General features: G+C 37.2%; 3 protein-coding genes and 1 long non-coding RNA gene across 11 annotated transcripts in view; 3 read left to right on the top strand and 1 right to left on the bottom strand.

Annotated features, from left to right (window-relative positions):
• Positions 1-29,392: 29,392 nt before the first annotated feature.
• Positions 29,393-39,408, top strand: LOC107827829 (exosome complex component RRP41-like). Of its 2 annotated transcripts, XM_075249277.1 has the most exons (8): positions 29,393-29,654; positions 30,796-30,874; positions 33,469-33,571; positions 33,678-33,798; positions 34,405-34,493; positions 37,969-38,118; positions 38,367-38,462; positions 38,841-39,408. In XM_075249277.1, exons 1-7 carry the CDS (start codon positions 29,519-29,521, stop codon positions 38,454-38,456), a joined length of 768 nt encoding a protein of 255 aa, XP_075105378.1. In that variant the 5' UTR covers positions 29,393-29,518; the 3' UTR covers positions 38,457-38,462; positions 38,841-39,408. The 2 variants fall into 2 exon arrangements, with proteins under 2 accessions (XP_075105378.1, XP_075105377.1); XM_075249276.1 differs by lacking the exon at positions 38,841-39,408 and having other exon boundaries at positions 38,367-38,695.
• On the bottom strand, positions 38,745-40,595 carry LOC107827830 (uncharacterized). The gene is made up of 4 exons (XR_001657625.2): positions 40,395-40,595; positions 39,890-39,950; positions 39,483-39,658; positions 38,745-38,976 (listed from the first exon to the last, which is right to left on the bottom strand). It is a non-coding gene; the product is annotated as an uncharacterized LOC107827830 (long non-coding RNA).
• Positions 40,596-46,900: 6,305 nt separating this feature from the next.
• Positions 46,901-59,905, top strand: LOC107827828 (uncharacterized). Of its 6 annotated transcripts, XM_075249272.1 has the most exons (18): positions 46,901-46,993; positions 48,078-48,216; positions 48,335-48,446; positions 48,532-48,639; positions 51,555-51,659; positions 52,169-52,252; positions 52,359-52,474; positions 52,728-52,829; positions 52,945-53,058; positions 53,190-53,246; positions 53,483-53,549; positions 53,703-53,756; positions 53,934-54,008; positions 55,841-55,876; positions 56,026-56,118; positions 56,302-56,456; positions 58,567-58,637; positions 59,629-59,811. In XM_075249272.1, the coding sequence occupies exons 2-18, from the start codon at positions 48,197-48,199 to the stop codon at positions 59,694-59,696; spliced, it is 1,437 nt and encodes a 478-aa protein (XP_075105373.1). In that variant the 5' UTR covers positions 46,901-46,993; positions 48,078-48,196; the 3' UTR covers positions 59,697-59,811. The 6 variants fall into 6 exon arrangements, with proteins under 6 accessions (XP_075105373.1, XP_075105371.1, XP_016510521.2 ...); XM_075249270.1 differs by lacking the exon at positions 58,567-58,637 and having other exon boundaries at positions 59,629-59,904; XM_016655035.2 differs by lacking the exon at positions 58,567-58,637 and having other exon boundaries at positions 56,373-56,456; positions 59,629-59,765.
• An 11,212-nt stretch (positions 59,906-71,117) lies between these two features.
• Positions 71,118-72,089, top strand: part of LOC107827826 (UDP-xylose transporter 1-like) — a 4,860-nt gene continuing 3,888 nt past the window's right edge. Inside the window, exons 1-2 of one of the 2 annotated variants that reach the window (XM_075249269.1) lie at positions 71,118-71,280; positions 72,006-72,089. The exon at positions 72,006-72,089 is cut by the window's right edge and continues 37 nt beyond it. In XM_075249269.1, coding sequence (XP_075105370.1) covers positions 72,006-72,089 — 84 coding nt within the window. In that variant the 5' untranslated portion in view covers positions 71,118-71,280. The remainder of the gene's footprint in view (positions 71,281-72,005) is intronic. The other variant, XM_016655033.2, reaches the window with a different exon arrangement.

Here is a 72,089-nt window from a genome sequence, read left to right as displayed (position 1 = left end):
TTGCCCATCTGGCCCGCGTTCTCGCTATGCAAGCTTCAGATCTCTGCAAGTCCTCTCGGCTTTTGCTGACCTGACTCCTCAGCCCTGTTATCAACCTCTCGTTGGACCGATTTTTCTGTTGGTTGTCATCCTCTTTTCTTATTTGTCGGATTCGGGCCTTCAGCATCCTATTTTCTTGGGCCAACTTGTTCTTTTCCCCTTTGTCGGCAGCAACTTGCACATTGTTTTCAAATTCCAGATCCTTTATCTGTTGTTTCAGCTTGCCTATTTCTGCCCTGTAGTTTTCTTCTTTTGCAAGCCAGCCCCATTGTTCTTGCGATGACTCAACAAAATCTTGGAGGTGAGGTCTTTTGGTTGGCCGTTCTGGTTCGTCTCTCGCAGTGCTCTTCTTTCTATGCCAAGCGAGATAAGCAGGTGAGACTTCACCTCTGGATAGGTCACACACTCGAGTATTTGCCGGCAAATACTGGCATTTGCTCCATCATGAAATTGGTCATCGTTGCTAACCTCGACTGCATAAATACTGAGATCTTCGTCTGGGTATACCACCTGACATCTTCCCAATTGTCTCATCACCCGGTAAGGTACATAAGGCTGAATACCTCTGAGTCCCATTAAGAGGAAGTAAGGACCAGTGGCGGGCATATAAACAATTTCTTCAACAGGAAGCCAACCCAATGTCCAATCTATTTGTACTGCAGTGATGGCACGGAGATAGGATACCCAGTCTTCAAACCCTTCCGGTAATCTGAGCCCTGAAACCCTCAGGTTATATCCTTCGATGCAGCCTTCGTTCGTAGATATATAGCGCATACACTGAGGATGATGACATAAGTGCTCGATCATCCACATCTGCAATAGCAAATTGCATCCTTCGAAGAAATCTGCCCCGGCTTTACAGGCTGTGAGAGCTCGGTATATCTCGGACACTATCATAGGAGCAAGCATGCTTTTGTTGTTGGTAATCAGGACCTTGACGATTCCATCCACCTTTAAATCAATATTTCTATCTTTCCTAGGAAACACGACAATGCCCAAGAATGCTACCATGAAGGCGAACCGCCTATGTTCATCCCACTTTGTCCGATTCCCTCTGCTGCAAACACCGTTTTTCGGATCATCGAACCCTCCTATATGCCCGTACCTCTGGTATGTGAATTGCATAGTAGAAAAACCCCTATCCAACTCAGAGTACGGGACTCCCTTGCTTATCTTCAGTAGATCTATGAATTTGTACGAATTTACGGCTCTCGGAGCGATCAGATATTTGTGCCTTAACCCCTCAGTAACGTCCATGTAGCCTGCTACCTCTTCTAAGGTTGGGGTGAGTTCAAAATCCGAGAAGTGGAATACATTGTGGGCCGGGTCCCAAAATGTAACCAAAGCCTTTATGATGTCGCATCTGGGTCTGACATTCAACAAACTAGTCAGACCTCCCAGATGCAGTTTGATCTTGTCCTGCTCTGACTTTTCCAAATCCTCCCACCACAAGCGCAACTCCAAAGGGATCTTGCTCCTAACTGTTATCGGCAAACTTGGACCTGTGCTCATTCTGCATGTTGGTTTGGGGTGATTAGGACTTGTGGGACTCAAAGAAAGAATAAACCAAAATTGATGCACATTTAAATAAAACTCCGGTCTTGTCAATACGACCTTTCAGCATTTCGAAGCAGATTTAAAAGTTGTGTTTTACCAACCGGACGAAACCCTTGAGAAAAATGAGCAAGAGCGGCGTTCTTGCAAAAACAACCTTCCGGCGTCTTTTTAGGGACATTCGGCCATTTTTCAAGAATGGAGTCGCCTGACTTCTTTATGACGAAAAATTGAGGTTTTGATATTTTTTGACTATTTTTGCAAAAGGGAAAGTTGGACCCGATGGGGGTTGCCTACGTATCTCACACCCTGCGAGAATCATACTGGCATATTTCGGGCAGAGAACATAAACCAAATTTTGGAAACAATACTTTTTTTTTCATTTTCCATGACACGACAAACTATTTTCCTCTTCTATTTTGAAAATAAGACAAAACAAAGACTCTTTTTTCGTAACAAACACTGACCAACCTGTTTTCCAAACCAAAAATAAGAGACTCTTTTTCTATTTTTCTTTTGCTTTTTTGAGTGAAACAAACTATTAAAAAAACATTTTTCTTTTTTTCATTTTCCCAAAATTTCGACAATATTTGGGCATTGATTTTTCTAAAATAGGCAATTAACTCTCTACACTGTCACTTCACTCTTTTTTTTTCCACAATTTTCCAATATTCCAGATTTTTCGAAGCCGGTCAGCATGCAAGTCTGAAGCAAATAAATGCATAAAGCAAACAGGATGCAGCAGGATGGTCTTTTCATTTCAGGTTGATACTCCTAGACGGACTCAACCCCTGTGTTGAGTCCCCTAAGTTAAATGCACATGACGCAAATAAGCGTTCCAACTAGGGATCCGGTATGAGCCTTTGTTATACTAAGTTTTAAAACCTAGGTGTTTGTTCTAGACCTGGCTTACCCGAGCGGACAACTCGAGCCGAGGATGGGAGCTGTACCGGTAACCAAAGGGCCATCCGATTTTGCAACTCCTCCGAATCCTCGTTCTATTTTGGGATATGACACTAACAGAAAGAAGTCACGACCAGCGTGCTCTACTCAAGAGAGAGAAGAGAAGGTTTCGGCACAGTTTATATATACAATTCAAATAATATCAAAGCGGTAAAAAGCATCGTTTTGCACATTTAAGCCCAATCATATAATAAAAATCATATAATAAATAAAGCCAAATACAACAATTATTCTAAGCTCGAATTCTTGAACCCTGAACCAGAGATTCTGGGTTTCTTAATCCCCAGCAGAGTCGCCAGAGCTGTCACACCTCCTTTTTCCGCCCCCGCGAGGGGTGAAGGAGTTTTTTTCAATTAAAGGACAATCGAAACGGGATTTGTTTATTTATTTCAGAGTCGCCACTTGGGAGATTTAGGGTGTCCCAAGTCACCAATTTAATCCCGAATCGAGGAAAAGAATGACTCTGTATTGCAGCCCGCGAACCAGAAATCTGGATAAGGAATTCTGTTAACCCGGGAGAAGGTGTTAGGCATTCCCGAGTTCCATGGTTCTATCACGGTCGCTCAACTGTCATATTCGGCTTGTTTATCTGATTTTATACGATTATGAGCTCATGTGCAAGTTTTAACTTTTAACCGCTTTTGTCATCATTATTATAAATTTTTTTTATCAAGAATTGCAACATCATGGAAACACATCTCCAACCACGTCACATCAATGCACCCGTGGTTGTTGGCACATTTCAATTCTGTTGAGATTTGGATTTGGGTCACATAAATATGCACCCAAATTTTAAGAAAATTAAATTATTAAAGGCGCGCCTAAAGCGACTAGCGTAATTTTTACTTTGGGTAGGGCCGTGAAATTTTGCTAAACGGTCCCTTCGAAGTCTAAGCAATTTTAAAGGAAATATTTACTGAGGGCCCCGCGATTTTGCATTTTTATTCGGCGAGGCTCATCTTATTCTTGTTTTTTAAAGGAATTTGCAACGTCATGGACATGCATCTCGGACCACGTCACAATCAATGTACCCGTAATTAGAGACACATTTCGACTCCGTTGAGATTTGGATTTGGGTCACATAAATGTGCACCCGAGTTTAAGAAGGTAAGATTTATTAAAATGCGCGCCTAAATCGATTAGCGTATTATTATTTTGGGTAAAGCCGTGGAGTTTGCTAAACAGCCTATCCCGAGTTCTAAGTAATCAACCCATACATTTTTGTGAGGGCCCCGCAATATATGCATTTTATTTGGCGAGGCTCGTCTCCTTTTTATTTAAAAGGTCATCCTATAGTGGCTATGTTTTCTATTGAGTTTGTCTCTAATAATGAAAGAAGAAGAACTGTCCAACTTTATTTACATGCTTACAAGTTAGTTATAGTCGGGTTCCGAATATGATTTGCAAAATCCGAAACATGAACGTGTGTCTGGGAAGTCGTTTAGATATTATGGGCCCAGGCCCAACGCACACTGTATGGACTGGACCTGGGCCATTCCTTTTCCTATAAGGGCTTGTTAGTCCATTCGACTCAGGCCCAACATTTATAAGGCTGAAATGGAAACTGGTGTTATTTTATTCTAATGGTATTGTTGCAAGTTATAGCGAGGCAGCCCGCTAAATGGAGTGAGATTAACTAGCAATGGACAGTTTAATACTTAACATGCGTTAGAAGATATGCTAATCACAAACACAACTAAAATTCCTGATATTGTTTACTACATTCTCACTTCTTTTCTATCTACCAACATACATACATCATGTGATACTAAGTAGCCATACGTGATGTCTAATTATACATGATGACTACCTTCATTATCCTAATAGAAGATATGAACTATTATATATACAACTTTAATGTTCAATATACAGACTGAAACAGATTCGAAAAAAAACAACTTCAGCTCTTCATTTCTGTATTCATGTTTCAACTTTCAGCTTACATTGACAGTGTATCAGTGGTGTACCTGGTATTTGGGAAAGCAAAAGAAGAAGAGGAATGATCAGTGGAAGCAGTAGCATACACAGCAACAGTAGCAACAAGAAAACAGTACTCAGCAGCAACAACCTATTGACAGATTTTTTAACACCAAGACAAAGAACCCAGTTTGCAGCCCAGCAGCACCCCAAAACAAATACAGGCAAAGCAGAGAAGGAAACAGATGCAGAAAAGCAGTAGCCTCTGATTGTTATGTTCAAAATCTAGCACACTCTTAACTCTATATCACTCTGAAACAGATTGTCCTCTAAAGGTTGAAAGACCAACCTTGTGTTTGCTTTTCTTTTCTCTCTTAAAACTGTCCAGCCCCTTTCTTAGCCAAAAATAGCTCTATTTATAACCTGAAAGAGACCCCTAAGGTCTGCCTAGAACTTCACAGCCTCTAGGTCTACCCATACCCTTCAATTCCCATGCCTAAGTGCCTTTTCTTGATGTAAGCTATTCTGTTCCCCATGCTTGTCCTATTGCTCTAATCAAGAGTTATGGGTTTATTATAATATTCACTTAATTCTCATGCTTGTTGTTTTGTTCCCCATTGTCATTAAAATAAGTTTAACAAATGACCCCTAGGCAGACCCCAACTTTACAGCCTGTTAACATGCTACTAAACTCCCAAAATTACCCCTTAACTCTTGCATATTACTGTATTATCCTAACTCTTAACAGTCAGTATATAAACCCCTCTGAATTTAGCTAATCACTGAACTGACTGTATCAACTTAAGTCTAACACTGATTTCAGGTTGGTCTGTAAGATTTCTACAGTTATCCCAATTCCTAGCCTAAGTTAAACTCAAAATTAGATCACAAAGGGGTGTCAATCAAACCAAATGAGTTGGTCATATTGGGAGCCAATCCTGACCAACTCAGAACCAGAATGCAAACAAGCAACAGCCAACAGGCTAAGATCAAAGCAGTGATGAATAGGCTTCCATAGCAGACTATGAAGATCATGAGGTCACTGAACAAATGAGTAGTCTAGTTCAAAGATAAGACTGATCATATTCAACAGGTTCATTATAAGTTAGCATACAAATGTGGTGCTGGCAAACATACATGGAGGGTATTAATGAGCTACTGTCTTGTTTCCTCTAATTTTCAAAAACAAATTAATTGACGACACTTATTTAAACGACTATACAAGCTATAATCGACAACAAACAATCAATAAAACACACAAAACAAACTAAACATTACCTCAGGATTCACAGACTTGACAGAAAAATCAAAACAAACTAAACTAAACATGAAAACAGATAGAAGTCATATGAGAACAAAAGAAAAGGGAAAAATTACCTCAGGGTTTTGAAATCAAAACTGACCCAAGCTCGAACTCGGACACGACCATTTTTGGGGTCGAATGGACTTTAATCGAAGTGTTCTCAACTGAGAATACCTCGGTTACAGTCTATTAGACCCCAATCCTTTTGTTGATTTGGACAGACCCCCACAGATCTGAGTTCTAGGGTTCTTGGGGCTTGAATTAGGGGTTCGAGCCTTTCTGGTTAGATTCTAACGGAACCAAGGTCATTCAGGGGGTGAGGAAGGTCAGGAAGATGAACGATGTGAATTTGGGTTTGGTTGGGGTGAGTTAGTTTTTTTGCTCGAACCTTCGATCGAAGATTCGAGAAGTTGTAGGGTGATTCGAGGCAAATGGTTAACGGATTCGTGTTCAGGGTGGTTGGGTGCATCAGGGGTGTTATTTTGGTAGTCATCGGAGTCGTGGTTGCCGGGTTTACGGTGGGGGAATCCTAAGGTGGCTAGGGTTTGAGGGGGGTTTCTGGGACGAAGATGAATAGTAGGCGAGGGGGTTTGGTTTGGGGCGTGGGGTGATGGATTGGGTCTTATATACGGGGTGGGTGGTTTAATCCTGGCCGCTGGATCAATCAAGATCGATGGCCAGGATTAGGGGAGTTAACCAACACGGCGTCGTTTGGTTAAGTAGGGGGTCAGTTCGAACCAGAAAACGGGTCGGGTTCAGGTAACGGGTAAGGGAGATGAAATCCTGGCCGTTGGATTGATTTAATCCAACGGCTGATTAAAAGGCACCAATACGACGCCGTTTGAGGCGTCTCGAAGCTTGACCAAATTGGACCGGGTATGGGGTTGTTTTGGGCCTGGATTTGGGTCCACCTAGGGTGGCCCAATCTCGATTTCCTTTATTTTCACCCATTTTTCTTCTTTCTTTAATTATCAAAATTAAACAAAAGTCCTAAATAAATTATAAAATCAAAATAAAATTACACACATATTATTTAACACCTATAATAATTAACGCACGAATTAAAACATTTAATAAAATTACCATGACAACAAATAGAATAAAATACATATTTTTGTGATTTTCGCTTTTAAAACCAAATTATGGTTAATTAATTCCTAAATGTACCATTTATTCCTAAATGCATGCAACATGTATTTTTGTATTTTTAACTATAGCAAGGCGAGCATTTACGGACAGAACAACTATCAAAATGTCACGCAAATTCTCAAAATTGTACCCGAAGGTAACTTGTTTTATTTCTTTTTCGATTTCTTTTGGAGTAGTTTCCGTGAAGCAAAAATCACGTGCTCACAACGTGCATTTGACTTAGGGGACTCAACACAGGGGTTGGGTCCGTCTAGGACAGGTGTACCCAAAATAAAAGATCATCTTGATGCATCCTATGAGCTACATGTTGCAATCTTCAAGAGTAAAAAGGTCATTTGGCGGAACAATGATAGTTGAGGGCAAATGAAAAAAAGAAAAAAAGGGTGAAGTGTGAAAATGAGGCAAGTAGGGCCCAGTTATAATTTTCTTTGACACTTTTTCAAGAAAAAACCAAAAAAAATGAAAATGAAAAAATCCAAAAAGATTCTGCACTTTCCCCATCATTTTTTCAAAAATCAATCAATCAATCAAAAAAAAAGAAAAAGAAAATCCAAAAAGATTTTACATGTGTCATCATTATTCAAAAAAAGACAAAAAATATATTTTTTCTAAATTAGTTATTTTTTTAATTCTTGCCCGTATCCAATCTGCCTGAACTAAACATACCTGATTCTCGTCTTTCGGGGCGTGATATGTAGGGAACCTACATAGGGTCCGATCTTCCTAGTGAGTCTTAGGTTCTTGGCTTCGCGGGGTCTTAGTCAAATCTTGCATTTTTATCCACTTTTAGCCACATAGATTAATTTTAGAAAAATAGTCACAATCATGTCTTGCATGTGTCCGACAGGAAGGGTTATTGTCTCACATAGCGTTTTAGGTCTTTAACTTTATTTGGTCTTAATTTTCTCATACAGGCGTGGGTCCACTTATCGGAGTTTGAGCATGTCAGACACTCCAGGACCATTCAGTAAGGATCGCTCATTTAGGAGTCGCTTAAGGAGATTCTATTTATTTATTTATTTATTTTATGTTTTGAGTCTGTTTTTCTTTTTATGTCGCCTTTCACCTTCTAATTTTGTACAGTAATTAGAGTCTTTCATAGTCTAGTTAAGTTTTTGAGTTTTTGTTATTGTGTTTCCTATTTTGTATTTTAAAAAGAAGTGTTATAAGTAAAAAAAAAGATTTTACATTTTTATATTTCCGTTAGATGTTTTCTTTAGAATACTAATTCTAGAAATTAAAAGAAAAAAAAAATTCTTTTGAGTTGGTTTTCCTTTAGGACATTAATATTTAGAACTCAAAATAAAAATTGCTTTTATAATTCCTTTAGTATATTGAGACTAAAAATTTTAAAAAAAGGTGTTTACTTTTAATACCTCTTTAGAAGTTTTCTTTAAGATATCAATTCCAAAAAACAAAAAAAAAATTCTTTTGAGGTCCTTCTTTGGGAAATTTAATAAAATACAAAAAAAAGTATTCTTTTTATTTTCACTAGAACTTTAGAACATTATACATAAAAAAACATAATTTATCTTTTGTTTGTCTTCAGAGTTTCTCCCTTAGATAATCAAAACTGAAATCCAAAAATATTTTTTTATCTTGTTCATTTCTCATTTCGAAATCTTTCTTCAGGGATATCAAATGAAAATTCAAAATATTTTTCTTCATTTTATTCTTTAGATTTCCTTCCTAAAAAAAAGAAACAAAAAATATTTTTCTCTTCTAGGTTTTTTCCGTAATAATTTATCATAGAGTATCTGTTTCAAAAAAAAAAGGAAAAAATATATGCTCGTTAAGCTTGAGTTTAGAATAGGTTATAGAACATTAAGTCTAGAAAATTCAAAAGAAGGGATTTGCTTCTTTTATTTCTCTTTTCTCATCAGAGTAGTCATTAAAAAAAGAGAACGTTAGTTTAATTAGTCTATTCTTGATTTTTCCGAACTACGCAAAGATCTGATTCATGCGGCATCATAATACGTAGACAACCTACATAGGGTTCAATCGAATCATTTTTTTATTTAAAAGGAAAAAATATCTGAAAAAATATCGGAAAAAAAAAGAAAAATAAAATTAAAAAAAGTGAAAAGGAAAAAAAAGATGAAATTATGAGATGTGAGAAATGAGAGGAAAGAAAAGAGTGATAATTAGAAGGAAAAAAAGGAAGAAAAATGAGCAAGCAAGTGCTAGAAAAGAAACGAAAAGAGGAGATTGAAGGGAACAAAATTGGGATGATGCCAAGTGACCTAGTGACCCTCGAAGTCATTCTAGAACCGTTAATTGTTGCTAGGTGCATTGCACGTAATGTAATATTTTTAGCTGTTAAATGCTCTAACCCTAACATGATGACTTCATTTTGTTCCTCTTTGTTATCCTCATTATAGCATAAGGGTGGTTGGTTTGTGGTTTTTAAACTGGTAACTCTTCCATACAACACAAGGTCAAAGAGCAAGGTAGTCATGGCTAGCAAAGACTTGGACACAAGAGTTGTTGACCCATCGAGGGAGTTTGTGGAGTCGGAGTCTGAATTGAAAGTGGAGGTCCAAATGTTGAAACAGCAAATGGTAGAAATGTATCAGTCTTGGATCAGGGGGTATCCTCCACCTTCATTCCTTGCTAACTACACTGAAAACCCTGCAACTTCCCACCACTATCACAAATCCAGATTCTCACTGCTACTGATATCACCCCACAACCTTTTCACACTCTACCAACCAAAATCACCTCATATCCCGCTCCTTTGGCCACTCATGCTCTTGTAGCTCCTCCTCCAGCTACTTTTCCTCGATCCTCTAACGAGATTGTGTTCAAAGTCCCCGATGCCCAACATTATGCTCCAGAACCAACTTTCAAAGTCTCGGATCCATTCTCTCACACTCCTCATTTTGAGCCTCCCGGTGAAACTGAAAAGCATGCTAAGACAGTAGAGCAAGATGAGATATCCAGGAAGGTGAAAATCTTAGAGCAGTCTTTAAGAAACATACAAGGGATAGGGAGCCATATGAGCGTGTCTTACAAAGACTTGTGTTTGTTTCATGACGTCCAATTGCCTGCTAGGTTTAAGATGCCAAAGGTTGATTTGTATGACAGGCACAGAGATCCTGTGGCCCATTTGAGAGGTTACTGCAGTAAGATGAGAGGCGCCGGTGGGAAAGACAAACTATTGATGGCATATTTCAGTCAGAGTTTGAGTAGGGCATCTCTGGAATGGTACACCCGCCAAGACGTTAGCAAGTGGTACATATGGGACGATATGGCTCAGGCCTTTTCCCGGCACTTTCAGTACAATATAGAAATTGTCTCGGATCGTATGTCCCTCACCAAGATGGAAAAGAAGCCTAGTGAAAGCTTTAAGGAATACGGGCTCAGATGGAGAGAGAAAGCTGCCATAGTCAATCCCCCAATGGAAGAAAAAGAGATGGTCGAGTACTTTCTTCAAGCTCAAGAGCCAACTTACTTTGGGCATTTGATCTCAGTTGTGGGTAAGCCTTTTAATGATGTGGTAAAAATAGGAGAAATGGTAGAAGATGGGCTGAAGTCTAGCAAGATCATGAGTTATTCTGCTTTAAAAGCCACAACACAAGCAATTCAAAACAACACAAGAAGCTTGCTGGGTCAGAAGGAACATGATGATGTTGCCATGGTTCTCTCAGGATCAGGACATGGTTCAACGGGTCCACCTCACCAATATACTCAGCCTCAACCCCAACCCCAAACCTATCCCCAAGCTCCACATAATCCACCTCAGTATTATCCTCCGAACAATGTCCGGTCATTTGTCCAACCATTGGGTTACTCCATATGGCGAGCGCCAGCACTGCATAATGCACTCTTGCCTTCACAACATTTCGAGCACCTAACAACCCTAGAAAATAGGGGCAATGAGGGGAATAAAGGAAAAAGAAATAGTTTCACGCCAATCGGGGAGTCCTACACAAGCTTGTTTGAAAAGCTAAAGCATTCTGGCCTGATTGAGCCGCTCCTCAGCTATACTCTAGACTCATATGCAAAAGGTTTTGATCCTACTGTACGATGCATGTACCACTCTAACGTCTAAGTGCATAGCATTGAAGATTGTCGTGCTTTGAAAAGGAAAATAGAAAGAATGATTCAAAAAGGGGTAATTGTGATCAAGGACAGTGACAGGGAGCATGCAAATCCTCTTGGGAACTTGCTGACTGAAGTTAATGATATTGAAGTTGTTAATGGTATTGGCAATATTGATGTGGAACCCAGTGACTAAGATGTCGTGTTTGGTAATTGGAAAGACGCTCCATCTCTTGGCAAGCCGGGGAGGAGCCTTGGTGGTTTATTTTATTGTATTTTGTTGTCCGGGTTATTTTCAAGGTTGTAATCCGGATATTGTCTTGTGACTCAAACCCTTCTATCCTTTTATTTTGCCTAGTTTGTTTAGTCGTAGTAGCTCGTTTAGTGTTGTCTGGTTTTGTTCCAGGGTTGTAACCCCAACTTATTTTACTTGTTTTGTTATTCAAACCCTTTCACCATCTTTCTAATGCAATTTCCTGTTTTCTGTTATTTCTAGTCAGTGTTTGTTTAGTTCTCTTTCCCTTTTATAGTTCTTTTCATGCTGACTCTAGTGACATGAAATGCACGCGTAATTCTCAGCCTGGTCTTAAAAGTTAGTTTAGTCATGAAGCAATGAAATAAATTTGAAGATGATAGAGACATTTGAGGGAAATAAGTAAAGGCATTTTAAGATCACTTAAAGCCCGAATTGTGTGAAACTGGGGCATATAATTTGGGAAGTTAATAGGATGACAAGAATTTGTTATAAGAGAGTGTGTCCCAACAATTTGAAGTGAGCAGTTTTTAGTTCGAGTACACCTCAATTTACAAGATAAAGTCAAGGGAGTTTGCTCCAAACAGACTGAGGGTATCCATCGTGAAGAAGAAATCACCCAATGAGAGTTATGTACTTGACAAGGCACTAAAAAAGGTGAAAAGCATATTAGTGATATCAATGCCAAAGCTGAAAAAGAAATATTGTGCATGATCTTCTTTTTCATTTTTAAGTTACATGTGTTGTACTTGGCATTTTCAGGGGTTGGGAGGCCATCTTTCAGCTATCCAAATACTTTATACCATTTGGTACCCCTTTTGAGCCTGTACTGATTTCTTTGACCTCCCTTTTTTGGAATCAAGTTAAAGTCATACGAAACAAAAAAAGAGTTCATGTCCCCATAGGTTTATCTTAGAAAGTTCATTCCAAAAGAAAAATTCAAAAAAAAGAGAAAAAATAGAGATAAAGAAAAAACAAAAGGAAAAAAAAGAGAAAAAGAAAAAAAAGGAAGGAAAAAAAAGAAAAAGAAAAAGAAAAATAGTAACAACAAAAAGTATCTTTGTGAACTACGTTTGACCTGATTCTTATCAATACAAGATACGTAGGCAGCCTTACGGTTCGTTCATACCAAATAAAATATTTCATAATCCCACGAAATTGAGAGTAGGACAGTCTTTCTTATACATTCCATCTCAAAAAAAAGATTCAAATTCCCTTGTTTTAGAAATTGGGGCAAAGTTTTTAGAATGGATTCCAAAAGTTGTAAATAAATTAACCCCGTTGTCTTAATTATTTTGAGCCTTTATGATATCCTTTCTTTTTAACCCTGTCCAAAAGCCACATTACAGTCCAAAAAGACCTCCCAGATAATCTTTTAGAGTGCCGAGCTAGACATACCAGGAGCATATGATGTTGTTACTATGGTCAGTGCTTTGTCATCTGCAGAATCAGAGGAAGTAAGAAGAAGGAAAGAAAAAATGAGAGAGTCTTATTGGTGAAAACCTTTACAAGCACCATGAGGCGACGGCAAGTTGAGAGAAAGAACGAAATGAGAGAGGCTTGATGGTGAAAACCCTTCGGACACTACAAGTCGAATAAGGATCGTGAATCAAATAGGATAATCGGAGCATTGAAGCCTAGTTTCATGGCGAAGAGGTACAACAAGAGTTGAACATTAGACTTGTTTAACAGATTAGGCCACTTAATCAAAAGGTGCATGTCATGGTCATTAGAGTTGGTGTCTACATCTGATAAGTTTCTACTTTGTAATTTTCTTGTTAGATATCTCTTTCTATTGTCCCTTACTTTGTTCCTTTTGTCTTGTTTACTTCCTCTTCTTGAGTCTGTTTGGTCAAAACAAGTGAGAAATAACTTCAAAATTTGCTACCAGTTTTTCAATTGCGCAAAACGGAATCTGTCTTGCACATGAAAGTGGCATAAGTCAGGAAAGAACAGTAGGTGCACTGAGTCGGCAACAATCAATGTGTTTTCGGATTCATGTAAAATACAAAGGTTCGGTATAGGTCAATTCATGAGCAATGCAACAGATAAAGGATATTGGATTTGAACAGATCAGAGGTATTTTCTGTGATAAGGGTGACAGAGAAAGTGGTTAGTCGAATACAGGCAAGGTCTGTCAAGTTCGAAATCAAAGTTATCATCATGGCAAGTAAAGGAGTAATCGCCCTCAAAGTCAAGGCCACAAATCAACCACCATGTTTAAACTCACAAGTTTTCTTTGTCTGAAACAGGAACGAAAGCTATGTTCATATCAAAGCTCGGAAGCTTGAATTTTTCAGGTGTAATGCCGCAATTCTGCCTACGCAAAGGCTATTGAGAAGATCACACATCACCACTAGGAGAAGAACTTCCTACTCTGGGTTTTCAAGTTATATTTTATTATAGGAGACGCATTTCCTTCATTGAGATTTTACCCATATGAGACGCACTTCCTAGTCTGGGCCTTTAAAGTTATACTTTTGTTTTAGGAGACGCACTTCCTAAATTGAGATTGCACCCCTAGGAGACGCACTTTCTAGTTTTAGGCATTTAAATTCATCCCTAGGAGACGCACGTCCTAGTTGGAGTCATTGAAGTTTTACCCATTAGGAGACGCACTTCCTAATATGGGTCTTTCATATTATACTTGTTAGAAGATGCACTTCCTAGCTTTGTTCATTTAAATTCATTCCTAGGAGATGTACTTCCTAGTTTGAGTCATTGCATTTTCACCCCTAGGAGACGCACTTCCTAGTCTGGGTCTTTCAGGATACACTTTCAGGAGACGCACTTCCTAAATTGAGTTTCACCCCTAGGAGACGCACTTCCTAGTCTGGGTCTTTCAGGATACACTTTTAGAAGATGCACTTCCTAAATTGAGAGTTCATTCCTAGGAGACGCACTTCCTAGTTGGAGTCATTTAAGTTTTACCCGTTAGGAGACGCACTTCCTAGTCAGGGTCTTTCAAGTTATAGTTTGTTTTAGGAGACGCACTTCCTAAATTGAGATTTTACCACTAGGAGATGCACTTCTTATTTGGTTCATTTAAGTTCATTCCTATGAGACGCACTTCCTAGTTTGAGTCATTGATGTTTCACCCCTAGGAGACGCACTTCCTAGTCTGGGTCTTTCAAGTTATATTTTGTTTTAGGAGACGCACTTCCAAAATTGGTATTTCACCCCTAGGAGACGCACTTCCTAGTTTGAGTCATTTAAGTTCGGCCCTAGGAGACGTATTTCCTAGTCTGGTTCATTGAAGTTTTACCTGTAGGAGACGCACTTCCCAGTCTGGGTCTTTCAAGTTATATGAGACGCACTTCCTAAATTGAGAGTTCATTCATAGGAGATGCACTTCCTAGTTTGGTTCATTCAAGTTTCACCCCTAGGAGATGCACTTCCTAGTTTGGTTCATTCAGGTTTTATTTTTAGCAGATGCATTTGCTAGTCAAAGTTTTTTATTTTACTCATAGGAGATGCACATCCTAGTCTAGTCTTTAGTTTACTCTTATCATTGCATAAATAGTATAAGTGGTTTACAATATTGCTAAAAACTAACAAATCTTCCTAGTGCAAACTGGGGCAGAAAATTTCGTTTGTTTTGTTTGTTTTGATTGCAGGCACCCACATGGAAAACAAGGGAACACAGAAAGTTTCAGCAATCAGGCGCCCACCTGGAGAACAAGGGAAGACAATTCAAGTTTTAAGGGAAGACAATTCAAGTTTCAAGGGAAAGCAGTTCTGATGGAACACAGAAAGTTTCAGCAATCAGGCGCCCACCTGGAGAACAAGGGAAGACAGTTCAAGTTTCAAGGGAAGACAGTTCAAGTTTCAAGGGAAAGCAGTTCTGAAGGAAGACAATTCAAGTTCAGCAATTAGGCGCCCACCTGGAGAACAATGGAAGACAATTCAAGTTTGAAGGAAAAGCAGTTTCGAAGGAAGACAATGCAAGTTCAGCAATCAGGCACCCACCTGGAGAACAAGGGAAGACAATTCAAGTTTCAAGGGAAAGCAGTTTCAAAGGAGGACAGTTCAAGTTCAGCAATTAGGTGCCCACCTGGAGAATAAGGGAAAATGGTTCAAGTTTAGAAGGAAGACAGTTCAAGTTTTGGCAATCAGGCACCCACCTGGAAAATAAGGGAATTCACTTCAGAATACAATTCAAGTCAGCAACAAAAGAAGCTCGCGGCAAGATTGCGAGTCAACAGTCCGAGATGATCAACGAAAGTTAGTCACAATCCAGAATATAAAAAAAAGACAAGAAGTGAATCCAAATGCAGAAGTTGATGAAAGATGTGAGCTGCTCAAGACATGACTGAAGTCACAAGCATGGTATGTCCGGTTTTGATCCGAAAAGCTGAAGAAGAATGAACAAGCACCTGCAACTAGCAAGCGTCAAGGTTCAAATCCAAAGTCTGCATAAAGAACCATTCAAGACTCAAAATCAAGCTTCAGAAGACTTATAGATAGGAATCTTGTAACTCATAGTTGACAGGCTTAGTTAGTCTTTTTTATTTTTTTATTTTTGATGTAATAACAGGACAGCGGACCGGAACCTCGACGGAATGGCACCTTCATCGGCTCTCCACCTCGGTATACTCCATCATCTCACTCACTTCTAAACTACATGTGGCCTGATTCTTTTATAGCAAAGGATATGTAGGCAGCTTAGATACCAGGGCTCGGTTACATTCTCCTTTCTTTTAGCTTTTGGTCTCTTTAAATAAAGGTCGGGTCAAAAAACCTGTCTAGTCATTCTTTGTTTGAAAATACTTCGTATTTCAAGCCAAAGAGGGGAAATTGTAGACATGTGATTTTTGACCCTCCCCAAGATTTTTCATATTTTAGCATGTAAATGTTTAGTTTAGGCCTAATATTGCTATTTCAATTAGTTTTGACTCTTTTACTTTATTTTATCAAAAAAATGAAAATTACAAAAATATTTCTTCTTTTTAGTTGCTTTTAGTTTATTACTTTTCGTAAAACTAAAAATACAAAAAAATAGTACCTTATTTTTATTTTAATATGATATCTGAAAATACCAAAAAATAGGTTTGTTTTAACGATTAGTCTTATCTTAATAGTTATTTTACTTAAGTAGGATTAATTGGTAAATGATGTCGTATTTTTAGTCTTGTTCATGGAGAAAGAATAAAATTTGGGCTCAAACAATCCATTTTTAAGCCTAATTTTCGGACTTAGCCCATGACAACCCTAACCCAATACCTCTAAAACTCTAGGAAGACACTTAAAAGGGACCTTAGGCCTAAAGAAGGGATTAGCCATTTTTGACATAATAAAAACAAAGCCTAGACATCTACACTAAATAAGAGGACCCATTTTTTGGGATTTTTGAGAGGACATCGGCCGCAGAACACACGACCGATCCCCTATCGATCTCCAAGACCACTCCAGGCCAGTAGCGATTTTACGTTCCAGCCTCACCATCCACAGAATCCAGCATCTCGAGTTGTTTTCAGGCCATCTAGACACTTCGAAATCAACACCTCCATTAGAACGATGTCCCCAAACCATTGCCTTCTTCTTCTTCTTCCCCAAGCCACCATAACCTCCATTAGAACCACCTCTTTCACATCCAAAACCAACACCAAAACGCAGCCACAACAGTACCCAAGAACAACCAAGAACGCTCAGTCCACACCCTCTAAATAGGTGCAAACCAGTTAGAAATTCCAGCCCTAAACAAGCAACAAAACAACAGCTCAACCACATCCAATTTCAGCTAAAAATAGTCCGAAAATGGACATCAAAACCCAGCTATAAAACTCATTTCAAAACACCTAAAACCAGTCACAAAAAATAGACACTATCAAGGTCGTTTGTGGTGATATTTTGTTCCGATCGAGTCGAGTTCGCCGCCGTCGTTTGAGCTCTGGTCTTGGTTCGAGATTTCCATACATTTAGCTCAAGTTTTTTGGCCAGTTGTTTTGGTCATTGATTCAAAGATCTGGCCTTCAATGGAGTTTTTCATGTTTAAATAAAGAAGTTGCAATTAAAAGGTCATGCTCTAACTTTACCTATCTTTCTAATTTCCAGATCTTGTGTCATGGTTTTCGAATTGTTTTGTTTGAATTCATTTGTTTCCGTTTGACTGCTTGCTTACGAGACTAGTGGAGGCTTTCTATTTAGTTAATTGTAGATAAGTACCTATTATGTTTTCTATTTTCTCTTGGAATTAAAGGGATATGAATATTATTTCATTAGATTACGTAAAATATTAGAGCCACATAAAGAGGAGTATCTTCTAGCAATATATAGATTTTATAACTAACTAAAAGCTTCCAATTAAAAGATAATTTGGTTAAATCCCTCATTGTATATTTGCAATTCTCACATTTCAATCACTTAAGACAATTGGGCTTCATATGATGTGTTTCATTCTTGCTTTGTTCTTGTTAATTTCATTATCGCTAGTAGCATGCTAGGCCGTCAACACCAGGGTAGGCAAACCTTTAGGCGTGTTTTGAATTTATTATCGTGATTATGTACACGTTAGTGTGACATGATTACGGTTTCTAAAATGAATGTTGATAGCTTGTTTTAGGCGCGATTTAATCTATAACCGTGATTGTGTACACGTTCGCGTGACATAATTATGATTTTGAAAACAAAATCGGAGTATGCGTTCGCGCAACTTTAGCTAAAACTTTCTTAATAATAAAGCGTTATTAATTGTGGACACGTTCGCGTGACATGCTTTTTTATACGCCGAACAAATGGGTACACGTGCGCATGACCTGTTTAAAGATATTTTCTTAATTAAAAAGGGTAAATGCACATAGGTTCTAAAATATGTAGTTAAACAATTTAATAAGCCAAGTATGATCAAAGCGATTATGCTAAAACCACGGAATCCGGGAATGCCTAACACCTTCTCTCGGGTTAACAGAATTCCTTACTCGGATTTCTGTGTTCGCATACAGTAAATAGAGTCAACTTCTTCGATTTGGGATCTTAAACCGGTGACTTGGGACACCATAAATTATCCCAAGTGGCGACTCTGATCTTAAATAATAATCATGTTTCGATTGTCACTTAAATTGGAAAAAACTCTCTTATATCCCTTTCGGGGTAGAAAAAGGAGGTGTGACATATATGTGTCTACACCGGTGTCACACCTCCTTTTTCCCGAGGGAGGAAAAAAAGGAGTTTTTCCAATTTAAATGACATTATTTGAAAAGGGATTAATTCATTTGTATTTAAGAGTCGCCACTTGGAATAAATATTTACGGTGTCCCAAGTCACCATTTTAAAATCTCAATTCAAGGAAATTGACTCTGATTAAGTCTGCGAAACACTGAAGACCGGGTAAGGAGTTCTGTTAACCCGGAAGAAGGTGTGAGGCACTCCCGAATTCCGTGGCTCTAGCACGGTCGCTTTAATAATTATACATGGCTTAACTAATTCTGGATATTTTATGTTCTAGAGAAATTTATGCACTTTTGCCTCAAATCATTTTTAATTGCTTGATTATTTGTAATTATAGAATTATCTTGAAACAAATCACGCGTACGTGTATTCGTTTTGCTTAGTGTGTCAAGAATCATGTCATGCATACGTGTACACAATTAATAACACTTCATTATTTTTAAGAATGTTTCGTCCAAAGTTGCGCGGATGCATACCTTGGTTTTAATTTTTGAAATCTTAATTATGTCACGTGAACGTATACATATTCACGATAATTTATTAAAGCATGCCTAAAGCCTTCTACGAATTGAGAATTATTTCTCCAAAAAAAAAAAAAAAGGTTTTGATATTATTGTGAAGCTAGAGTTATGGATATAGGGATGTTGGAAGTCAAAAATATTTTAGCTATTTGGAGTATTAACAAGCCATTCAAATTTGGAGATGTTTACAATTTACTATTCATATTATTAAAATTAACTAGTACACCAATCTAAATGTTTTATCAAGTATTCTACTTTATCTAAATCTCAAAGATTAACACAAAACTATCGTAACTTAAGGGAAATTGTCTTTCATTTTGGAAAGGAAAAAATTTCCATATGACTCAACTATTCATGTCATTAAATAATCACAAAGAATCCAACAAAGTAAAATATTTCTCTCTTATTATTCTTTCCTCTTCTATCAATTACACAACCTTAAATTTTAATTTAAGAATACTTCAAACTCTCAAACGTTGAGCTATACTCTAACTTATAATAGCCATAAAATCATCTGCTAAGCAGATCCTCTACTAACCATATTTAAATTCACAACTTATACAAATAAAGGCATCAAATTTTTTTTTAAAAAAAAATGGATAAGGTAAAGATAGTATGGAAAAATTCAGGGATTATTCATATAATTTAAAATATAGGATGAATTTGGACATAATAATACCTAACTCAAATGAGCAAAAACTCAAACACCTTGTAGGCAGCATGGACTTAAATTAAGTTACTCTACAATACATGGCCTAAATAAAGCTAAGTTGAACAGTAGAACATACAATTAAGAAGGAATAGACAAAAAGAACAATATTATTGAAAACATAAATGGACCTTTATATTATAAAATCTGATGCCAACCTTTTTGAACTCCAAGAGTAGTGGAAAATTTCAAACAAAGCTTCGAACAGAGACCGCGAACCTTCGCCGACGAGTTTCGAACGGAACCAACAAACTCGACCAAGACAAAACAAATCCACGCACAATACTGCTTGTGTTGAAGATGAAGAAAGAGAAGCAGACCAGATTTTTTTTTAATCCTCCCCTGTGTTGTGAAGCCTCTTCATTATATATAGAGATGTATAATGCCATGTGTGTATGTCTTGTGTAAGATCGTGTGTATATGTGTAAGGTCGTGTGTGTGTGTATGATCGTGAGAAATGGGGGAGTGGGGAATTAGGGAAATGAGAGATTGGGGATCATGGGATGATGGAAATATTCTTTCTTTTTTTTTAGATAAAATTTGCTACAAAACTTTGGAAAAGTTACGGGTGTTTCAAAGTTTAATTGTTAGGTTTTTTTCTTTTAGAAGTAAAATTTAATAAAAAAACTAGGACAAAAATATTAATTAACTAACTCTAGGTTTACAAATATATATAAATATTTACATATAATTTAATGACACTAAAAAAAATACCATAGCTTATTCAAATTCTAATTAAAAGAAATCATATATATATTTTGTAAATTTTTATTTTCTCTTTACAAATGGAAATAAAATAATATATATTATACCAAAAGATAATATTTACACTAAAATAAAATAGAATTTGGGTGTGATAAAAAATTAGGTGTTCACAACCGGTGGGTGATTCTATTGTGGTAGATCCAGTCCATCGTTCGTGTATAGTTGTGATTGGGGATCTTGATACTCGTGTAGATTTGTTACTTCTGGACATGGTTGATTTTGATGTCATATTGGAGATGGACTGGTTATCGCCTTACCATGCTATCTTGGACTGTCATGCCAAGACTATGACCTTAGCCTTGCCGGGTTTACCTCGTTTAGAGTGGAGAGGGACTCCTGGTCATTCTACCCGTAGTGTTATCTCATATATGAAGGCTCGGCGTATGGTCGAGAAGGGGTGTTTGGCTTATTTGGCATATGTTCGTGATTCTAGTGCCGAGGTTCTTTCTATTGATTATGTGTCTGTTGTTCGTGAGTTTCCTGAGGTATTTCCTTTAGACCTACCGGGTATGCCACCCGACAGGGATATTGACTTCTGCATTGATTTGGCTCCGGGCACTCAGCCCATTTCTATTCCGCCGTATCATATGGCCCCGCCTGAGTTGAAAGAGTTGAATGAGAAGCTGCAAGACTTGCTTGAAAAAGGTTTTATTAGACCTAGTGTTTCGTCTTGGGGTGCGCCGGTGTTATTTGTTAAGAAGAAGTACGGATCGATGAGAATGTATATAGATTACCGGCAGTTGAACAAGGTTACGATAAAGAATAAGTATCCATTGTCGATTATTGATGATTTGTTTGATCAGTTTCAGGGTGCCAAGGTATTTTCGAAGATTGACTTGAGATCTAGCTACCATCAGTTGAGGATTAGGGCATCCGATGTCCCTAAGACAGCTTTTCGCACTCGGTACATGCATTATGAGTTCTTGGTGATGTCATTCGGGTTGACAAATGCCCCAGTAGCTTTTATGGATTTGATGAACCGAGTGTTCAGGCCCTACTTGGATTCGTTCGTGATAGTCTTCATTGATGATATTTTGATCTATTCCCACAGCCGGGAGGAGCACGAGCAGCATCTTAGAGGGGTTCTTCAGACTTTGAAGGCCAGTCAGTTGTATGCCAAGTTTTCGAAGTGCGAGTTCTGGTTGATTCAGTTGCATTCCTGGGTCATGTTGTATCAGTAGAGGGTATTCAGGTTGATCCGAAGAAGATAGAGGCAGTCAAGAACTAGCTTAGACCCGCATCAGCTACAAAGATCCGGAGTTTCTTGGGTTTGGCAGGCTACTATCGTCGGTTTGTGGAGGGGTTTTCGTCTATTGCAGCCCCGATGACCAGGTTGACCTAGAAGGGTGCCTAGTTCAGGTGGTTGGACGAGTGTGAGGTGAGCTTTTAGAAGCTCAAGACAGCTTTGACTACGGCACCAGTGTTGGTTTTGCCCACAGGTTCAGGGTCATATACAGTTTATTGTGATGCATCACGTATTGGACTTGGTGCGGTGTTGATGTAGGATGGCAAGGTCATTGCCTATGCTTCGCGGCAGTTGAAGATTCATAAGAAGAACTATCCGATTCATGATTTGGAGTTAGCATCCATTCTGCACGCGTTGAAGATTTGGAGGCATTATTTGTGTGGTGTGGCATGTGAGGTGTTCACGGATCACAAGAGTCTGCAATACTTGTTCAAGCAGAAAGAGGCTAAATTTGAGGCAGAGAAGGTGGTTGGAGCTGTTGAAAGACTATGATATCACCATCTTATGTCATCCGGGAAAAGCCAATGTAGTGGCCGATGTTTTGAGTAGGAAGTCAGCTAGTATGGGCAGTTTTGCTTATATTCCGGTCGGTGAGAGACTGCTTGCTTTGGATGTTCAGGCTTTGGCCAATCAGTTCGTGAGGTTGGATGTTTCTGAGCCCAGCCGTGTGTTAGCTTGCACAGTCGCTCATTCTTTTTTATTGGAGCGTATTCGAGATCGGCAGTATAATGATCCTCATTTGTGTGTCCTTAGAGACACGGTGCAACACGGAGATACCAAGCAGGTTACTTTAGGAGATGATGGAGTTTTGAGATTGCAGGGTCGAGTTTGTGTGCCTAATGTGGATGGACTCTGAGACTTGATTTTAGAGGAGGCCCATAGTTCCCGGTACTTTATTCATCCAGGCGCCGCTAAGAGGTAACAGGATTTGCGGCAGCATTATTGGTGGCGGAGAATGAAGAAGGACATTGTTGCATATGTGGCTTGGTGTTTGAACTGTCAGCAAGTTAAGTACGAGCATCAGAGGCCCGGTGGTTTGTTCCAGAAAATTGAGATTCCTGAGTGGAAGTGGGAGAGTATCACTATGGAGTTCGTGTTTGGACTCCCATGGACTCAGAGGAAGTTCGATGCAGTGTGGGTTATTGTTGATAGGCTGACCAAGTCAACATATTTCATTCCTGTGGCAGTCTCCTATTCTTCCGAGAGGTTAGCTAAGATCTATATCCGGGAAATTATTCGTCTTCATGATGTGCATGTGTCTATCATTTCGGATCAAGGTAAGCAGTTTACCTCACATTTCTGGAGAACAGTTCAGCGAGAGTTGGGCACACGGGTTGGGTTGAGTACAACGTTTCATCCTCAAACGGATGGGAAGTCCGAGCGGACCATTCAGATTTTGGAGGATATGCTCCGAGCTTGTTTCATTGACTTTGAAGGCTCGTGGGATCAGATTTTGCCTTTAGCAGAGTTTGCCTACAACAACAGCTACCAGTCAAGTATCCAGATGGCTCCTTATGAGGCTTTATATGGTAGACGGTGTTGGTCGCCGGTTGGATGGTTCGAGCCGGGAGAGGCTCGGTTGTTGGGTACGGATCTAGTACAGGATGCCTTGGACAAGGTCAGGATCATTCAGGATAGGCTTCGTATAGCTTAGTCCAGGCAAAAAAGTTATGCCGACCATATGGTTCGTGATTTGGCCTTCATGGTTGGTGAGCGGGTATTGCTTCGGGTATCGCCTATAAAGGGCGTGATGAGATTTGGGAAGAAGGGCAAGCTTAGCCCTAGGTTCATTGGCCCGTTTAAAATTCTTGATAGAGTGGAAGATGTGGGTTACAAACTAGCATTGCCGCCGAGCTTATCAGCCGTGCATCCAGTGTTTTATGTGTCCATGCTTCGGAAGTATCACATCGATACATCCCACGTGTTAGATTTCAGCACTGTCCAGTTGGACAAGGACTTGTCCTATGAGGAGGAGCCGGTAGCTATTCTAGACCTTCAGGTTCGTTAGTTGAGATCGGAGAGTTTTCCTTCTGTTCGTATTCAGTGGAGAGGTCAGCCTACTGAGGCATTGATCTGGGAGTCCGAGTTCGATATGTGGAGTCGTTATCCCTACCGTTTCCCCGACTCAAGTACCTCTTTCTTATGTCCGTTCGAGGATGAACGGTTGTTTTAGAGGTGGAGAATGTGATGACCCAAAAGGTAATCACTTGTTTTAGAAATAAATTCTGTATTCCGAGGTTTTTAAAACCTCTTTCAGTATTACCTCGATTTGCGTGCACAGTACGGGCGCATAGTTGGAAAGCCATTATGTGAAAATCTATGGAAAATGATGAATTTTGCCTTTAAAATAAATTTAAGTTGACTTCGGTCAATATTTTGGGTAAACGGACTCGGACTCGTGATTTGACGGTCTCGGAGGTCCGTAGGAAAATATGGTACTTGGGCGTATATCTGGAATCGAATTCCGAGGTCCCAAGCCCGAGAAATGAATTTTTAAAGAAAATTATTTTTTGGAATATTTATGAGTTTTTGGAAATGAAATGTGTTTAAAATTTGATGGTATCGGGTCTGTATTCTGGTTTTGGAACCTGGTACAAGTCTTATATGTGGTTTATGTGGAGTCTATGAAATTTGGTAAGAAACGGACTTGAAATGATATGAATTGGACCGTATTTGAGAAAATTGGAAAAATTTGATGTTCTAAAGTGATTTCATGATTTTGATGCTAAATTCATAGTTGTTGATGTCATTTTGGTGATTTGAATGCACGATCAAGTCCGTATGATGTTTTTAGATTGGTGTGCATATTTGGTTTGGAGTCCCGAGGGCTCGGGTGAGTTTCGGATAGGCGTCAGAGTGTTTTTGGACTTAGAAATCTGGTATTTCTGCTGTTGTTGGTGTCTGAGTTTTTACTCTATGCGAACACGTGGTAACCCAGGTGAACGCACAACACACATTGGGAGGGGGGCAGGTTTGCACTATGCGATTGCATAGAACCAGGTGCGAACGCAGAGCCTTAGGAGTTCACTCTACGCGAACGCACCCGGGCTATTGCGAACGCATAGAATAGGAGATGGGTCGGGGGCTGGGTAGTTTTAACTCTATGCGAACGCATCCCTTGTGATGCGAACGCGAAGGGCAGGGGAGGGGAAACCTATGCGATCGCATAGGCTTTGTCGCGATCGCATAACCTATTTTTGCCCAGTCATTTAAAACAGTAACAAAAACGGAAATAACCCATTTTCTCACATCTCCTTCCCCAAAATCAGAACCTAGGTAATTTTTGAAGTGTAAAATCAACACCAAATCATAGGTATGTGTTCCTCAATCCATCTCCTTTCATTAGATTTCTAGGCCTAAATCATGTTCTTAAGGGTAGAAAATTAGGGATTTGGGTAGAGTTAAGGCTTTTTGAATAATTAGAATTTAGACCTTGTTTTGGGGTCGGATTTCGAAACTAAATACATATTCGGGCTCGTGGGTGAATGGGTGATCGAGTTTTGGTCCGAACCTTGTATTTTGACCAAGCGGGCCCGGAGTCAATTTTTGACTTTTTGGGAAAAAATGATAGAAAACCTATAATTAAGCTTTGGGTATGAGTTCTTTAGCATTTATTGATGTTGTTAAATCAATTTGGACTAGATACGAGTTATTTAGAGGCGAATTCTAAAGAAAAAGCGGTGTTTGAGGCTTGAGTTGGCCGGGGAAGTTCGAGGTAAGTGTTTGGTCTAACATTAGTTTGAAGAATTAGGAGTTGTGTCCTATTTGCTATGTGTTATTTGTTGAGTACGGCGTATAGGCATGGTGACAACTATCTGTACGTTGGTGTCAAGCATGCCCGTGAGTCTTAATTGAAATCGTTGTGTTCTTAATAATTACTACGAATGCCTGTTGTGTGGCTATAAAAACTTCTTAATAAGGGTAAATGGGTAAAATGGAAGGGTTTAAATGTGAATTATTTCCAAATTTAGAAATGTGTCATTTATTTTGGAACATACTAAAAAGGAAAGCATATCACTTAATATGAAACGGGGGAGTACTACGAATGCCTAATTTGTTGAATCACTGTATTGGGCAAGGATTATGATTATTTCCGTGGAAATTTGCTTATGGTTGAGTACTGGTGCTAGTTGAGATTTCTTTTGTGAAGTTAAATGTTAGAACAAGTTTGGTTATAGTTAATTCCCTCGCCATGACGTATTTACTTATTCTGTCGATTTTTCTTGTCGGGATAGTGTTGTTTCCTTATTGTTCTCTTGCCGGGACTCCTTTTATTATTGGTGTTGAATTGTATATTTGGATCGGGTTGCATGTCGTAAAAATATTATATTTGGATCGGGTTGCATGCCGTAACAACATTATAATTGGATCGGGTTGCACGCCGCAACAATGATAATGATATGAATTGGGTTACACGTCGCAACAGTATTTTTATGATTTGGATCGGGTTGCGCGCCTCAACAATAAATGATAAAAGTGGTTATTGATTGGTTACAGTTTTCTTATTCTTTCTGCCGCAAATTCTAGATTGTTCCTTATGCTTTTTCTTCTGAGTTACTGTTGGTAAATGATATCCCCCGCAGCATGCCCCCTCCCATCCTTAATTGTATATTTATGTTTTATTTTCCGTTATATATGATATAACTACACAGGTTTATTTGGTAGTCTGGTCCTAACCTCGTTACTACTTTGCTGGGGTTAGGTTAGGCACTTACCAGCGCATGGGGTCGATTGTGCTGATACTACACTATGTACTGTGTGCAGATTCTGGAGCAGCAGCATTCAGACCTTATCTTGGGTGGCTGCCTTCAGTCCAGTTGGAGATTCCGAGGTAGTCCGCAGGCCCTGACGTCTCCCTCTATCCCTTCATCTTGTTTCATATACTTATTTCGGAAATAGTGTATTAGCTATTTTTCAGACCTTGTTTGTAGTAATTCTAGACTGTTTGTGAAGCTGACACTAGTTCTGGGTAGATTTTGCTTAAGATGTTGTATTGAATATTATTCAAATGTTTTATCGTTTCTCCCGCTTGTTTAAATTCCACTATTTATAAGTCGTTGTTTCATAATTGTTAAAGGATTAAAATGGAAAAAGAAGTAATTTGCATAAACGGTTGGCTTGCCTAGCTTTCATTAGTAGGTGTCATCACGACTCCCGAGGGTGGAAAATCCGGGTCGTGACACATATAGATCTCTCCATTCATATATTCAGGTACCTGAATCTCTACGGAGATTTTATGAAGTGTTATGTCATGTGATCTTCTAGATCACTTGCCTCTTTTATTATGATCATTTTTATCATTTGCTCATCTTCTTTATCAAGAAGTTTATTTTAAATTGATTTGTCTATATGCTTTAAGTGTACCATAGAATTTGTCCTTCTAGGACTTAATAAGAACATTTGCAATGAGAATATAGTTACTTTCTTTGGGTCAGCAAATGCGTCTGGCATGCTTTGCAATATATTGCAAATGAATGCTCTTTTTATGAACTTCAAGTTTATATTATCGTATTCGAGGATCTAAATATACAAATGATAATTCATTCCACGTAACTCTTTCCCAACTGTTTATCTTGTCTCCCCCTCATGTTAGAAAAACTAATTTTCTTCCTCAACTTTGAGAACTCATCTTTGTGCGTTATGGTGTTAATCAAAATATACACCACACATCAATAATAATAAGATGGAACTATTTGGTTCCTGACCCTGAACCACTTGTGAGGGGAGAATATAATATACTTCCGTATATAACCTATATCAAACTGATATAGATAACTTTGTTCTCTTAAGCAATAATTTAACTATTAAGTGGAGGCACTCAATAAATTATTTTGCTAAAACAATTGTGATGTAAACCAACTTATCAAGATGAACTATCTTGAATAGAAAATCAGAAAATTATGCTCTAAATTAAATTCTTGAGCAAGTTACCTCGCAAACATCAGGTTGTGGGTTAATAATAATCGCACATGTAACCATCTCATAGATGCATCTTATGTGGTATATATGGAAGGTGAATGGGCTCATATTCACCTTTGATATTTTTAGTATACATGGGGTTCAATCCCAATTTTAGTTGGACATTAATCAATGAGAACAAGCAATGTAAGAGAATTCGTAAAGAACTTTCTAGTTCTTTAATATTTACCCATGTAAATTCTCTATTATTTTTGCACATTATACTTAGATTAACATGGCTAAATCAATTATGCCAACTGAATAAATTATCAATATTGATAAACTTCAGATTTAGACCATGACATGTGCAATTATCAATAAACTCCAAGTTTATTATGATATGGGTTTTTATATCAATAAACATCCACTTTATTGTGGTATTCTTTTATTTGTGTAGTACAAACTGGAGAATATAACGGGTAACTTTTCACATACATATTACCCCGCTATAAGTTGTAGTAATAGAAGATATTAAATCTTTGCTTTATGTATAGTCTCAATATAACCAACCACTTTCGCGAATTTTAGAAACTAACTAAGTTTCTTTGAGACTTACTACAACACAATACCTTATTGGTAATCAATTGTGTTTCTCCAAAATAGTATAATTGGCTCTTGTAGAGTTCTCAGTTAATTTTGTACTACCACATATTCATCAACATCCATACGGTAAATATCTCTTTTAAAGAGAAAGTTATATCATTATGGTTATGGTCAAAATTATATGCAAGATATGTTTCTTGCGTTAATGTTATTCTTTAATAATCACATTACCAAAATATTTTGGTGTGCAACAGGTACGTGACCAATGACCATTCATGCCATAATAATGACATTATTTTCTTATATTATCTCAAATCTCCTTCTAGAGGTGAGTGTGGTATATTCACTACCACTAGCACACATATTCTTTCAAGAATGAATATGTATTCATAAATAAGATGTTGTCACATTTACATCATGAATGGGTCATAATCATCTATATGTGCTTTATAAAATTTCATGTCAAATCAATGACAAATATTACTTTCATAAAGTGAAGGACTATTTTGAGAATCCGTATTATTCTCATTATTACAATGATGACGATTATAATTTCGTCTATTGCTACGTCCACATCCATTGATACCTTTAAGATAATAATTTTGTCTTCTTTAAGACTTATCACATATTGCTATCACATTCTCTTAAGGGAATGCGAATGAAGCAAATTCAATGGGACGCATTTTCGCTTCTTGTGCTCACGATCATACATGACTTTGATCATGGCTAGACATAGAAATTTTACCACTTCGAGTGGTTATAATTTTTTGCTAACTCCATTAGAGTTATAATCAAAATTTATTTTCTTTTCTTGTATTTAAAATCAAATTATAGAATTTCAAGAATTTAAAAGAGAAAAATAAAGTAAAATACTTACCTTAAGTCCAAAATTTAATCACGAAAAAAGTTCATGGAACAATTGACAATCGTTATGCTCAATCCCAAAGCTTTTATTCAATTGGTTAGAGTCTCGTACTGATAACATGTTATAAAATAATAAATCATATTGCTCAATCCCAAAGCTTCTACTCAATTGGTTAGAGTTTCGTGCTGATAACGTGTTATAAAACAATAAAACAAGAAGAAGAGTATTGTAGAGAAAAGTAGGGAGAGATAAATTCTTATTGATTTTTGGAATTATTTACAATAAAATAGGATCTCTCTGTTTGTAGGAAAAAAATGACTTAGCCAGCAACTAAAATTCATGTGTCTAAACCATAAATAAAATTCTATTTATACGATGAAATTTGTATTTTAACTTCTTTTGTTCGTTTGTATAGTTAAAACCCTAAAACTCATTCTTTTCTCTCAACGAATTGAAACCCACTCCAGCCGTTAATCCTTTTCACATACGCGGGGGAAAAAAAACAAAGCATTTCAGAAGCTGATGGCCGGAAAAACAGGGTCTACGCCGGCGACATATTCGCCGTCTCCGGCGACGCGGAAGAAGAAGAGAACTCCCATTGGTGATGCTGATTGGGTTCGCCCCGATAATCGTAGCTTCTACCAGTGCCGTCCTGCTTGTACTCCTCTTTCTCTCTCTCTCTTTCACACACATGCACTCTTATCTCTGTGATTTTTTTTTCGCTGGTATCCTTTTCTGGATGATCTGTTAGTGGGATGTTAAATGAGTTTAAGTTTTAGAGGAAATATCTGATGACGAAATATGCACTTTCTATGTGTAACATGTATTTTCTACATTATGAATTATATTTCATAGAGCATTCAAGGGTGTGGACTAGTGGTCAATAGAGTGGGAGGAGAACCATGACTCAAGTTCAAACCCCTCTCGATGCCAAAAAAAGCACCGGGTGATTTCTTTCTCATCTGCCTACGGCTTGGTGTGTAGAGTTGCTCGGTACCTGTGATGTTGGGTGGTAGCAGATACCCGGTGGAATAGTCGAGATACATTTTAGATGGCCTGGACACCACCGTCAAAAAGAAAATACTCCATGGTTATAGGGAGAGCTTTGCTGGTTTTTTTGGGGGGGTTTGTTGTGGGGTGGGGTGGGTGGGGTGGGTGGGGTGGGGGGGGGGGGGTAATTGGGCAGATGTGTAGGTGTAAAATCATAGGAAGAGGAGTGATGAGTAAGGCTGTCCATACCAGTCTAAGTGCATTGGTGCTAATTCTGGTATTTTGACACGATCACAATCTTCTGCTCTATTTTAAGTTATTGCTTGCATTTTGTCCATTTGTGTTTGGGCTGGATTACACACATCTCAGCTAGTTCACTCCATAGTCTGTCCAGCCTACAAACATAGGTTTCCAATGTAATCCAGCCCATCAAGCTTCGAGCAGACGGGCTCAACCAAGTGTTATCAAACTTGTGATCTCTTGGTTGTTACTCCTCCTACGAGCTATCCACTTTCGACACATTTTCTTGTATTATATGTTCTTGTTAGTTTTTTTGCATGAAATGCTGTGATGAACACTTCGTTAGTTGGCATTTTGAAAAGGTGTTATGTATTAATGCTTTCAATGCTCTCTGAGCTAACTCTCTTGTTTTGCACTGCCTGCCATTTCTATGGACTCTAAGTTCTTTCTCATATCCATTTTCATTTGCATATTCCATCCTATTTCTACTCCTTTTCCTGAGTTTTTGTATCACGACATGATCGATTTTTAGGCCACTCATTAGATGCAATTTTGATCTAACTTTGCAGATCTGAGGACTGGTGCTGTGAGTACAGCTGCAGGATCAGCATATGCAGAGTTTGGAAACACCAAGGTCATCGTATCTGTGTGAGTGTGTGATCTATCTACAGTGTTTTTTTTAAAACTTGAGAGCAGGTGAAAGAATCAATCTCTGGTGGAAATTCTGCAGGAGATGTGCTTTTTATTGTTTTCCTCACTTTTGTAGCAAATACCTTTATTCTGTCCCTAGTTGGGTAGAACAACTTAAGGGAAAATGAGAAAAGATGAAACATTCTATCTTCTCTCTTACCAGTGAAGGGCCAACAAAGACTTGGTATAGAAGCACAATTTGGAGAAATTGTAATTTTGTATTATCCTTTTTCCCTCTTTATTTGCTTCCCGCCTATTATTTCGTAGCACCTAATTTCGTTACTGCCTCCAACCTTCCACTTTCTCTTCATTGTTTGTCACCTTTTTCCCTTTATTTCTCATCCCCTTTTCTGTTCAAAGTTTTCATTGCTTTGTAGATATATATATATATATATATATATATATATATATATATCAGATTGTGCGTGCAGTACATGTGGTGTATTTTCGGATCTGTTTTGCATTTTCTAAATAAAGTTCCACCGTGCATTGATCAGCAAATTGACCTCTAGACTGGTTTTCAAGGTGTGAATGCTAGATCATGTATATCGCACCAAAAAGCCAAGAACCAAAGACATTTAGATTTTAGCATCTGTATGGAAAAACTTTCCCTTCAAAACACCTGGAGTTTCTTTCAGCCCACAAAACCCAACAGATACGACTTGGGACAGTAATCCACAGACTTCATGCTGATTTTGTGATGCCACAACTATCCCAAACAGTCAACAGGTCTTTCACAGTGAAAGGCGTGTCAAAAAACAAGTTGAAATTTTTTAAAAACAAATTCTATAATTGCCTTGCACTGTACAGTGTAAAAAGAGATAACTGCTGAACTCTTCCTCCTTGTTGCACAAGTAGCATCTACTGCAAATGTTCATTCCCCTTCTTTGTTAATTGCCTTAAGTCAAACAAGCATCATGAGCTAGCAGCCACATAAAGCGGACTACCTTTTGAGGAATTTTAGTTTTCCATAACATCTTCCAAGGCCAATTAAGAGTACTATCCAGCCCCTTGTTTAAGTCACTGTAGTAAGCCTACTGAAAAAACACTATTTTGTTGCCTCAACCAGATTAGTTGGTCAGGTTCATCTAAGTCATCTTGTCCAGATCTTGTAGCAAGACAGCCAATCTTGGAACTTCCCAAGCAAGGCAGTCTTCTTAAGTTAACACGTCAGTTGTTTCAATTCCAACATTGGGATACAAGGTATTCTATATTAGTGGAAAAACTGTAAAGATCATTATATGCCGATCTAAGTGGAGTATGGCCAATACCTCTGTCCTGTCAGAATCTTGTCCTATCATCTACACTTTAATTCTCATTTTAGTTTCAAGCAAAGCCTGCAAAGGCCATAAGCTGAAACTGTGCTGCCAAAGGCCCAAGCCATGTGCAGGAGTTGTCCTGGATTGTAAAATGACTATCTATTGTAGAACTGTTGGCCATAATTTTCCTGGATTATAGAACTACTATCTATTGTAGAACTGTCCGCCATAAATGATAAAACTACTAAACCACTGACAGTGTTAGTATTTATGAGGTGTAGGAATGTATGAATGCCAATGATGAGGGTAGCTTCAACTAAATAGAAGTTGAGAAAACAAATACTTGCATATAAAACTACAATAAAATATGCATATTTATGGTTGTTATCAGATAGACATACAAATACAACTGAAGACACTCTATCACATGTCTTATCTTGGTTTTACGAGCCATATGCACATGACCAACCAAGTTTTCTTCTATCCTTTGATAGAATATTCATATAACGTCTTTAAATCCTTTTGAGGAAATTTGAATTGTTACCATTCAGAGAGATGTATAACATACATGAGTTGGATAATGTAGAGTGGTGGATCTAACAACAAATTGCTTGAACTAGCCTTTGGAGGAACTAAGGATGACGATCTTTGGCAGCTTGATACAAAAGTTTGAGAGAAGATTGAAGGGATGGAAAGAGCTACATCTTTCAGGAGAGAATTACTGTGATATAATCAACAATGTCAACCATTCCTATTCTTTTGCTGTCCACATTCCCTATCCCCACTTAAATTAGCAAAAAGAAAGTTGTTCATTGGTCGGCAGTGAAACTCAAATATAAGACCTTTATCTGCTCTATTACCTTGTTGGATTGTGTATATCACCTCATTTACAAGTTAAACTGTTAAAAATGGGGATTCAATTTTTATTTTGCGTCATAAGTTAAAGTCCCGGCATGTATAGATGGTTAGATTTCTGGCTGGCTGATGCACACTTGTATTTGTAAGAATAAAACTGCTGATTTATCCCCCAAAAAATAAAATTTCCTGCTTTTTGTGTATGTAAAAAGTCAGCGGAAGCAAACAGTGTAGACTTTTATCTTCCAGTATGGAGGGAGAGAAAAAGAACTAAACATAAATGTGAGAGTTTGCTGTCAACATTAATCAACAATTTGCTGTTAATGTTGTCCTATTGTATGGCAATTCATCCAGGAAGGGTGTTATTTGCATTGCTGTATATGTTTTACCAATTTTGTTAGGTGGAAAATGTCTAACCATCTAATTGTCTTCTTTTAGGTTTGGGCCAAGGGAAAGTAAGAAGGCAATGATGTATAGTGATACAGGACGCTTAAATTGTAACATTAGTTACACAACTTTTGCCACCCCTGATCATGGACAGGTATATCAAGGATGGAACAGAGTTCCCCTTTTATCATTCCATCTCCTTGTCATTGATGCTCTGTGATTAACTTCCATGTCTCTAACTGAAGTTTCACTTATGTTAGGGATCAGACAACAAGGAGCTTTCCTCAATGCTACATAAAGCTTTAGAGGGTGCTATAATTCTGGAATCCTTCCCAAAGACTACTGTGGATGTTTTTGCTTTGGTATTGGAATCTGGTGGAAGTAAGTTTTGAATCCTAGCTTTATCTTTACATTTGTGGTTTATTCGCAATCCTCTATAGTACAGGTATTGACTTGAAACTGGGAGAAGATTATTCTTGGATATCTCAAGAAATGAAAAAAAGGACCTTGTATGATAAAAGATTAGAGGAAGGAGCACGGAAAATTGTTAACTCTGTTTTTGTCATGCATCAAAGAAGTACTTGTAGGGTTGCAAAGGGGTATAACTTCTATCCTAATCAACTAGTTTGTTTCAGAATCAGTACTTCTTTCTTACTGAAGAATGGGTACCTTTTTCAGGATTAGTACCTTTTCTTAGGCCAAGAGGTTAGAGCAAGATCCTGAATTTTACCGGTCTTATGATATGTGTCAATATTTAGGGTAGATAAAAGAATTAAGTTAGTTGGATTAGATTGTTATCTCAGTTTGCTATACTGTATATTTTGCCTTCTGGTAAGTATACTTGTATTTGGCTTCCAATTTTGTGCATTTTCCATAAATAGGCTATTGGTATTAGATTGGGGTTGTGAGATTACTTCTGAGTACTGATGACTTTTGAACTAACTCAATAAATGCTTTGCCATTACAAACTCTTTGTTTTGCTTGCAGGTGATCTCCCTGTGGTCATATCATGTGCTAGTCTAGCTTTAGCAGATGCGGGAATTTTGCTGCATGACTTGGTTGCCTCAGTTTCTGTGGTATGCATCAGACTATTGCTCGTTAATTCTTTATTATCTGAGTTTACTTAGGAGGAATAGAAGCCCAGACGGTTGCTGTTGTTTTCATTTAATTGCAGTAGAAACTCCACTTCTGATATGATAAAAAAATACATTTCCTCGCCTTAAGCTACAAGCTCATCCTTACTTGGTATGCTCCCAAAAAGATTTTGATATCCTTTGAAATATGTATTTGTGCAGCCTTAGGAAACTTGTTGTTGAGGAATAGTTGAAAGTGTAAAAGTTTTGGTGTATGCCATATCGTGTCTAGTGTTCGCTATATTCCAAATTGAATGGTAGGTTTCTTTTGGCGCCATTCCTAATTCATGTCCAACATTTTTTTTTTTTGAGGAAGGTAACATTGTATTATATATCAGCTCAAAGACTGTTAGGGTAGCCATATTTTTACAGAATCCAAAAATGCAAAAGTATGTTCATCATCTTACACGTAGGGGTGTTTATGGATCGGTTTGGTTCAGTTTTAACCAAAACCAAGGTCAAACCAATCATATCCATTTGGTTGGTTCAGTTTTTGCTATTTCGTTTTTTTTCTCCAGTTTTTGTCATATAAAATATAAACTCAATCTCTCTTTGCTATAGAATTCTGACAAGTCAATTATGTTTAGTAAGAATTGAACAAATTTATAAACATATGATCTATTAAAACATCTTCATTGGAGAAACGTTTTCGTATCACATCATAGTTATTTTTTTAATCTAACAATTGTCTTTTATTTATATATTCTTAAGAGCTTAAAATTTTAATAATTAAACTCAAAGATCAGTATGAACCCTAAATAATGATATGCTCTCATTTAATTTTAAAAATTACAATAAAACACTATCTCAAAATCGAGAAAGACATAAGAGTTTAATAGATCTTGACTAGTGAATATTGAAAAATAAAGAGATTGAAGCATTTCAACCCACTTGATAAAAGAAGGATCATACACATTGGAATCAAGCATTATTTAAAGTAAATAAAATTGCTGCTCTATAATAGTTCTATTAACTGGGCGAGATAGCTTAGCGGTGAAGGGTGTACAGAATGTCTCATTGAACTAGAGTTCGAGTCTTGCTGCATGCGTTTTTGCCTTCCTTGAGCCGAGAGTCTTTGGAAGCATCTTCTCTACCCCCACAAGAGTAGGGGTAAGGTCTGCGTATACACTACCCTCCCCATACCCCACTATGTAGGATTGCATTGGGTATGTTGGTGTTTGTAGTTGTTGATCTCATGAGTAGATCACAAATATTTCTTAAAGAAAACCCTATATAAAGTTCTTATAATATATATGAAATAGATATATTTATACGTCGGTTTGGTTTTGGTTTTCCTTGCTCAATAACGAACCAAACGAAACCAATTATGTTCGGTTTTTTAATCGATTTGGTTTTTTTCCATTTGATTCGGTTTGGCCAAGCCAATTATCATTCCAAAAAGACACTCTTCTGCCGTTGCCAATGTTGAATCCAATTTTTGTAACAAAACTGGGCCACTGTGATCTGACAGTTCTCCAAGTGCTTACCCCATAAGAAGATTTCACTGTACTACACCAGTGACCCTCTTGACCATATTTGTTATTGATTACTTGGCTCCATAAAGCTTATTCTTCAACATTGTATCTCCATAACCATTTCATTAATAGACTCTTATTATGTATCCTTGTGTTCCTGATGTCAAGACCTCCTTCTTGTCCAATTCCTAATGGAATACTTTATCCCCTAATTTGTAAGTCAAATTTTTAATGGGTCGTACTTCACAGTTCCCAGTATCTGTATAAAAAAGATCTATCAACGTACATTTGGGGCTCACTCGTCTTAAGATAGTCATGTTAGTAAAATATTTAAAGGCGGTGTTTTTCTTCTAAGAATTCAGTAAGGTTGAGCTATGCCTTTCAATTTGAAGAGGGGGGGGGGGGGGTTACGCAGCGACTACCATCTTCTGGGGAAGTGAAGAAAGTGTACGAACCCTGTAACATTCAGTCTGTATTTAGCAATTGATCTCTTGCTTTGAATCCATTATATTTTTAAATCGTTTTTTAACCGGGGGGGGGGGGGAGAGGAGGAGGAGGTGGTAGAGGGGTAAGAAAACACTGGTTATGATTATGTATGCTGTGTGGACTGTGGTTATTCCTTATGAACAACACGACAATAGGAGTAGAAAATTACGCGAGTATAATTCTCCACCTGAAGTATTGATGAATGTTGCCGAGATTATACAAAATTTCTCACATCTGGTTTTTTCATGGTAAAGCCTGGATTTGATAACTCTTTCTGATGTGTTTGCTTTTAACTGGACCTGAGCATATAGAGGAGATTGGCAGTGCATTCAAAGAAAGCATGAGAAATAATCAGTTACCTGCCCAATTACTCTGTTTTGAGCTCTTCTGGTCCTGGAACCTTCTACTGATATGGTGACAGGTTGAGGCTGATGACTAGTGTTGTGCTTCCATAACACCTTCATCAGTTGAAATTGAGCATGTAGTTGTGTTATAAGCTCAGCATATGCATTTTTCATCTGTCCAAGTGTGTTTTCACTCAAATGTAATCCATTGCAGTTAGGGGTGGTAAACCGAATTGCCAGGAGAGCATGATCCAAACACACTTGTTTTTGAATCGATTCCTGCTTTTTTTAGTAGTTAGTTGAATGGAGTAAATGCGCACTAAAACAATGTCTAGGCAACTGCCACACTATGGCGATTGAAGAACTTCAGTTATATAATCATCTTTGGGCTGACAGCTCAAAAATGCATCCTCTGAAGTGTCTGCAAAATTTCATTATCTATACAAGAGTTTCCTATTTTAAAGTGTGAAGAGAATGAATGAGATGGAAGAACTTGTGAGTCAAGATTTGGATAAAGATGAACACGGCTTTTTAAAGTAGTGTAGTACCAGCAACTGGGAGAGTGAATGCACCTTCTAAGAAATGCCGTAGCAGTTGCACTTCCAGAATATGAGTCAACTTAGATCCAGCTGTTAGCTTTTCCTGTATCCCATTGGAAATGCACTCTTAACTCCTGTCTTTGCCTTGTGACCATAAGTCGGCAATAATGGCAATGATTTCATGTTGTTCTTAGTCGAAGTTTACCTATAAGTATAAGTAAGTATATTTGTATAGGAATTTGGTAATAAGTGTTTGTCAGCTAATCATCATCGAGACTAGAAGAAACATTGTTATCGGCAGGTCAAGCTAGTTTTAAAGTACTTGAAGAATTGGTTATTGAAGCCTGAATTAGACTCGGTTATGGTTCACTAATGGAATGAAGGTTTAGAAGCCTTTATGGATGTGTACTCTTAAGGCATAATATCATGCCATCTTTATTACAAATAGCATGGCAACTTTCAAATGATGGGACATGTAATCATATGATACCATAGGCTTTTCCAGATTCTCAAATATTCAGGGTCTCCACTGAATTTTCAGACATCTAATTCACTTCTTTTTCTGGTATTCTAGTCTTGTCTTGGAAAGAACCTCGTCATTGATCCCATTTCTGAGGAAGAAAGCTACCAAGATGGAAGCTTAATGATTACTTGTATGCCTTCACGTAATGAGGTCACTCAACTGTCTATAACTGGAGAATGGTCAACACCAAAGACTAATGAGGTATGCTATTTGCTGGGCAGTTTCATCTAGATTACTAAATTACGTCCTGCTTCATCTCTCGTTTTGTTTAATATTTTCATATACAGACCAGAGATTGCACTTCACATTTGTCTCTTAGCTATCTGTTCTCCTTCTTAACTGTAAATTTCCCAGCGAGCTACTTAAATTATTTTCAAAAGGTTCACCGATATGATCCTGACACATTTTTGGAGCTAGGCATGACTATTATTTTGATCTTTTAAATGCAGGCAATGGAGCTATGCCTTGGTGCTTGTTCCAAACTGTGTGAGGTTATGCGATCATGTTTGAAAGATGCTGTTACTGATTCAAAAGAATAGACCATGGTACGTGTGTAGGTCAAAATTACAGAATTAGATATTAGTTTGCTCCTACCAGGCCGGTAAATTTGCAATTCCAGATTAAAGTTTTCCACACTGCCTGATTTTTCCCTGTGAAATTTGTCAATCAAAGGTTTTGGTTTGCTAATTAGGTTCTCGGTTAGAATGCTTGATGATAATGAAGCATTTTTAGATATATTGGCACGAATATTAAAATGAAGCATTTGTTTAAATATTCAGTCAAGGTCTAGTATAGCAGTAGAAATACTTGTTGAAAAACAAAGCAGATGCCACACTAACTGCCACAGTATCGCCATAAATACCAAACGGATGGTTATTGTTGTTACAGTCACATTGCCTTGTAATATTGATGGAATTGAACAGGCATTTCTTTGTGGATCCTTTACTCTCTGGCGGTCAAAATATCCATAATCACAGACGGCTTCTCAAGACTGCACACATATCTCCAGCACGCTTCTTGCCTCTCAATTGATAGAAGATACCAGCAAGCTCCCAGTACCTTCATTTGCGAAAAGCAAAATGGCTGCTTATATGTTTAATTTTTTTATGGAGGGAGGATTTCAGTTTCATAAACAAACCAATTTTCATAAGACATGAATGATTGTGACGCCTATGATGCGAGGACAGCTGGTGAGGGCGGATTAAGGTGAATGACTGGTAGACTTATAGGCTGGGAAGTTTTTGAAAATGGGGTTGTTTATAATACCATAGGCAAATCCCATGTTGGAAAGGGAAGAGAAAGTGAAATGCTATATAAGACAAAGCACAATTTCACATGGTGTGCATGCTTTCGGCTTGATGTGGCATAGCCAAAAATTTGTGAGGTTTGTTGGCCAAAACAGACATTATGTACCATGGTCTTGGACTGTGAGGAAGATAAATATCATTTGTGTACTGCAATAGCGAAATGAACTTCATATGTACTAGAAAATATCTAGTGCAGTACAGCATTATTTTAGCATGAGATGAATCATCTACCGAACAGAAAGCTCTGAATTCACTTACATGGCTTGCTAACATGTAGAGCATCAGGTTGTAAGCAGCTCCAGCCCATGCTTTTCTGTCACAACACCATTTGATGATTTGGGATGACAATGGAAATATGAGATAAAGTCTAGGGAGGTAGTAAAAAATGACACTGAATCGTCCCTTCAATTAGGGATAACAGCCCGAATTAATGCCTGGAAACGTGACAAAGCAATAGATTACTTTCAAACAAGTTCGATTTCATTCTACTAAGGGTAATAGCAAGTACACATGTTTCTAGTGATATCAATCAAGGAACCGTTTCTCAAGTATCTTAGTGCTACCTTTGAAGCATCTATAACAAGCTGTCCTCTCCCAAATACTCGAGAAGATTGAGCAACATAAGCAGTTCTAAATTGAAAAAAAATCTGAATCATGTACTTCACCTTAATCACATTATCTCCATTAGTTGTTGCGTACTTTGTTGCTTCAAGATCATGTTGAAATCTGAAGTTATGTCAAAACGGATATTTAGTAAAATAACTTAAGACCATGTCATATATAGTTTGATCAATTTGCTGGTACGAAATGAACATAATAGCTAGAAAATGAAAAATACATGTTTTTGGTGAACGATGGAAAATATTTTTCAGAAAATATTTTTAGGAACAACATTTTCTACCAAAAGAGGAAAAATGACTTCCTTCACTTTTTGTACGGAATTCACTTTTCGTCACAATTATCTCAATTCTGTACTTCATATGTGTTTTAACCAATATTAGACATTATTTTTAATCATTAATACTTAAAAATTTCATCAAAACATTTTTCAAAAAATTATTTTGCATTCTCCAATCGCTCACCAGAAAATATTTTCTTCCATCATGTCAAACACATGGATATTAAGTTTCATACGAAATAAAATGATGAAAGAACTCAAAGGAGTCTGACCTGAATTACCATAAGCCAGGACACTGATTAAAAAAATAATCTCATGTAGGCTTCAGATACTATAGTTTATCATCTGTAGAACATAGAAAAAGATAAGTCTGTCACGATCACGAAATAATCACTTGAAAATGACTTGTAATGAATTGTAAGCCACCAAGAAAAAAAGAGAGAACTAGCTTGTTTTCTTTCGGCAGAAATCATGTGGAAAAAAAAGAAGTAAAATACATATAGCAGATAAAGTAATAACGACTCCATAATATATATTTTAGACGAAAATTTCAGGTCAAACATGTGACAGGTTGGCACCCGGTGCCGTACTGGCCCGAACAAACCATTCTGTAACTCGTGATAGTTCGACATAAACTAGAACATACATAGACTAACTTGGCTAAACCCATTCTTTCTGTAAATTATCATGGGCCAACATGGCCACAACTCGTTATACTCAAGACATATCTATATGTACGAGCTGAGGAGGCCACTATGAGTATTTACACCGAACAACCCAGAAGGAAATATAAACGAAAGCCGAACCGGCCTGGTAAAGTAGGAATACCATAGCCATGCCCTTATAGATATGGTACATGCGTATATAATGTCATTACTCGTTTACATATATACCTACAATGCATGAAGAACCTTTTAGGATCATTAGGACATCTTTCGGAATGACTTAATAGTCGTTCATCCTCCAATTATGTTATGAATATTAATATTTTTATCGTATGCCTCAATAGGGACTTAGGAATATATTTAGATATGCTTTGAATTACATTTTATAAAAATGAATAACATAGACATCCTTAACTACTAAAAGTAGAACCATTTATGGAATAACATTACGGTTACTTTTTGTCACTTGGATCATGCCAAAAGAACGAAGGATTAACCTTAAGATACCTTTGTTGATTACAACTCAATATATACTATCGGTAGTACCTCAATCAACATCAAGGTATTAGAACTATGGTTAATATCATTGAAGAACTCAAAAAAAAAAAATTCTAAGCTAGTAGCTCTCTTACGGAAAATTGGGCAGCACTTTCCTTATTTTCTTACTTCCCCGATTCAAAACCGCACCAAAAAACAATATCAACAACCAGCCTATCCATTCAGCCCCTCAACAATGTAAGTACAATTCCACATTTCAAACAATAGTACAACGAGCGACAAGCTCGATTTATGATTAAACAACTAAAGTTTAAGACCCCTTCTTTCTTATAGCATTTATTAACAATACTAACCACAACGTATTCAATTATCCCTACTGATTTTTAGCTATAATACTATTTTAAAATGACTCCATAAGAGTCTCAGAAGTTCATCAACTCAAAACTGATTTTTCAGATTACTAAAACATGTTTTCGACTTGTTTTTTTCTTTCAATTCGAGCAACACAACCAACAATACATAATTAAGCCTCTTCTCATGTAAACCACCCATGAATTCAACTTAAAAATAAGTTCGTAATACCCTAGCAAAGATGCAATAACAACAAAAACATGCTAATCTGTAAGGCCCCGTAAATTTTTTTTACTTAAAAATCCGAAATCTCGTAGTGCCAAGTTAAGAATATGTGTTCGGACTTTTTGGATTGATCTGTGCATTAAAAGTTAAGAAAAAATAATTCTCAGAAGAGCGCGTTTCTGCGGCCCATTATGCGGCCGCATAATAGCAATCGGGTCGCATAGCTGCCGCAGAGTGAGACAGAATGTTGGCTAATTTTGAGGACAACTATACGGCCAATTATGCGATCGCATAATCGATATGCGGGCCGCATAGTCGTCGCACAACCTCCTTGGGATTTTTGCGAAGGGCAGTTCTGCGGTGCATTATGCGACCGCAGAACTGGTATGCGGATGAGTCTGGGTTCCTATTTTCTAAATTTTAAAACCCGACCCCATCCTGTTAAAAATACCCTATTAGACCCTCTTGCGCCATTTTCTACTACATTTATAGCCTGTTTGGCCAAGCTGGAGAAATCAGCTTATTTTGAGAAGTGCTTTTTTCAAAAGTGTTTTTTTTCAAAAGTACTTTTGGAGAGAAACAATTTGTGTTTGGCTAATCAGTCTGAAAAGAACTTTTGAGAAATAATTTGTGTTTGGCCAAACTTTTTAGAAAGTGCTTTTAAGTGTCAAATTACGAATAAGGACATGAATAGATTTACTTAATAATTAATATTATAAGTAAATAAATCATCTCAAAATTTTGTTATTACATGCAATAATTAAAAAAAACATTTTATTTAAGTAAAATATGAAAATAAAATTAAAAAGTACTTAATTCTTTTAATATAAGTTAAATATATTAAAATTCCTTCAACAAATATAAAAGCATTCACCCCTGAAGTCACTATATATTAGAAAATTTTCCTAAAAATAAGAAGAAATATTTATAAATTAATATCCTAAGTATTAGGTTTAAGGGTTATTTTGGTATATACTATATTTTGTTAAGGGTATTTTAGGTAAGAAGAAAAGCCAAAACTGCTTATGCTTTTGGAAAGAAGCTACTTTTTCTGCTTCTCCGAAACTGCTTCTGCTTCATCCCAAAAGCACTTTTTCCCCCAAATAAGCTTGGCCAAACACCTCAAGTTAGAAAAAAAAAGTGCTTTTGGAAAGAAAAAAAAAGCACTTTTGGCCTCTTGAGAAGCTTGGCCAAACAGGCTATTAGAGTGAGAGAAAAAATTCTAGAGGGAGAAAGCGATTCTCACCAAGTCACTATTCAATCATTGCCCAAATATTTGGAGATTATCAAGTAAAGTTACTAAGCTTTCATCCTAAGAGGTAAGAACTTGTGCCCTAACCTTTGATTTCGAAATTCCTATTAAAATAAGTAATTAACAAGTGGGTTCATGGGTATAAGGGTTGATTATCTTGCATGCATGTACGATAAAAGGGTATGGGGAGATGTGAACTAAAAATGTAACAAATGGGGTGTAGGATGATAGAATCTCTCACAAAAAGGTCTTAAAATCATAATACACACTTAGTGCTTGATAATGTGCTCAAATGAGCTAGAATCTTGATTATCTCTCTAATTCTTCGTTCAACTTGTAATTCTCATAAAATAGATCGAAGTTGGTAAGAGTTCCAGAATTATTGTAAGAATTTAAGGAAAGCTCTATTGAGGTATGTATGGTTAAAACCCCCTTTTCTTAGAAATTGAGCTCCATCGGTGTCCATGCAAATGTTGTAAGCCCGAAATTTAATTGATGTAGTACTTGTTATTTCAAATGAATTGGTGTTGCAAGAATATATGTGAAAGGTGTGTCTCAATGTGTTCAATATGCTATTCTTGGTAAATTGAGGATGTGGGAAGAATGTGAACTATGTGCTAAAATGCCTAAATTTCAAGTCAAGTTTAAACTGTGGTTATAATGCCAAACTATGTGAAATCATATCTATGCTTACAACCTGAATTGCTCTCGTATGTACCCATTATATTAAATTGTAAGGTTAATGTTGAAAGTGAAAATGATGTGAAATGTGAGTTATGAAATGTGGCCTAGTGCTAAGTATGATGTGATAACTGTGGCCCCAAGTTCCGATGAACTGATATATGTGGAAAAAAAATTTGAAGTGAAATGATTGATGGAAAAGGGAAACGTCTTGGTAAGACGGCTTAGCCGATCGGGCGCCATGCTGCACACATGGTGGTATTATGATGATATTGAAATCGGAAAGTGAGAATGAAATTGTGATTGAGGTATAAGTCTCAAATGAGGCAGCTTAGCCGATCGGGTCGTGATCGGACTCCGCGCAAGAAATTGGTGGTATTGTGGATGATGATGCAACAGTTTTAAATATCCCAACCTAAAGCTATGGAAATTATGTGAAAGCTATGTGATCCCTTTTATTTGATGATGTGGTGATTGTTTAAAGCTTTTGTTGATCCTTATGATTTCTTTATTCTTGTATGGATGTTCTTTCTAATGAGATGGTGTTTAGTTATACATACTAGTACTATTCCATGGTACTAACGTCCCTTTTGCTGGGGGCGCTGCATCTTTGAATGGATGTAGGTGGTTCCATAGCAGGCAGTGCCGACCGCAGGTAGCGGAGCATCCTCCTCTCAGCAATCTTGGTGAGCCCCTCTTTTTCCAGGGGTTATGCAATATATCTTTTGTTATAAATTACCACTTTTTGAGGTATAGTCGGGGCCTTGTTGCTGGCATTATCATCACTGTATTTTGTATCTTTAGAGGCTCTGTAGACGTTTGTGTGGGTTATGTACGGGCGTTGGATAGGTGACTGGACTATGTTGTAATTCTAAACTCTTGTTCTTCTAAACTGTAACTGTGTGAATTTTGGAAACATAACTATGGTTTAAGGGTTGTAATATAAAATGAACTAGCAATGTTATACGTACGATCTTTCCTACTGTCTAGATAAATGAAAGCATATTTTCTTGATCATAGTGAGTTGGGTAGAAAGTGTCCAAAAGGCTTGCTCGGTTGGGTTCACTCGATTGAGCGCCGATCGCGCCTCCCAAGGTTGGGGCGTGACATAATCCTTTCGATACTTATAAGTTCTAGTCCGTATAACCGAGCTACAACTGTAGAAATCTCTATATTTGTAAGTGATTTGGACACCTATTCATCAATTTGTAAGTGATTATGGACGCATAAGGCCGTGATTAGTGGTGGCAAAATGGATAAAAATATCCATCCATATTATCCACTGAAAGATGAGTTGGATAATAAACTTTTATAAATTGGTGAAATATGGATAAGATACATATTATCTGCTTTAAAAATGGATACTTAATGGACAACTAACAGATTTAACTTTTACATTTACAAAGACTTATATTCGGGGTTCCTCAAATTTGGGAGACTAGAAATTCTCAAAAGTGATCTTGTTCAAGAAGCCATGCATAATACATATGAGTATCCATATTATCTGCCGATTAACCTATTTTTTTATCCATATTAAATATGGGCATGCCAAATATTTTATCTGTTCTTACGTTATCTGTTTTGACCCGCTCGTATCCTATCCGACCCGCCTGTTTGCCATCGCTATCCTTGATATTTTTATTTGTTATTTAGTACTAATTTATTGCACAGAAGTATTTAAACTAAATTGGGTGAGCTGTGTGAGTAGGGAATTGAAATCTAGTGGCCAAATTCGTACATCCGGTGAAATCTATTGGCCAAATTGTTTAAGTATTATTCTAATCACAAAATTTAGTTTAGGTATTTCTATTCATAAAATCATTCTATCGGGTATCTCCCAGGAAAATTTCTCTTAGTTTTTCCACTATTTTAATGTAGTAAATATATCTGTCACGATAAAAATTTACACCAACGTTACTAACCAATACTCCTTTTGTCTCATAAAATGTGTCGTGGCTCTTTCGTGCACGCTCCTTAAGAAAGAATAATTTTTGACTACTTTACATTTATTAAATGTTTTCTCAATTTATGTGTCATCTCTATCAATGACATTATCCATATTTTTACTAAATGTGAATGCAATTGATTATTAAGGGTAAAAAAGGAAAAACATAATCAATTTTGTCTTGAACTTCTAAAATGACAAATAATTTGAGATAACTATTTTTAGTAACCACAACACATATTATGAGACGTATGGAGTATATTTGTTCTTGGTAAGAATTACCTTGAATTTTTCAGTGTAAATTAATATATCTTACACCATCAGAATATTAGACTTATGTTCATTACTACTCCCTCCGGTCCACAATAAGTGACCAATTTGCTTTTGACACGCCTATTAAGAAAATACTAAATTCTATACAAAAATACCTAGTATGACTAAACTATCCTTAATTAAATATTTAATGTGAGAAGTAAGAAAACTTTTAGGGATATGTATATAAGGGTAATTTTGTAAAAATAATTCTTTCCTGATTATATAAATGAACAATTATTTTTGACCAAAATAAAAAAGCAAATTGATCTTTTATTGTGGACCGGAGGGAGTAGTATTTATGTGGCATGAAGTTCCAGGGAGAAATTTAAAAATAGCCAGATTTACAACTGGTCATTCAAAAATAGCCCAGTTTCAAAAGTAATCGAAATTTAGCCACTTTTCATGTAAAGATAAATCTAAGCGAAAACACTGTTCAAAACCCGGAAAATACGCCCGTATATTATACTGGAGTTCCAGCATAAGTATGCTTGAACTCCAGCATATTATACGGGAGTTCCAGGATAACTATCTTGAACTCCAGCATAATATACTGGAGTTCCAGCAAGTATAAATGTCTAGTATAATATACTGGAGTTTGGAGCACAGGTGCTCCAGTCTCCCGTATATTATATAGGAGTCAGCAAAGTATACCGGTCCAGCATAATATGCTGGAGTTCGTACACAGATGCATCAAACTCCCGTATATTATGCGGAACCGGTTTCTATTGCAGTAAAATAGTGGCTATTTTTCATTGACTTCGTAAACGGTGGCTATTTTTGAACGACTAGTCCGAAAACTTGCTATACGTGTTTTTTTAACAAGTTCCATGATGGCAAGAAATTTATGTACTTTTCAGTTTCAAAGTTTTAACATTTCAAAAAAGCCAAACGTCTTCTACCGATCTCTAAGGAAGGATCCCTTCTCATCTGAAAAATTCGGTAAGCTCATGAAAACTCTCATCTTTCTTCACTACTGTTGAAAATGACGATTGTTTCTCTACCGAGTTTTCTATGCATTCTCAACAGTTCAATTTATGTTATAGTTTCCATGGCCAATTCCACAAATGATATTTTATCCAAATAGGTCTCGTTCGCTTAGTGAACAAGTTATAATGTGGGGATTATAAGTCGTTTTGGCAAATGAATTTGTTCCAAATTTGGAAAGCATATGTTACTTTTTTCTAAATTCACCATTATTGCCCCAGTTAGTGGCGTGTCAATCAGTGAGGATAAAAGGTAGTTTAGACAAATAAATACTCTTATAATTAATCCTAATAAATGTTCTTCTTAAGGGTGTGCAAAAACTTTAAGAGACAAATAATTAATATGGACGCAAATAGTAATATCCGTTTACCTGTTTGTCCAGAAATTAGGAAAATCCTAACTTATGTCTGGTATTCATTAGCAGTCTTATTGGATGAGTGTTTAGGGAGCTCTAGTTTCTTAAAGAAAACAGATATTGGGATTAAATGAGCTCAAATATAGAGTGAAACGAGTCAGATGATTCATTAAGCCGACCTCAGCTAGTTTCGGATTGACAAGTATGAATAGTTATTGAATGATTTTGGATCCATTTCATTGCAATACTCAATAATTTAGAGTTCTTTAAGACTAGAGGTTCTCTATATTGTCTATCGGGCATACAAGTCTCTAAAACAGACTTAAAAACCTCGTAGCAAACACCTGGACCTAATGTAAGTATAAATCTCAATCAGTTGGTATCGCTTGTATGCAGAGGCGGACCTACACTATAAGTTGAGGGGTCACCAGCACCCAGAAACTTCGGCAAAAGCATCATATATACTTGCAAATGTCTTAAAAATATAGTCAGATATTGGCATAGGCTCCCGTACCAATCGTTATGAGTAGTAATAAATTATATTGAATGTCATAGTGCTCCCGCGACCGCCAAATCCTAGGTCCGCCTCTGCTTGTATGGATCTATTTGCCTCCATTATGTTTTATTCATTAAACTCTGAGGTTAAAGATGTGAACACTCTCATATTGATGCCATGATTAATAGGATTCATCCTTCAGGAATGTCAAGATTACATTCTTAGAAAGTGGAGGATGTTGAGGTTGCTCAAAGAATTGGTTTCTGCTTATTACTGCCGAGCTTTGTGTTGAGCAACTTTTATCACAATGGGAACCTTATATCGCAGGTTTGTGAACAATATTTATGCTGGAATCAATTTCACCAAATATTTTGTTTGGAACTGAAGCTTATGTCGATGCATATACCTTAGAATTACCTTCCTTGTCTTCTTTCTTCTGATTCAGTGGGGCTTTCAGAAGATCGAACGATAGAGGCAGACTTGTTATAACAACAATCATGGGAATGGTTTTTGGATATTTTATTGGCATTTCATCTCCATATGTTTCTCTAACAAAGGTAATTAGCCCAATCTTTCCATATTTGCTCTGATGTTATTTAAGAAATTTTTGTCATTCCTCGTAATTTTTGGTGTTTTTTGCAGATTACTTTACCTTCAAGTCTTATGTCATCTCTTGATGTAGCCTTTGGTGATGACCATCGTAGACCTTCAATTGAACGCTTTTTTCCAGAGAATCTGGTAAATCCAAAGGTATGTATTTCACTTGGATCCTTTACATTATTCTCACCTTCAACTTCCCTATGTTGATTCACGTGTATAATCATGTGATGGAATCTCATTATGACTTATCTAGCAAAGTCTCCAGTAAGAAACAAATGGTGTTAATTTGGCCAGCAAAATCCATGTAAAACTCTTTGAATCGGCATCTTTATGCCTTATGGTGTTGAATTTTGAGCACTTGTGAAATTCCATATAACAAAATCAGACAGCCAAATGGATCAATTGCGCTAATACTACTTCTTAATTAAATGTGCGTCCATCATTATGTCTATAAATATCTACTTTCATTATTTCCTTCATTTTCTGAATGTCAGTTTCTGGTGTCTAGAAAAAAATGTTGTATTTTGTGCTTTTGTCACACTAGTCCTGGATGGTATCTACATAGTCTTTTTTAGAACAACTCTTTGAAGTAAACCTGGCTCAACAAGATGCACAGATTTATTGTATTGGGTCACTAACTCACTACAAAGTTTTATGTGGTTTTTGCAAATTGACTGATTTCAATTAGGCCATCTGCTCCTGTTTTGCAATTAAAGTTTGCGGTAGTGAATGTTGGGTTCACTGTCTGTATCAAAGCTGGTTAGTTTTGAGCCAAATCTTGGTAAAATTGAATGCAAGGGTAGGTGCATTAAACCTTTCTTGATTATTTATTCTTAAGAAAAGATGTGATGTTAGGATTGGTGCCAACTGCAAAGATTTATTATAAAACTTATCCTATAACAATATATAGAATAACAAAATTATCCTACGTAGGCTATTTGTATGCTTACTGCTAAGGCCTTAGCATAGCAGTTAAATTATATCCAGTCCGGCTTAATCTTTTTCTTGAAAGTGCCTGAGAGAACCATCAATTTCACATAACTCATTTATTTTGAACACGATTAGTTTGGAGGTTGAAAATAATTGGCATCATATAAAAGTTGCAGACTAGAAACTGTTTCCAGAGAAGGCGTTCCTCGCCTATCTGCCTAGCTTGAGTAGCGGGCAAATGAAAAGTGATAAACATTATCATTATCAGAGCCCAATCAATTTTGTAGTCTAATTTTTGGATTAGGATTTGATAAAATCTGCTTTTAGCTTGTGCTCGACTGCCGAGTGAAGAACCGTGCTAATAGCTTAGATGTTCTTGTCTATTGTAACTTTATTTACTGGAAAAGTTTATATGACCACAGACATAAATGCAAGAGAATTCCTTATCTTAAAATGAAAAAAATTACAAGAGAACTAGTTGTGAGTATTGTAAATGGTTAAAGCCTGCTTTATGGCAGTTGTTGGATCTCAACAGTAGAGTTTCTTATAGTTATTCAGTCTCCATATCCCTGTAGAGGTTTCAAAGTGCTTTAGAGACTTCGGGGTAGTATGATAAACAATCATTTCAATGTTATATTAAGGAGTAGAAATATGTCAAATGAGTGGAGAAGCAAATATCTTGGTTCCCACATATAAGAACAACGGAGATATTAAAAATGGTGGGAGCTTTCATGGTATTAATACGACGAGCAATATTATGAAACTTTTGGAAGACGGATAGAGTATAGTTGTGACCGAGAATCAAATTGAATGTATGCATGGTATACACTCAACTAGATAAATCATATTATAGCGTGCAATATTCTGTATTCTTGAGAAGAAAGCAATGCATAACAAATATATAAACTCCACAGAAGAGATGAACAAAGAAGCAATCACAAGGAAGGAAATACAAAGGAGTTCCCCCGTAATAGTGGGTTTACTCCTTAGAGCTGCCTTGCACTTTTACTTATTTTTCAGTAGTTATATATGAGCGGATCAATAATATACAGAATGTGGTAAGAAGTTCAATGGTGCATGCTATTTGCAACTGATATTATGTTAATTAATGATAATAGTCAGTGGGTCAGATAAGAGTCGGAATTATTTAGAAACACTCGAGAGAGTAAAGAATTTAGAAAAATAGAAGTAGACAAATTAATGCATTGTAAGTAAGCCTCATCAAACAATAAAGTCGATATGAGATTAGATGGATTATGCTGGATAGATACAGACAATTCAAATACCTAGATTAGTCTTTTAAGAGAATGGCAATGATAGATAAAGATTTGACATAAAGTTAGAAAAAAAAGATATGAAGGAGTTCTATGCTAAGAAGATACCAGCAAAGCCAAGTTCAATATAACGATTGTGAAACCATCAAGTTATGTGGACGTAAAATCCAAACACACTTACAAGGTGTATTTGGTAGAAATGAAAATAGTCAGATGCATGCGCGGTCATACAAGATTGGATAATATTAAAAATTGTCACTGATAGTGCAAATACTTCCATTTGAGATGGTTTGACTACATTCTGTGTAGATTCCCCATTGCACCAGTTCTAGTTGCTATAATATGATGGTTGAATGTGATAAAAGGGAACAAGTCTCAAAAAGGAAATTTTCGCAAAAACCTTACAATGATGCAAACTCAGCTTAGAATAGAACATTATGGAATTTAAGGGTCCATAGGAACGATATCAACTAGTTGGTATTAAGACATTCTTCTTACATCTCGTTAGATCAGGTACTCTGTTGAGAGTCTCTTTATTCTGGAATTAGAGACTTGAACATCCATGTATGGGCAACTGGACATAGTAACATCATAAAATTCAAAAGCACCATGTGGTGATTGAGATGTTCTTATAGTTATACGCTGAGCTCATATTCTGAAGTATCCTAACTTTTTCTAGTTACTGGTTCAATAACAAAATTGGTAGTTGCTTGGAGACATATGAGAAACTTGATTATATACTTGCTGGTTACATGATTATTTTGCATATGTAAAGGAGTTAAAATATATGTTTCAGCTGTCTTGATAATTATATAGTTGAATCAGAGCATCTCTAAATTATTAATGCTTTTGATTTTCTAGATATATGTTCCAACAAATCCCCGTGGTGCAGAGTCATTGCCACCAAGGATCGTTGTGTCTGAATCAGATTTTTACTTGAGAAGGTTGTGGGGTGAACCAAGTAAGGTATGATGCAGATATATCAAATAATCATTGGTTAACTCCGATTTTGAAAAAATAAAGAAAAAATGAAAAGGAATGTCCATTATATATTGTATGATACCTGCATTTGACACTTGTGGAAAAAAATGGACACTTCAACATCCTGCCTTTATAAGATGCTGTTGCATGTCTATGTTATGAGTTTTTGGATTAAACATCAGCGACACCGGTTTCTGGGTAAGTTTTGGTTTCATTTGCTTGCTTATTATATATTTAGCAGTGTGAGGCTGAAGGCAAGGACTTTAGCTCAACCCTAGGCTGTCATTCAAGTTTTTACTTCTCTAAAAGAACGACATGTGCTTCCAGCTTTGCATTATTTTAAAAGACAATAACCTTTTCTATTGCAATGCTTTCGAAGAGTTATGGCATGCATCATTAGGACTTCTATATTAACGGAAAGGACAAGCATGTAGGTTTTCATCCTGGTGCTTTGCTTAGGTGCAGTTATCTTACAAATTTTGTCGAATTATCAGGACCTAACAAATAAGCCAAAGTACTTGGTGACATTTACTGTTGGTTTGAGTCAAATGAACAACATTGATGCAGCTGTTACAAAGGTAATAAAAATGAAGCGATTCCATTAAAAGGATATCTTTACTACTTTAGCTCTTTTACTTAACATTGCATCCTATGTACTAGTCTTATTTTCTATGCTTTATTTAGTTTTCAGATGATTTTCAAATTTTGCTTTTCCATTATGATGATCGAACGAGTGAATGGGATCAATTTGAGTGGTCCAAGCGAGCAATTCACATCAGCGTGAGGAAACAGACCAAATGGTAAGACTTTGATTTTAGGTATTAGCTTTGGGATTCTAAAGTCTTATCTATCTGATGCAACAATCAAACAGTAATGTGATGCGAGAACTTTGTTCTATTTAGGCAGTAGCCTCTTTTAACTAGCATATTTGGATCCATTGATTTTGTCCTACTGAGATGATAAATTGAACGGAAATTGAGGAAGTTGTTGGATATAATAATGTGGTCTTTTATTTTTTCCATCTAATATTGGTCTTTCCCTTTCCTTTATCAGGTGGTATGCAAAGAGATTTTTACATCCTGATGTAGTAGCCGCCTATGATTACATATTTATATGGGATGAAGACCTTGGAGTTGAGCACTTCAATGCAGAGAAGTACGCGCTATTCCCTGGATATTTTAGTTGGTTTGTCTTTTTCAAAAGTTAAAGCATCTGTGTTTCTCTTTATATATGTTGTTTCGGACTAATCTTGGCCGCCTGAGTATGCCAGGTATATTAGACTAGTTAAAAAACACGGCCTCGAGATTTCTCAGCCTGCTCTTGAACCCAACAGCGGATTGACATGGCAGATGACTAAGAGGAGGGATGATAGAGAAGTTCACAAGTAAGTACATTCTGTTGAATCCTTCCTCTGTTTCAAATTTTAATCTATTTTCAATTAATGTGGATGGAATGCCCGTATAAACTAGCTTATGTTCATTCACATGTAAAATTTTTGTGTGGATTGATCAACAGGAGTACAGATGAGAAACCAGGCTGGTGCAGCAATCCACGTTTGCCTCCTTGTGCAGCGTACTCTCTCTCTCTCTCTCTCTCTCTCTCTCTCTCTCTCTCACACACACACACACACACACACTCGAGTAGTAGTCTCAAAATATTCTATTTTTGGAAAATCATACATGTTCTAAAAAAGATCATTGTCCAAATGAGAACTTGGGGTGTCTTGATCAAACTCAAGCAATAGCCTCAGAGTCCTAGTATATTCTTTATAGGATTTATCTTATTTATCAGTCTGATTTCCTGTTCAGTTTTGTGGAAATAATGGCTCCTGTGTTCTCTCGAGAAGCATGGCGATGTGTTTGGCATATGATTCAGGTAGTTCTTACTCTTGGGATCAGATGTGTCAACTGGCGATGTCTTTTTTTCTCGCTATAATCCTTTCAAGATGCAATTTCACCTGATCACGAGTGTCTTCTATTATTTCACATGCTATTAACACTGATTTTTTTTTACTTGAATTGATTATAGAATGATTTGGTGCATGGATGGGGATTGGATTTCGCATTGAGAAGATGTGTAGAGGTTATTACTTCTTAGTTCCTCCAGATACATTCTTGAATTGTAATAGAATAGTGGTAAAAGGAGAGCTGCACTGAAAAATTAGATACAACTGAGAATTATCTTCTCAGCTTAGACTTATTTGAGATATGATGGACACTTTGGCGAAATGTTAATTTGTTTTTAACATGGTTTGTGCAGCCTGCTCATGTAAAAATTGGTGTTGTTGATTCACAGTGGATTGTGCATCAATTTGTTCCTTCTCTAGGGAATCAGGTCAGTCAATGTTCATTTCCACAAAGCTACATTTTATTGATATAAGTAATAACTTTTTTAATATATGCGGAAATCCCCGATTAGGAAGTTCTTGATTCCCATCTTATGAGAACTCAAATCCATGAACAACGACCCATTAGCTATTTTCCCAACCAAGTTCCTATTGTCATTGTGAATTCTTCAGTCAGCCATCCAATCCTTGAATATGTAAAAGTTGAACTCAATCACCTGGAAATTTCCAAGTGCTTGAGATAATAAAGATCAAGCTTTTTGTTAGTGATTATAGCAGTTGAGCTCATGTGGACTAGTGTTATGGCAAGTCTGTGTAATACCACCAAAGCTTAATGGATGTTTCTGATCGAGAAAAAGGAAACGAAGACCATGCGAAAGCAACAAAAAAGGAGAGAAGAGGAACGGAAGGAAAGGGAAAACAGGGAATATTATTATTGTTTGGAATCATTAGGAATAAAAACAAAGAAATGAGTATGCTTAATAGGGGCGGAGGGAGAGTAGAAGCTATGGGTTCGGCCAATAGCTTTGGTCCAAACTATGTGTTTACATTAAAAAAATCATTGAATATGTACAAATTATTAATTTAGAACCCAGTAACTTAAAAGATTAGAATACTGAGCCCATAAACTTCAAATCTTGGCTCCGCCTCTGAATTGCTCAATATGAATTATTTGTTCACAATCCCCAGGCCTGTTTATGGTTACAAAAAGTTTCATCAAATGGAGTCTCCTACCCTCTGATTCCACTCACTTTTGGACGGAAAAAGCATGTGTTCTTTCATCCTAATCCTTGACTCCCTAAAAACTGGTCACTATTAAAATAAAAAAAAAAAGCCTTATCTCTTAAATTCCTCTCCTTTCATTTATCTTCACTCCTTTCAATCTGAAGCATCTGTAAAAGAATCTACTCCTATGATTTTTTCTTGTTATGTATGTGATAATTTGTAAAAGCCGTGACTGATCGCTTGAAGCATCATCTAAAGAGGCTAGCTCAGAGACAATGGCGGATGCAACCTTTGTGTTGCAGGTTCAATCGGACCCAGTACTTTCACCAAAGAGTTTAAATATATATGTGAAAAATCACTAAAATTTTAACAAATATAAAAACTAAACCTATAATATCAAAAGTATAGTGAATTCAGTGCCAAAACCTTTGCAAACTAAATCCATCAAATTCATACCTTGGATACACCTATCTTTAGACAAGGAGCTAATTATTTCTTCCGTTTCGTCACACTGGGGTATGAAGATCTCCTTTATGTGAGGAAGAGAAATTATTAGGTAGCAGGGAGAAACTAGTGCTTCTTCGGATATGATTATATGAACATTTAGAGAGTTATTCGTGCTTCTTCATATGTGACTATATATCCTAGTGCATGAAACTGTTCTCACCTAGTTTCTTTCTTAAATGTTGTTATTACTGTTTCTTTTTGAGCTTTTGGGTGTCAAAGGAGGGGGAAGCAAGTATTTCCTAGGACTAAATTTGTGTTATATGGGATACAAAACTAGCTCATGAGGGGGGAAGCCACTGTTTCACGTCGTTTATTGGCGATAATTGGGATATTTACAAGCACCACTTATAATTGCTGGTAAAACCTTTACTGACGCCCGATACAATGGCAAATAACTCAATGCCGGTAAAGATTTTCGTAGCAAGTTTTATTGCAGCTAAATTATAGGGTATATTCATGGCCGCTATAAGTCTCTTTTGTTGTAGAATTCACAGATTACCTGAGTTACTTATCCTACTTAAGTTGGTCTTTTAATCATTCTTTGGCACGTTCCTGCTTCTTTTGTATTTTTTTTCCTTTTGGATTACAGGGTGAGTCTGAGAATGGTAAAGCTCCTTGGGAAGGGGTAAGCATATCTTTTGTCACCTGAAAATTTTATTGATAACTTCTGTAGGTTCTTTAACTTGATTAATGCCGACCCCAACTTGTTTGGGACTGAGACATACTTATTGTTGTTGTACTGGAGGTTAAAATGGATGAATATCTGTATTGTAGGTAAGAGAAAGGTGTACAAATGAGTGGGCTATGTTCCAAGATCGTTTAGCCAACGCAGATGAATCTTATTTTGTCCAGCATGGAAAGAGTAGAGTATAACACTTCTGCAACTGTTTTTGCTTTTGAACGTTGTTTCTTTTTTCTCTCTTTTTTGCTTTTTTGGAGGGATATCTAATTCTTTTTACCATTATCTCTTTTTTGTTTTAATTCCTTTTACTAGTACTAGTAGAATAACCGTATGATCTGCAGCTAATGGACAACAGTTTGATACTGAAGGTGTCCTGTCTTGTGCATAGATACTACACCAGATTTTCAAGAAATTTTGTGCGTTTTGTTATCCGTTTCAGCTATATATCATTTTGGAGGGGCTGCCAAACCATTTCGGAAGTTGGCGTTTCAACAGTTAATAGAAATATTGGCGGATCTAGTTTGTAAGTTACAGGTTCACTTGACCCAGTATCTTTATATATGGGGCCAGTATTTTTATATATATCTTTATTAGAAATATATACACACACTAGTATTTATGAACGTGCATTGCACGTTAATAATGGCACGTGATGATTTAAACATTTATTTATATGAAGGAACAATAAAATTTAATTAATGAGAGAAATTTTATGTATAATAATACAACAATTATCTAAATACCGAAAAATATTATTACATTAGCATAATGCATGAATTTAAAATAAAAGGACATCATCAAAACTTACACGAATGATCAATTTTTTCATGTTAATTAGATAATTATATATTATAGTTTAAAAATATTTTAATGTGATGGTATTTTAATGAACACTTCTTTGTAGACAATATTATTTTGTGTATGTTTCCTCTTAATCTGTTGGTTGCTCTTCCTTAACCAGAACTCTTGTTGTCGACCTTGATATCCCTCTTGAAAGTTCAACATACAGTTGTTCGTGCAAGAAAACATATTGCGGTAAATATAGTCCAATTTTTAGGATGTTTGTCCTTATGCTTTATTTATTATATTTGCAAAACATAAACATAATAAAAATTATTTTCACACAAATTTAAAAAGATATTCCTTAGTTTCGGAAGACGAAAGTTAAATTCAGGGATAAGAATATACATATGTAACGACCCGACTGGTCGTTTTGAGCTTTGGCGCGTCGTTCAGCGGTTTGAGGCATTGAGTAGCTTCACTTTAGATATTATGACTTGTACGTGTGGTCGGAATTGAATTTTCGGGAAGTTAGGAATTGATTTGGAAAGAAAATTCTAATTTTGGAAGCTTTAAGTTGGAAGAATTGATTAAGGTTTGACTTTTGAGTAAACGACCTCGAAATAGGGATTTGAAGCTTCCAATAGGTTTGTATGATGATTTCGGACTTGGGCGTGTGTTCGTGTTGAGCATCGGATGGCCCGGAAGCATTTCGGCGTCTATTGTAGAAAGTTAACATTTTGAAGGTTTTAGAAATTCCTAAGTTTGATTTGAAGTGGACTTTGGTGTTAACGATGTCGGTTTGGATTCCGAGCATTGGAATAGGTTCGTATTGTAATTTAACACTTGTGCGTAAAGTTTGGCGTTATTCCGTAATTTTTAAGTGTGATTCGGACGCGTTCGTCGAAGTTTGAATGGTTGAAAGTTAAAAGAAGGATTTGATCGCCGATTCATGATTTTGATATTATTTGGTGTGATTTGAGGTCTCGAGTACGTTCGTCTTATGTTTTGGGACTGGTTTGTGTAATTGGACAGGGTCCCGAGGGCCGTAGGTGTGTTTCGGATGTGTTTGGGTTGTATCACGCTCTTATTTGATGTTTTAACGTCGTTTCTTTGGACATAAAAGGTACCATATTGAGAAAACAACCTTTTATTTGTGATTGTATTGAACCATTAGATCCATATCGTAATTACGTAACTATAGCAATAAGAATCTTTGAATTTCGAGGTCGTATATGAGAGTTATGCCATTTTCACGTCGGGAAAGATTGCTGGTTTCTAGTGCGGACTTTGTTCTTCGCGAATGCGAGGGAGGTCCCGCAAACGCGAAGAAGGAAATTTTGGTTGATCAGTCAACACAAAAAATTGCTCTTCATGAACGCGAAGAACAAAAATCGCCTTGACAGTGTTTAAAATGGACAAACCGAGTATTTTAGTATTTTGAGCATATCTTGAGTTCTATAGCTCCATTTGAGGTGATTTTTACGGAGTTGTTCTCGTCTCAACAAGGGGGTAAATATCTGACCTTTATTTTGATATTTTTTCATGATTATTTTCATTGGTTATTAATTTTATCCGTGTTTGGATTGTAAAAATTGGGGTTTTGAGCCCCAAAGTTATGAGATGGTAAATTCTTGATTTGAGGGTCAACTCATGGATGAAATTGGATAATTTTCAAAATATATACTATATAAAATATGGGTTATAATTATTTTCGATAATTTTTGAAATCCGGGCACGCGGGCTCCAGGGTTAACTTTATTGACTTTTCGAGTGGAGTTGAGAATTGTTATAAATTGATTAATTATGGGTATTAAAGTATATTTTTATTAGTTTGCACATTGTTTGACTAGTTTTGAAGCGACAGGCATCGGTTTGAGGTGTTACAGAGGCTTTGGAGCCGGTTATGGAACTTCGGAGCAAGGTAAGTCTCTTTTCTAACTCAGTGAGGGGGAAACCATCCCCTAGGTGATGTATTTGATATGTGCTACTTGTTGCCGGAGCTACGTACGCACTAGGTGACGAGAGTCTGTACGTAGCTAGATTCATGTTATGGTCCGGGTAGCCTTAAGTTCACACCATGTTATAATTGTACTATAGGGGTTATCTTTGCTCGTTTAATTCCTTTATTTCACATTATGACTTGAGACTAGACTTGCGTAGGTAGACTTGCTATGGTAAAGATATGCTGGGCTTCATGATTAGCTACGGAATAATTCTCTGCTTACGAATTTCTTCCACGTTATGCATTTTCATCGGAAAGTTCCCCTTAAAATATATAACTCACATGTTTATTCGTGAGTGGGGTCAAGGACCCGTTAAAGCTTCTTATTCTAATGGGATCGGGTCGTTTGTCTTGGCAGTATAATAGGTACATCTATAGTTTGTGTTGTTCGACCCTCGGAAGTGCACACAATTGATGGGATCGGGTGGTACGTATCGGCAAGATTATGTATCACACTCTCATGGGAGTGGGCCGTTCGCCTCAGCAATATAATAGATGTATCTATGGTTATGTACCAGATTATGATGGGATCGGGTCGTACACCTCGGCATTTCTATAAAATACTCCTATGGAATCGTGCGTTATATTTGTCAAAAAGCCAGTGTATCTGGGAATTTTCCTGATTTGAATCCTGACAATCTATCTGGTGAGGTCCATTACATAATATATATATACTCCGGTCGAGGAGGTAACTACTAATCGAGAGTTTTAGTTTGCGGTCGAGAGGAGGATTGTACCACGTATTTATCTGCCTCATATCTGTTTACTTCTTACTGTATCTGTCTTATTGGACCACTAGTAAGTGTCGATATCGACCCTTTGTCACTACTTCTCTAGGGTTAGGCTAGATACTTACTGGGTACGCGTTTATTTACGTACTCATGCTGGACTTGCTGCACTTATTATGCAGGTATACATATATGTTTCTGGTGGTCCTCTGGGTGCAGAGGCGCGGTTGTTGCGGGGACTTTACGGTGAGCTGCACTTCCTTGTTACGATCTGCAACATACAGAGTCTCCATCAGAGTTATTTATATTCCCCGTCTAACTTGTATTTCAGACGGATGTTGTAATATTGTTGTACCCATTAATAGATGCACATGCACTTGTGACATCGAGTTCTGGGGGTTCCTACTAGATTTTTAGCATGGTAGTTCACATAATTATTATCACTCTACCCTGTAAATTCTATTTCACGATATTTGGTTAATGAAAATTATGATTCCAAAATACTAAAATGAGTAATTAAGTTGATCCATTGGTTTGCCTGACGGCGGTATTATGCTCCATCACGATCTATATTGGATTTTGAGTCGTGACAGCTTAGAAGCACATTAACCAATATTATAGTTTTTGCATGACGTTATTGTCAAAAATTCTATATACCATTGGTATGCTATTACATAAGTTATTCGGCGTATCTAAGTTTTTTAGTAGCATGATAGGTATATTTTTCTTCAAAATTAACCTATATAAAATGGAAGATCAATTTTAACTTAGTCTATTATATAAAACCTTAGAAGACACACCATAGAGATAATGCCTCCAAATCATGAACAGGGTTGTTTTTATCATGGGGCTTCAACTGGCGCGAAGCATAAACAATCATTCTACCCTCCTGCATCAAGACACACCCAATACCAATTCGAAAAGCATCACAATATAATGTATAAGAACCCGATGCTGAAGGCAAAACTAGAACTAGAGTTGTGGTCAAGGTAGTCTTGAGCTTCTGAAATCTCTCCTCACACTCATCCGACCACCTGAGTGGCGCACCCTTCTGGATCAAGTTGGTCAAAGGCACTGCAATGGACAAGAAATCCTCCACAAAGACACAATAATATCCAGCCAAGCCGAAAAATCTCTGAATCTCAGTAGTTGAAGACGGTCTAGCCAACTCTGGACCGCCTTTATCTTCTTTGGATCCACCTTAATCCCCTCACAGGACACCACTTGCCCCAAGAATGCCACCAAACTAAGCCAAAACTCACACTTGGAGAACTTGGTATAAAGCTTCTTCTCCCTCAACCTCTGTAGCACAATCCTCAAATGCTGGGCATGCGCCTCCTAGCTACGCGATCATCAATGAATACTATGACAAACGAATCAAGGTATGGTTGAAATACACTGTTCATCAGAGCATGATCATAGAGAATGTTGTTGGAATGTTACGGGTCCTGAATGTTGTCTTCAGAATATCCGAGTCCTGAATCTTCAACTAGTGATACCTAGACCTCAAATTGATCTTAGAGAACACCATCACTCCCTGAAGCTGGTCAAATAGATCATCAATACGCGACAAATGATACTTGTTCATGATTGTAACTTTGTTCAACTGCATATAGTCAATACACATCTGCATAGTACCATCCTTCTTCCTCACAAACAGAACCAGCGCATCCCAAGGCGACATACTAGGCATAATAAACTCTTATCAAAAAGCTCCTAGAGCTGCTCTTTTAATTCCTTCAACTTAGCTGGTGCCATACGATACGGAGGAATGGAAATGGGCTGAGTGCCCGGCACCAAGTCAATATCAAAATCAATATCTTTGTCGGGTGGCATGCCTGGCAGGTCTGCAGGAAACACATTCAGAAAGTCTTGTACTAACGGAATAGAATCAATAGTAGGAGTATCAGCACCAACATCCCTCACAAAAGCCAAATATGACAGACACCACCTCCCAACCATCTGTTGGGCTTTCAAATATGAAATCACCCTGATGGGAACATAATCTAGCAAACCTCTCCACTTGATCCTTGGCAACCCCGACATTGTCAACGTCACGGTCTTAGCGTGACAGTCCAGAATAGCATGACATGGAGACAACCAATCCATACCCAAAATCACATCAAAATCAACCATACTAAGAAATAAGAGATCACCTCTAGTCTCCAATCCTCTAATGGTCACTACACACGGTCCACAATAATATTATCGCCCATCGGCATAGATACATGCACAAGTGAAACTAAGGACTCATGGGACATATCCAAATAATGAGTAAAATAGGATGATACATAGGAATAAGTAGAACTAGGGTCATATAATGTGAAAGTATCCATGTGGCACACTCAAACAATACATGTGATCACTACATCTGAAGCAACAGCCTCTGGCCTGGCAGGAATAGTATAGAATCGAGCCTGATCGGCCTCTAGGGTGGCCTCTAGCTGCCTGAGGCCCACCGCGAGCTGGATGAATGGGTGGTGTAGCTGTTGGTGCTGGTATCATCGGCCGAGAACTCTGCTATGGACCCTACTCAATAGTATAGGGCAATCACTCTTGACATGACTCAAGTCCCCGCACTCGAAACAACCTCTCCTCTGACGGAGCTGCTGCTCCTGATAACTCGAGGAACTGCCTGTAAAAACCTGAGAAGACGAGGCATGGTAAGAACTCTCCACTGGTAATGCATTGAATGATGACTAACCCTAATAAGCAATGTAATAACCGTGGCTAACTAATGCACCACTGAACAAGACAAGCCGTTTAAGCGGGCCTATAAGGACGACCCCTGCTATGGTGGGACTGACCCCCAGAAGAAACACCGAAGGAACAACCCGAACCATGAGGCCTCTTGGCTTCCCTCTCCTCACGCTCTCAACTACGGACCAACTCTAGCTGCCGAGCAATATCAACTACCTCGTCGAACCTAGCACCTAATCCATTCTCCCGAGTTATAACAAAATGCAACTGATAGCTGAGGCCATCAATGAACCTCCTAATCCTCTCCCTCTCTGTGGAAATCAACCAGATTGCATGACGAACCAACTCTGAAAATCTCATCTCGTACTGGGCCACAGACATACCCTCCTAGCATAGTTGCTCAAACTACCTACCCAACTCCTCCCTACGGGTTGGTGGCACAAACTACTCCAAGAAGAAAACGGAGAACTCATGCCATAAAAGTGGTACAACACCGGTTGGTCTGCCCCGCTCATAGGTATCCAACCATCTGAAGGCTTCCCCCTCAGTTGAAAAGTAGTAAATGAGACCCTACTAGTCTCCAGAATACCCTCCGTGCGAAGAATCCATTGGCACCTATCCAATAAGTCCTAAGCATCCTCTGACTTAGCCCCACTGAAAGATGGAGGCTTGAGCCTCCCAAACCACTCTAGTCTTTTTTGCTCCTCATCACTCATAATGGGACCCACCTGGGCCTGAGCAATTGTAACCGGCTGGGCTGGTAGTACCCTCGGTGTTTGAAGTCCCTGCATAACCTGCTCTGGAGTACGGCGGCGGGAGTCTGAGCACCTCTCCCAGCCTGAGAAGTGGCTGTTGCGTCCGTAACTGAAACCACCTAAACAAAAATAGTCAATATCTGTGCCAGAGCCTCCTGAAGGCCTGGAATCACAATGGGTACAACTGGTGTCTAAGCTGGTCCCACCGGCTCAACCATATCTGGACTCTGCTCCTGAGCTAGAGCAACTGGTGGGTCTATAGGTGCTACTCTAGCTACTGTACGAGCTGTACCTCGGCCTCTACCGCGGCCCCGGCACCTCGTGGGCTTAGCTGGTGGTACTGGTGGCCGTCTGCCTGATCTAGTAGCACGTGTCCTCACCATCTGTGGAAGAATAGTATAACAAAAGTTTAGTTCCCGGAATCAACATATTTGCACAACAAGAATACAAGAAAGTGAAGTTTTCCTAAGGGTTCGACATCCTCTCGAAGATAAATACAGACGTCTCCGTACCGATCACAAGACTCTGCTAAACCTGCTCATGACTCATGAGACCTATGTAACCTAGGCTCTGATACCAACTTTTCATGACCCGAAACTCAACATGTCGTGATAGCGCCTATCACAGAACTAGGCAAACAGACAATTATAATAAAACTAGACATTTTTATATTAATATAAGATGAAGCAAGTTTAACAGCAATAACTCTCATAAATGGCCGATATGAACAACTGCGACTCGAATACAGACTTTCCCAAAATTCGGATGTCATTGAGTACATGAGCATCTATACAATAACATAGTCTAAAACTCTATCTAAGAGGGTAGAACAGTATAAGTAAAACTGAGAGATAAAGGGGGAGAGTCAAGGTCTGCGGACGCCAAAGTAGCTACCTCGATAATCTCTGAACGGGTAAAAACTCCAAGATTAGCAACCACCGTGCCCGAAAATACCTGAATCTGCACACGAGGCGTAGAGTGTAGTGTGAGTACAACCAACTCAATAAGTATCATAAATAAACAAGGCAAGGTAAGAGAAGCTTAAACTATTGAGGATACTAGCTATTCCGGTGTAGTTCTACCCCTTTTAAACCAGCACAGAATAATATTTAAAACTAACTCATCAAGTTTTGCGAGAAGAATATCTGTGTGTTCATGTACATAATTTCTCAAATACCCTGCTCAGACAATATCATGGCATGTAGAGGAAGGAAATAATTAAATCAGATAAATGATCAAGAAAAATGAAAATTCCACACGCTGCACGGATAACTCACGTGCTAACAATAAAACCTGCACGGGCAACTCACGTGCGATACGGACAGCTCACTTGCCAATAATATCAATATATTGATCCACACAGACAACTCACGTGTTGTACGGACAACTCACATATTGCACGGACAATTCATGTGCCAATAATATCAACATACGAATCTGCACGGATAACTCACGTGTTGTACGGATAACTCACATGCCAATAACATAATTCGCCCGACATAGTCACACGCCTCTGGTCCAAATATATCATACAAAAGCAATTAAGCAAGTATACATGTGTATGATGAATGAAATAAGATTCACATGCTTCTGGACTGGTATAAATGACATGCTAAAGTGTAGGCATGTGCAAAATGTGCTATCATAGCTCAAATCAGAAATTTCATCACTGAAAAGTATTTATCAAGTTCTTTCAGGGATTAAACCTCTATATAGCCTCAGCATGTCTCAAATAAATCACATAATCTGCTACAACATGTGAGATACCATAGATTAAAGCTTAACAGTCAATTCTAGGCTTATAAGAGCCCGAGCACAACCCAAACATGAATATATGACCCTGGTGCCCGCACATGGGCTCATCCTCATGCATGTGCACCCAAAAGCACGTGGCTATCACAACAATTCATGCAACTAGTGCCTCAACCGAGTTTAAATAAGATACTTACCTCAAGCAAATCGAATTACTCCGCTAGCAAGCCCTTGCCTCCTGAATCGACCTCTGAACGCCTCGAATCTAGACACAAACAACTTGATACAGTCAACACAAGCTATCAGAATCAATTCCATATGAAAATGCTAAGTTCTTAATCAAAAGTCAAAAAGTCAACTCAAAAAGTGAACCCCGAGCCCATATCTCGAAATCTGACAAAAGTTATAAAATCCGAACACCCATTCAACCACGAGTCCAACCATACCAAAATTACCATTCCGACTACAAATCGTCACTCAAATCCCCAAATTTTACTCTCCAATCCCTAGTCCACAACTCCCAAAATTCACCTTAAAAACACATAAACTAGGTGGGAAATTCAATGGGTAATCAATATTATTGAATAAAAATAATCAAAAGTGGCTTACCTCAAGAAATCTCTCGACAACCCTCTCAAAAATTGCCTTAATCCGAGCTTGTAAAGTCCAAAAATGATAAAAATCTCAGAACCCTCGAATTGAAACACCGCCCAGGCTTTTCCGCACTTGCGAAGCCTAGGATCGCACCTGCGCTCCCGCTTTTGAGGGGAAAACCTTGATTTTGTGAAAGCCACTTAACAACCGACATAGTGCGCTTGCGGTCCCAGCTTCGCACCTGTGGGATCGCATCTGTGAACCACCCATCGTTTCTGCGACTCCAACGCTGCCTGCCTAAATCCGCTTCTGCAGTCGGTCAGGCACATCCGCACCTGCGGAAACCCTTCCACGCCTGCGAACCCAGTGGCCTTCCTCCTCTTCACATCTGCGCAAACTTAGCCGCTTCTGCGGCTTCGCACTTGCAGCCAAACCCACAACAGCTGTGATGACACCAGATTTGAAGCACCTCAGCATAATACTTAAGCCAAATTCGATCTATTAACCATTCGAAATCCACCCGAGGCCCCCGAGACCTCAACCAGACATACCAACAGGTCCTATGACACGTACAGACTTAGTTGAGGCCTCAAATCACATCAAAAACACGAATCACACACCAATTAAAGCCTAATAAAAACTAATGAATTTCAACTTCTACAATCGATACCAAAACCTATCAAATCAACTATGATTAACCTCAAATTATTCATAAATAATATAACGGACCTACTTTAATTTTCGGAACCAAAATTCGAGCCCAAAAATCACAAAGTCAACTCTCGGTCAAACTTCTCAACTCTCCAAACTCCGTTTTTCCAACTTCGCCATTTCAAGCCAAAATCACCTACGGACGTCCAAATCACTATTTCGACACACTACTAAGTTTAAAATTACCTTACAGAGTTATCAGAACCGTCAAAACTCCATTTCAGAGCTATTTATACATAAGTCAATATCCGATTATTTCTTTCAACTTAGGCTTCCAACCTTGGGACTAAGTATCCCAGTCCATTCCGAAACATCCTTGGAACTAAACCAACCACCCCAATAAGTCACATAATAAGAATTGAGCATAGAATAAGCATTAAATGAGGGAACGAGGCTATAACACTCAAAAGGACCAGCTCGATCGTTACAATGCTAGAGTTAATGTTGAGGCTAATGGTACCTTCTTTTGAGCACGATGAACTATTCTTGAGATCATTGTTATACTTTCTTTTGACATAGTCATGCATATTATGAACATACCTGTACTTTTTTTTTTGTTATGCCTTGAATTGATGTATGACTACTTGAGTTTTCTTACCCACATTACAGAGTATGAAATAGATTTTGATTTTTATTCGGGTATGATGATTATTTGGATAATATATTATATGTCGGGTATATGTCCATATGTATATATAGGCATACATCTTACCTAGGCATCATCCCCTGTGTACATGATATCCATGCATAGTTATTTCTCTATCCATATATATTATATATATTTATCTCTTATTAATATGTGTACATTCCTGCATATGGTTCTCAAAAACGAACTGAGATTATGGTGCAAGGTTTCTGTTGTGTAGATATTATGATATTGTTATTGATTTGACATGAAGTCTTTATCGTCGATGATTATGATACTGTTAATAATATGGCATGATGTCTTTGTTGTGAAATTATGGTGATATTGATATTATTGTAGCATGAGGTTGATGTCGTACAGTGCATGAGTCTTCAGTCATGCATTGTGTTATGTATCCATCCCTCTAGGGTCTCCCTCTCATGTTTCTCTCTTGATGGCGTACACGTAGTTCGTGAATATTGAGCGGATTGATTTGGAAATAGCATGAGGTTTTTGTCATGCAGTTATGATGATATTTTTACTATTATGGAACGAGTTTTATACTGTACAACATGTGAACTTGGATCCATTAACCTAAAATCGCCCTCTTATATTTCTCTCTTGATACCGTACACATTGGTTGTGAGAAACATGCGGGTTTCTAGTTGATTGCGATATGGCATCCTATGTGATGAGTTATTGAGCATAAAAGTGGAAGCTTGGCCTATCAAGTGATCTTTTGTGCATATTCATGTATTTTACATGTTTTATCCATGCATATGATCTACATATGCTAGTTGATGTGTTTTACATATGTATGAGACTTGTTAATGAGTTGTTAGACACTTAGAGGGTGTCGGATTAATGGAAAAAGAGAGTTAGCATTATACATTAATATGTTGGACCCATGTAAATGTTTCATAAACATGGTACTTATAAATGAATATGGAAGTGGATCATTGTTACGTACAGATACTCTACATTCATATATGAGTATTTGAGCACACACTTTTTGGTGCATGTCTCTTTGGTGTGCGGAGTTGGTGCAAATCGTATTTGCTTGATCTGTTTAATTGGCAAAGCTTGTTTACTATACTTACCCCAGTTGTGTACCTTATTTATTGATATATGTTATTTTGTGATTGTCTCTTTGGATACTTCTCTTTATTATACATGTTATTGAGCTGCATAGGTTATATTAAGTGAGTATCTATTTGACTTAAAAATATTGTCACTATTTCACTGAGGTTAGTCAAGATACATCCTGAGTATAGGGGTCGATTGTGTTCATACTACACTTCTCCATCTTGCGTGCAGATTTTGGGGAGCTGAGCTGTAGTGGAGGTTGAAGCCTAGCATTGAAGACATACCAGCATCCCGAGTACAAGCTATCACTTGTTCATGATAGTTTAGGACTCATATTTCTATTTATATAAATGTTAAATAGATGTTGTATTTTCTTTATACTAGCATTATAAATCTTAATCGTAGTGGATCATGACTTGTACTACCAGACCTTGGGATAGTTTTCACATTCTTATTTATTATTTATTTATGATTTCTCGTTGTAGTTGTATCCTATGTTAGTTGGTTTACTTAACAGTTACATTAGGGGCCATCACGACTTCATGGGATTTTGAATCGTGACATCAATATTTAGGCACGATTATTCCTTAAAATATAAATAAGTTATGATGGCATCCTTTTTAGGATTACAGACCCCTTTGGACTTCAACATGGTCATACTATCAGACTTAATATACCAAGGATGTTAAGTCAACCTATGTTTATAGAAAACATGATTTTTTTTCTTAAAAAATCATGTCGGGTTGGGCTCTATGGAACATATTGACATATAGAGAAGATATGTCCTGTGAATCAATTATTCAATCAAAGCGGCACATAGAGAAGACATACATAAAGATGCATGTATACATTCTAAAGCTAGCATATAGAGGCTATGCAATGAAAATTATGTACATCTAAGGTGTTTGCATATAGAGAAATACGCAAAAATCAACACTGGTTAGTTTTTCAATTGGCGTGTACGCCATCAAGGAGAAACATGAGAGGACGGTCCTAAGAGGATGGATCCTTATCCACACGTCGTACGGACAACTCACGTGCCACAATCATAACAACTACACGGACAACTCACGTGCTATCAATCCAGTTCATCGCACAGAAAGAATATTCAATACCACATGTATACGAACAATGAATATCAATTCACATACTCGTGGATTAAGGAAAATAGCATGTTAAGGTGCATGTAACGAGCATCATGTTCAAACAGAAAATCAAACCTAAACATAATCTCTAGCATGATTCAAGAAGTTCACGTAGTAATGCAATGATTAAGACATGAATCATAGAAAGCGTACAATCTAAACAAGGCATGATAGAAGCCGAAAGTCTAATCCGGCCATAATTCATATATAGCACCGACATATACACTCATCACCTAGCGTATACGTCACTTCAAATATATTCCAATTAGACAAATAAGGTCATATACTAAAGGTTTTTCCCTTACAACAAAGTTAGGCAGTATACTTACCTTAATAAGCCCAAATCAACCTTCCAAAATCACTTTTCCCTTAGAAATCGCCTCTAACGGGCGCTTGAATCTAGCCAAATAATACTCAATAACATCAATCAAAGCTATAGAAATCAATTTCAAACAATAAAGCTTCAATCTTTAATCAATTCCCAAGAAGTCAACAAATATCAACCTCAGGCCCACATGGTCAAAACATGAGTCTAGGGGTAGATCCCGTTTACCCACAGTCCTTTTAATAGGCATAGTTGAGTGTATTATTAACCTAACGGTGAAAATATATCCTTACATAGTCGGCGTAAAACTCTTTTTATATATGTAAATTACTCTATTCAATATTCTAGTAACTACTTCCATTATTATCTGAATACACTTGACGTAGATAGAGTTGAAAAGCTAGGCTAGGGTGATGCATGCCTTTATTATCAGAGAATATTAAAGTTATTCTTCTTCTTCTTCTTCTTCTTCTTTTTTTTTTTTGTATTTCTTGAGAAATATAAAGGAAATCACTAAAAGTTCATACACTTAGAATCTTAATTTCTCAAGTCGGAAAGATCTTCAAGATTTCCTAATTAGCACTATCATGCACTGTATTTGTATTTGAATGAAAGTCCAAAAGGACAGTTGAGAAAATACATGCATAGATCAAGAATTCTTAATATAAGCTTTTCAGACACCATTTTTCCATTTTTATATGAGATGCATTTTTGAAGCAAAATAAAAGTTTATATATTTTCTCACCAAACATTGGTCTTGTGGGGGTGCCAACGGTTGTGTTAGTTCTGGCTGCAGGTACATTGTCACATTAAGAAATGTTCACTTCACCTTTCTCACTTCTCTATCAAGACAAATACTATACATTTCTTTATCTCCCCATTAGGTGAACCAGCAATATTTTGTTAATTTGTTTCTTAGTGTTCATAAGAAAAAAGGAAAAACACTAGTATCATTTTGTCTATTTTTTAACCAATTAAAACCAGTATTTAATTCATTAGGCTATAACTTATAATGAACGTAAATAAAACCATGCGTGATGCGTCGTTATGAGAATATCTAATTTCAAGCTTTTGAAACTCAAGTACATGAATTAGTTAAAACACTAAATTGGGAAAAACAAACGCATGGGGATTAATTATGAGGATATTCAATTAAAAAAGGTTTCTTGCTTTGTTGTTAATATGATTGCTTCGAATTTTTAGGTCTAAGGAAATATTTGTCAACCTAAAGTCAGTCAAATGGTTTTGCTTACAATTGTCGTTAGCTTCCTCTGTGGAAAATGATCATCAACTACTTGGCCTAAAAACCAAAATACAGCTAAAATAATTAGGATGTAAGTTTTATAGACTACTCGTATAATTTTTACGCTGTCAAATACAATTTATTAGTGCCTTTAAGGTACGCCCTTCTGGTTGGTTGGTTATTCCTTTATCTGTCTTTCTTCGTTCAGTTCTTTATTTTCGATCGTAAGGTATTTTAAGGGCTAAACTTTCTTTTGGCATCTCTTTTTTATTTAGGCCACTATAAGCACAGGGTTTGCATTCAGTGGTGGAGCCACATTCAATTAAGGGGTGTTAATCGATACCTTTTACCGGAAGACTACACTATATTGCTAGATAATTTATTTAATTTTATGTATATTAATATTATCCCACACTGTTTGTATGTATATTTATTGTACGTTGACTTCCCTTGACTTTTCGATATATCTATGTTTTATAATTTGATACTCCTTAATGAAAATACTTGCTTCGTCATTGTCTGCATTACTATTAACCTAATCAGTTATGGCTAATCTTTCTATTTTTCATGTTACCATATTAGGCTCAGCATAAAAAGCAACTTGTTATTGTAGATTAACCTAATTTAATGATATATAAAAATTATATACTCTCAGTGCGAACTTTAATTGTTAACATGGTTAGCCCCCAACCACCCACCCTAGAAGTGTAAATAAAAGATAGATTCAATTCTTTGTTCTACATTCTCTAAGAAGTCATTGAGTTTCCCTCTCTTCATCCTACACCAACAAAAGAAAAACACTTGTTCATCTCTTCAAGCTCCATAACCCCTTCAAATTAATTTCTTGAAATTGACTTCTTGGAGCCTAAAATTCATTGACTATTTCCATTTTGTAGAGGTACATTACATACATTTTGTTACAAGTTTCTTCATGTATTCTTCTTTATTTTTTGTTTTTCTTTTGTCCTTTCTAATCATATTTAAGGTAAACTCTCATCATAATCATCTCCTTTGATTTGATATTGAGGTAATCCATCACAACATGCAAAGATACATTATAGTCTTGATACACAGGCACTTCTTTTCAAACGTGAAGATTAATATGGGAGTTTCGTCTATCTTGTGTCACTATGACTCCATTTGATAGTTTGGTTCATCCAACAATTCCAAAAGAACCTAATATCAGTATAAATATCGGTAATTTTGACCACTAGAATTAGGTCAGTGGTGAAGCTAGAAATTCTAATAAAAAAATTTAAACATACAAAAATATTACATTTGAGATTTGCACCACTACTTCTCTTACGTTAAGGGAATTCAAAAAAGATTATACGTATGAAAATAAATATTCGTATCCTATTTGTGCAGTATATATAACTTTCCAAGGAAAGGGAATCAATTGAATCCCCTTCAATGCATGTGGTTCTGTGATTGACTTTGACGGATAAAAAAAGTCTCCTAGTAATTTTTGTTTCTGCTGAAATTTGGACTTTGATCTCTCATATCTATCTTAGACATTTTTAGCCTAAGCTTATAGATCATCCTTATTTAGCCAATATTAATGAAACAATTTAATTTAAAGAGAAGAAGCAGCTGATTTATATTTGTTTTGATTTGATAAAGATGGGTGAGAAGACAAAGTTGCAGGTGGGTGTGGTGGGAGCATTATTTCTGTCAGTGGCATCCTCAGTCTCCATTGTTATCTGC

Source organism: Nicotiana tabacum, chromosome 3 (genome assembly GCF_000715075.1).
Source record: "Nicotiana tabacum cultivar K326 chromosome 3, ASM71507v2, whole genome shotgun sequence".
NCBI classification, from domain to species: Eukaryota; Viridiplantae; Streptophyta; class Magnoliopsida; order Solanales; family Solanaceae; genus Nicotiana; species Nicotiana tabacum.
The sequence above is the reverse complement of the archived record's forward strand: the minus strand, read 5'-3'. Positions and strand labels throughout refer to the sequence as shown.

Coding starts and splice junctions, on each gene's coding strand:
- LOC107827829 (XM_075249277.1), top strand. CDS start 29,519: ATGGCCGGAAAAACAGGGTCTACGCCGGCGACATATTCGCCGTCTCCG. Junction 29,655..30,795: donor CTACCAGTGCCGTCCTGCTT/GTACTCCTCTTT, acceptor CTAACTTTGCAG/ATCTGAGGACTGGTGCTGTG. Junction 33,799..34,404: donor GGTATTGGAATCTGGTGGAA/GTAAGTTTTGAA, acceptor TTTTGCTTGCAG/GTGATCTCCCTGTGGTCATA.
- LOC107827828 (XM_075249271.1), top strand. CDS start 48,197: ATGGGAACCTTATATCGCAG. Junction 48,217..48,334: donor ATGGGAACCTTATATCGCAG/GTTTGTGAACAA, acceptor CTTCTGATTCAG/TGGGGCTTTCAGAAGATCGA. Junction 48,640..51,554: donor AGAATCTGGTAAATCCAAAG/GTATGTATTTCA, acceptor TTGATTTTCTAG/ATATATGTTCCAACAAATCC.